General features: G+C 37.6%; 1 long non-coding RNA gene across 1 annotated transcript; it reads left to right on the forward strand.

Annotated features, from left to right (window-relative positions):
- Positions 1-33,046: 33,046 nt before the first annotated feature.
- On the forward strand, positions 33,047-48,530 carry LOC143407335 (uncharacterized). Its single transcript, XR_013092340.2, has 3 exons — positions 33,047-33,163; positions 39,873-39,944; positions 48,153-48,530. It is a non-coding gene; the product is annotated as an uncharacterized LOC143407335 (long non-coding RNA).
- Positions 48,531-72,089: the final 23,559 nt, after the last annotated feature.

A 72,089-nucleotide genomic window follows, 5' to 3' on the forward strand; every position in this document is an offset into this window, starting at 1 on the left:
ATCTAAAAGACAAAAAAAAAAAAAAAGAAAAACATAGAAAACGGGGGTGGGGGAAATGGAGGTATTCAATCAAAGAGTACAGATCTTTAGTACTAACACAAGTAAGTTCTGGGAACCAAGGTACAACATGGCGGCTGTTGTTGATGATACTTTATGGTACACTTGAAATTTGTGAAAAGTGTAACTCTTAAGTGTTCTCACTGCATGCACTCAAATTCACACACAGGGACACATCCATGCCCTGTGAGGTAATGGATCACTAACTTGATTGTGGTCATCATTTCATCATATGAATGTCTGTCAAATCACCATGATGTACACTTTAAATCTATACAAACTTAAATATCAGTTATTCCACAATAAAGCTGGAAAAATAAAACAAAGAGTGTGTAGATGATTAAAATCAAGTTTTTATTATGACTGAAAACTTTTGTTGTTCTACATTTGTAATTTCATTAAAAAATTATTGAAATAGTGATTCCTTATTTTAAATTGACATATATATATGCTTATAGTTTAATAAACAGCAAATATATTTATAATATTTATTTTGTAATTCCACATGTATCCTTTCTTTTTACTTGTTAATTTATTCATTCTAGGTTGGATTAGTGTTGATGACAACAGGATTGCAGGGAATAATATGTATCTAAAATGTTTCTATTTTTTGTTTGAATAACATTTGTAATAGAAAAAAACAGTCTTTCAAAACATTTCACAAAAATGGGGAAAGATTTCAAAGTAGTTTCAGCATGCTTTGGGTATTCATTTTTATCTCTTATTTAAAATGAAACAAATTGTGATATATTTTCAACATCTACTTTCAATCTTTCACAAATAGAAAGTTCTAACATTCTATTCTGTAAAGTTTTAATTAAGTTTACCTATTTTTAATGAATGATAGAGACTCATGAATGTTCTATTATTTAATTTTCGTGATGTAAATAATAATTAAAATGTTTTATCAAATTTGTGAGGTGCGCAGCCACACTTTTCCCAGATGTACAATATTAATATTAACCCCATTTCATTGACACTTGCATTAAATTTGCAGCATGTGACAAGATCCTGCAAAATTTCTCTAAGCATATAAAATTTTCCAATGTCTTTCCATCTGATCTGTCATTGAAAAGCAAGTTCATCCCTTCTTTGCATGGAAGTAGTAAGATTATTAAAAGTATCAAGGATGTCAAACATATAAGAAAATTTGACTGATCCAAATTTTTATCTGTAAATTTGGGGAATACAACTAATTTATTATTTTGCAGAAAGACCAGAGTCTCCCCTACTTTAGCTAGTCTAGACCAAGCTTTCCCCATTAAAACCATTGTCCTGAGCATGGAAAGAAGCTGGATTAGTTTCCATATTATTCTGTAACCTGTAGAATGAACTAAAATTTAACACATGATATAACTGATAACTTGCCTTTTCAGTAGTCAGACATTTTGGTAAAGAATGCTGTGTCATTGAGAAACATAACGATTATCAATATAATCCTTTACAATTTATATTCTAAATTTCAGGCCCAGTTGCATTTTTTTTCCCACCATTAAAAAAATCTTCCCAGACACCACCATCATAGTTAAATTTCACATGTTGTAAAAGAATTACATTGTAATATATGACCATTCATCACTTTGTAGTATTAAAAAATCCTTGTTAGTTTGATTTATTCTGATTTGAAATTTGCTATGTGCCTGATCCTGAATATATTGAGCTATTATGGAATTGGAGAATGGCCTTTGGTCTAACTTCTTCATATTTTCACCCAACATTTAGTTGGGGGTATATTTCTTTTTTGTGTGTGTACATTTGCAGAGATATCCCATACTTCACTGCTTAATTAGCCAGTAAATCTCTGCAACTAGCAGTGTGGTTTTTAACATTTCACTGTCAGTTATTACTTAAAACAACACAAGCTCTGTCCATATTGCAAGCAAACTGGCATGAACTCTTTGGCCTTGGTTTCTGTGGAATCCCTTTCCTCATCATCATTTGGATGAGAGCCACATTCAGAAAAATTGTGTCTCTCCTCTACAAAAAGTCCATGAAACTTTTATTTTTACCACTAGTTTTTTAATCTTAAAAACAAATAGTAAAAATTAAAACAACCGTATTTAAGTGATAAAATGTTTGTTTATAAAAGATTCATGGCAATAAAATTATTTTGAAGTAGCAACACTCTTACTTTCCCCCCTGAGTTTCATATACTTTTGGATTACCATTGACTAATCTTAAAATATCACAGAGCATGACAGGGTTCTTCTGCACAAGTCTATTATGCACATGTCATGCTAGTTCCATGGCTTGAACTGGTCTGGAGCTGGATCATGCATGTGTGTAGAGTGGCAAAATCAAAATCATTTCAAAGAAGCCAAGTTGCAGGGCAGCCACTGAGAAGCAAGCAGAGAAGGTAACTTATAAATGGGACAAGAACAAAGAGCCAACCAAGGAAGAACTTGCAAGAAAAAAAGAAGTGACTTGCTATTTTCCCTGATGTGTTTGGCTGTAAGACAAAGAGCAGTCAAGGGTCTTTTAAGTTCACTTGGAGAGCCTGAAAAGCATTCATGATATTGTCCCCAAATCAGGAAAGCAAACAAAAAAAGATACAATTATTAGTTGCTGGAAAAACAAAATACTCTGCTTTAAAGGATCATCACGAAAGTATGATATGATTTCACTGGAAGATGAAGAAAAAAGAGATATGGAGGCTGAAGGACCTAAGAATGTTTTCTGTTCTTCAATAGGAAGTCAGTAGATGATGCCTAAAATTTATTAGTCAAGAGAAAGCAGGTAAAGTATATTACTTAGAATCATGCTGGTGGATCCAGGATTCATTGCTTAAAAATTTTCAGTTGTCACATGTGGGATGGAGAATGCAAGAAAAAAGTAAAGTGAGAGAATTCTGACCTCATTAAGTTTCCTAAAACAATTTCATTTGGAAATTCTGTGCATCTGTACAATCATTTAATGAAAAATGTTAGCCTAATTTATTATTCTTATTTTTAACTTCATCACAATGTCATCAACTAAAATACCTTTTAACACAGGTGTTTTGCTAAATATTTGTATATTTAAATAATGTTTAAAACTAAAGCTCATATTTCATAACTATGTCAAATATTCTAACAAAAATTTAAGGCAGGCTTAAAACTTTTAAAATTTCATCTGAAAATTAATTTCCACATCATTGATGTTTGTGTTTAAGGTTCTAGAATTTTAACATTCTAACAATCCAATCCAGAAGGAGTGAACATTTTATCGGTTCAGGAGGGGTGATTGCTTTTTGTACGTATGACTAAAAAGTGACTCAGAAGACTTCATATTATCTTTTTAGACAACCTTTTCACCCCTGAGCAGAGAAACCCTTGATCCTCAGAGGAAAAGCATTTGTACAAATTTCAACCAAGAAATGAGGTTAGAGTGGAAAGTATTTGGCAATGATAAATTCTAGTCCTTGCCAGAGTACAGTTATTATACTTTCAGTTTGTAAAATTTCAGTTTGTAAAATTCAAATAATCTTGCTTAGTATAAATAGGATGATGTTCTTTGGATATGCAAGTTAAATTTGACATTAAGACAGATGAAAAGAGCTCAATGATGAACTTGGTTTCATCAACTTGCTAACACATTCTGACAACCTCTGTATTGAGATTTCTTTTCCTACTTCTATATTAATTTTAAAGGTACAACAAGTAGGAGGCAAGGAACTTAAACCCGGAATGAATTTCATTCTGCTCAGTGACCCAAAACATCTCTGTGGGAAATTCTTACTTCAGTCACATGGTCCTTGTTTGTTTTTTAGTCCTCTATGACCCAAAACTTTTCAGTAATTCTGATCCTTCTAAATGAAAAATTATTCTCTGCAACTTAGAGCCTCTGAAATTTTCACTTAAAATGCTACCCAAGGAGTGTAGATGGGGAGGGGAACTGGAAAGAAAAAGGAAACCCACATGCACATATGAGAAAGCTGTCTTGGATTATTCTGGAGCAAAATGGCATTTGTATTTAAAATGGTGAGAAGAATTACTTTCTTGCTCAAAACCTATGCTCCCTGTAAAATATACCATCTGTCTGGAAATTAACTATAGGTTTCACATTGACCTGGAAGCAATTCAGTCCATGCCTATCAAGGCCAAGGGAAAAGAGAGAGATAGCATAATAGCCAATTCATGACACAAATCTTCCATTCCCCAAAGAATGTGCAGTTGAAATCAGGTTAACGTGAATATCAGGTCACAAAGTAGTGCAAGGAGACTGTGTGGAAATGCAAGCACAGAATGACCTGCTTTGCCTTGGTCATAGTGGCTAGCACATAGTTTTAGATTGCTTTGGCAATATACTTTGATCTGAGAACTTCTCTGTTGGTTTCCTCCCCAAGGTCTCACTCCATCTTTATCCTTTTCTAATCAATTCTCACAGGTTCTGAGGTCAGGTAGACAAGGTAATTTCCACATCCTTCATGTAAGTAGCATAAGGAACTTAGCAAGAGAGATTATAAGGATCTATCAGATCCTAAATGAACCTCTGAATTACTCCTGACCATAGCTGATCTCATCTCATCCTAACCCTCATAGGAGGCTCAATTGCCACATCTACTTCTGGCCTCGAGAAGAAGAATTTGAACTGCTCAAATTGTGCCCAGGTCATGTCATGATGCTATATTTTTATCTGGGCATCCCTCAAGTCAGTGTCTCTATCCCAGACCCTCTGGGTTTCCCAGTTACCTGTGATCTCTAGCTGTATGTTTGCAAGACAAGTCCAATACAGTAGGTCCAGGTCCCTGTGTGAATTTCTCCACTTGGGCATTAAGGAGGAAATCTCAAGTGCAAAATGTTCTGAACTGAAATCATGATTTATCGCCCTCTAAAATCCAACTTTCTGTCTGGTCTTTTCCATTATTGGTTACAGTCTGCACTCCCTAAGCAACTAAACTGGAAACATTGGTCTTTTCCCTGATTCCCACCTCATTTTGGTAATTCTTCCCTATCCTGTTACTGCTATTAATTTATACTGTCATGTCCCTCCTCTACTATTATAAAATCTGCTCAAGCTGCCTCTAGCCCTGTCTCGCTCCTCATTCTGCTGGTATAAATCACAGATTGATGAAAGCTTTTTAAGGACTCTGTGCTTCCTCAGGATAAAATTCCTTCTCCTTAGCAAGACATGAATTGCTTTTCTGATCTGACTCTTGTCTCTGTCCCACATTATCTCTTGTCCTAACTGTTTTGTTCACTTGAATGCTTGACAATTCTAGACTTCTTGTGTTTCCTAAGCAAACCAAGCCATTTAATGTCTCTGGGCTTTACATGTGTTAACCCTTGTGAAGCCTCCTACCCAGTCTAGCTTGGGGATATCTGATCATCCCTCAAAGACTAATCAGGTTTCACCTTCCTGTGGATCTCACCCATGCACTAGAACCTTCCCAAGGCTGTCAAATCTCTTGTGCCTCTAGTCATTTTCTTCTGTTTTGTTTACTTCTTTTTTTTAAAGTATTTTTTTTAGTTGTAGATGGACACAATTTATTTATTTGTTTGTTTGTTTGTTATTTTTATGTGATGCTGAGGATTGAACCCAGGGCCTCACACTTGCGAGGCGACTTCTTAGCCTACTCTTGGCTTGCACTTTCACTATGTCTCTGAAATTTCTCTTTCTTATACCCCAAATCACCTTCAGATTGGCCAAATCCAGTGGTCCTTCTCTGTGCTATCAAGTTGTTGGACCCACACACTCTCTTGATTTCCTGCCAATTCTCTGTCCAATTCTCCTTTTAATTTCCTTTTGTTTAAAATCTTTAATTTTTAAAATGTGTCTTGGGTTACATTCTTAGCCTACCAACTCACTTCATGGTTAACCCACTTATAAATTTTTTTTTCAAGTTATATGACAGTAGAATTATTTTGATGTATGAATTTACCCACTTTTATAAATCTTAACCTTATATATATATGTAACTTCTCCATCTAAAAGTAAGAAAAATCTCTGGTCCAACATATTAGAAAATATCATCCCCATAAGTTCTGGTTACTCCTGTATTCCTTCAGTATGTGAAAACAAATTCTGTCCAATCATGCAGAATAGAAATTTGATATTTACCTTTATTCCTCACTTCTCCAAGATCCCTAATCAGTCATAAAGTCTAGTCGATTTTTACCTCCTCTGTGTGCTCTTCTGTGCTCTCTCTATCTGTAATGTATCTTTTAGATTACAATGCAAACTTGTTATTGGATATTTTCTCCTCCTGTATAATCCCTCCTCTTCTTAATTCTTGATGGACAGGAATTCTATCACCAGCATATAACTCCTCGCCCCAGTTGCCTCTTCAGCTCCACCTTATCTGCAGTACTTCCTACTATAATTTGATTCCAGTCATCTTTTCATGTTATCTCTCATCTCCATCTACTTTATACTTCATCAGTATCCACACTGAACCATGAATAACTGTAATGTACAACATGATATTCCTTGCTCCAGTGTTTTGACTGATCATAACACCTCTCCCTGGAATGCTCCATTGTGACCCCATGTTTACACTTTCTACTCATCTTCAAAAGCTCAGGAAGTTCTTTTCTCTCTCCCACTTCTACTTCCACCCTTAGGGTGTATACCCACAGACGGAATTATTTTACTCTCATCCTTGCTCCCCGTATTTTTTATTCATAGAAGATTCATTCCTCCTTTGTTATCCATAGAAAATCCATGTTCCTGGCCTAGGTTTTCTCTGCTCCTCTAAGATCTGACTTCTAAAACTATTTCTTACGTCACCACAATTTCTGCCTCCATTGGATGTTTCCTTTCAGCCTCTGAATGTATTTTCATTTTTCAATATTTTAAAATTGATCTTTGTAAGTTTATATCCTTAACCTACCAATTTACCTCCATGAGCTTACCCATTTTCACAGATATTAAACTTATATACCTAACATTGCATTCAACTTTCTAAAAGTCTATTCCAATTGAATATATTGGAAAATGAATTCATCTTCCCCTCTAAGTCCTGATACTCCTTTATTCTTTTAGTTTGTGAAATCAAATTCTGGCCAATCATCCAAAATAGAAAAAGGTCTTCCCTGATCCTGGTTACATCTTTTCTTTTCCCTCTCACATTGAATGATTGTTTCAATTCTCTTACCTTCTACTCATTCCTCAACTCATTGCAATATTATTTCAAATAACATATTCTTGAAACAGCTATATCAATATTACCAATTAATTTCTGACTTTAAAGTCAAAGACTACATTTTTTACCCTTCTCCCATAAATCTCTCTGAAATAACTGAGCTGAATGCATATATGTCTTCTCTAAAATTCTCTAAATGTGATAAAGATAGGGTGTGCCATATCACTCTCCCTCTTCTATCTATGGTCAATCTTTCTCCGAGTGTTTCACTTCTTCTACTCCTTACCACACAGAAACTCCCCCAATGAACTCTCTGCTCTCCTATTCTCATTCTTTTCTTACTCTAAAGTTGTTTCTATCTCTTCTCCAGAGATAAAACCTAAGTGTATTTTTTTTAAAAAAACCCTCTTTTCCTGTTCTGCATTTCAAATTTATATTTCTAATTGCTTTTTGGCCATGTCTCAAATTCAAAAAGTATGAAAAGCATCTAATAAATTCTTTTCTTGTTCCTCTCTAGATCCATCTCATCCTATGTCCCCCATATCAGTGATGTTGGGGAGTCTTGAGATAGGGCTGGAACAGTCTTCCTCTTCCCAATCTTCTGTGTCTGGGTGATCTGATGATGTCACTTCTGTCCACACTGTTGTCCTCTCCTTTTACCTCTGTTGCCATAACAAGTTCAAAATGTCTCTTTAAGTTTTTTTTTTTTTTTCTTTTTTCAGGGGTGGGTACTAAGGATTGAACTCAGAGGCACTTGACCACTGAGCAACATCCCCAGCCCTATTTAGCATTTTATTTAGAGAGAATTCTTAGTTCTAGTGCATAAAACTGTTGATCAGTGCCTTGCTATTGCTGAAGTTGGCTTTGAACTCAAGATCCTCCTGCCCTAGCCTCCCAAGCTGCTGGGATTATAGGTGTGTGGCACTGTGACAAGCCTTTCTTAAAAATTTTTTAATAGATGCTTCATTGGTACCCTTTTAATTTATTCTCACATCATTTTCTTTTCCCAAACATATGCTTTGTTTTCTGATTGATAATAAGATTAAAAGGTTAAGATTGATAAGAAAATCTCCTTCGTTCATAGTTTAGCCTTTGCTGTTATTTAGAAAAATCTCCTTTCCATATTTCACTTTCACAATTGTTCCTCAAAATAATTAGGATGATAGTTGTTCTAGGACTTGATATACATGTTTCCATACTATTTATCTATTTAGAGTAAAATAATCAAGAACTTGCTATCTGCCAAACTCTATCCTATGTACCAAAGATACAATGGTGAATAAGACAAAATCTTCCCTTAATATTTATAGAGATCATAGTTCTAGTTCAGAAAAACACTAATAAAAATACATAAAATAAAATGAAGTGTGTTACCTGCTATGCTAGAGGAAGTGTGAGAGTCTAAAATGCATACGCAGAAGTCCCCTTCCTCCTGCTAATGATGGTGTTGGTGTTGGTGTTGGTGTGTAGGCATGAAGATTGGTTACAGTAGGAGATGTTATTTAAATTAAAGCAATTAAAGAAGAGGAAGATAGTAAGGAGTTCGATTGCAAGAAAAAGATGACCACACATTAAATAAGAATGAAAGATGTTCAATATAGTGATTGCTCAGAGCATACGAAGGAAAATTATCATTATGGTGAAACTGGTAGGGTAAGAAAATACTAGATAATGAATGTATTTGTAAATCAACACAAGCAGAACTTATTTAATAAGCAACTGGGATTCTGTTCTAAACAGGAGTATGATGGAATCATCTTTGCAATGAGAAGACTTATTCTGGCTGCAGTGTGAAGAATAAAGTGAAAGTTAGGACCAGAGGAAGTGGAAGTATTTAAGAGCAATCACTGAAATTCTTGAGAACAGCCCACTGGCCTTGCTGAACTCTTAGCTACATAGACAGAGGAAGAGGAGCTGATTAAGGAAACATTTGTGAATAAACAGCAGGATTTCCTGATTTCTTTCTTGTGGATGCTACAGATTAAGTAGAATGAGTGATGACTAGTAGGCAAGGCATATGTATTTCTGGAGCTCTAGAAAGAAACCAGAGACTGGAGATGGAGAGATCAATTGTATTAGCATACAGGTCCAGCTTAAGCTACGGTAGTAGGTGAGAACACAAGGGAGGGTCTGTGACTGAGAACAGGATTCAAGATAGCCCTGCAGGAATGTCCACACTTTATGGATAATTAAAAGAAGAGGACAACATGTCCTAAAAAGAGTCAGAGAAGCTGTTTCAATAAGGAAGAAGTCATAAATGTCAAATACTGCCAATGGTAGAAATACTGTTACATTTTAAAAAATTGTATTTGATGATGCAAACTGTAAATGATGCAAGGGTGTCATGAGTAAGTTTGGTGAGAGCATTTCCAGTAGGGAGTTAGGCAGAAGCATCACTGCTTTCGTTATTTACCTGTCTTTAGTCCACCCCTTGGCTGGGCCAGCTGAGCTGCATCCCATCTCTCACATGGTGCTAGTGGCAGGAGGCACAGCACAAGCAGGCTACTGCATTTCACTTCTCTTCGGAAACATTATTACAAGTTAATTTTGCCTTTCCTGAGGTGCCAAGTAATCATGAAAGATGGCAGAAGCAAGACCTCCTTTTAAGTGAGATCATCTTGGACTTTTCTGTCACAGGGCTTGGCCCAGACTTTGCACTCTTCTGAGGACAGACCTACCTGCTGTCTCCTCTTGGTTAAAATCCCATTCATTTTCAAGAGAGGAGTCAAATGTTATTTCCTCCTAAACACATCTTGGCTTCATCAGAGAATTATTGGTCTCTTTTCTGTGTTCTCAAGGGATTTTGTATATAAATTCAAAAACTGTTTAAAACATGCGGCTTCATGATAGAGTTATGTCGGTAGCTCTGTCTTTCTCTCTTGGGACCAGCACACTGTCTTCTCTATCTTTGTCACCCAGACTTCGCTAGTGAGTTAAGCTATTAACTCTTGTTTATGGAATAGAATTGAAATGTTTATATACCATGGTTTGTCTGATCACAATAAATTATTTTGAAAATCCAGAATGAGTTCTTCAAGAGGGGGAAGAACATTTTTCATGGAGAAAAAAAAATCTATGAGAGAGTTGAAGTTACTTTTATTCCTTTTTTAATAGTATGAAGGCTGCTACCTTTCTGTATAATACAAGAAGAGCTCTAAAAGTAGAATTCTAGTCTTTCAGAAACACTTAGCTAATACTTTCTTGAATGTAAAGGAGAGAGTTAGACTCATTAAGTAGTATTTTGTGGCTATAGTTTGTGAGCAGCTGTCCAAGAAAATGCACATGAGTCTTGGGCCTACCTGTAAATTGGGTTTACTTTGCATAGACAGTTTATGCCACATGATAAATAAGGAGCTTTCTACTAGAGGTGATAGTCTAATTTATAATCTTTACCTTCAAGAACATGTTGGAGCTAAATATCACAAAATTGTGCTCCTAAGGATAGAAATTTTAAGCTGTGACTAAATGAGGTTTATGTTTCTTGCCAATCTTCTGCTTTTAAAAAAAATATGATTTTATTTACATAGTGTCAGACTGGGAAGACTTACGTTTGGTTCTTTAAAGCTGATTATTGCCAATATCATGTTGGAGTTGTGACATGGTTTTTCTGTGACACAGCAACATTTGAGATAGGTATCAGGTTTCAAGTCTCACATGAATTCTCAGGCCCATGAATAAAAATGAAATCTGAATAACAGCTAGAAATTTGTGACTGCATGGTGTAAGCTTACTGAAGTTGTGAATCTCTGAACTTTTCTTATCAAAATATTTCTTTTTACATGAACAAATTAATCCTTTGCTGAAGACTTGATGAAAATAAGCGAATACCAGAAAGTGCTAAGAACTCTTGAAATGTGTCCATGATTTGTTGACTACTCCCTTCCTCATCCCACCAGATAGAACACAGGGCAAATGAAGTGATATATGTCAAATGTATACTCATAACTCACCACTGTTAGCAAGACTTATAATGGTGTGTTTTCAGACTCAATGAAACTGCCCAAGCAGATCAACATCTCATTCGGTAGAGCAGCACTAATAAAATGGAGTGGTTTTTGAGTATATTTAGCGAAGCAAAGTCTGGATTCCAATTATTTCTTATGGTGGAGGGGGGTAGGTTCTGCTCAGAGATGCAAAGAAACTCAAATCTAATCTGTGTTCTCTATTAGAGAGCAAGAGACGGTATGAGAAAAAGAGGGATTAACATGGCTTTACATTTTCTCAAGTGTTATACAAGGAAGAGAGTATCATCAGAAAACAAAAGCTTCAAGTTGGAGTTACAGTCATGTATTTTAATGAATGAATTTTCAGTTGTTAATATGTTAAGCAAAATAATGAGCAAATTTTTTAATAAGGTGGAATCACTGTGTTTTTTTTTTCCCAATACTAACAATGAAACTTTGAGTATATCTGTTTACAATAGAGATTGGCAACAAATATCGAGGCATTTTAAAAACAGTTCATTGACACTTTTTCATGAATAAGTGATATCCGACCCACCTCCCTCCCCTGCATCTAAATTCACTGCCAAAATCTTTGGGACTGGACACATGGGGTGCTTGCTTCCTCTTTGAGTGCAGGCTTCCTCCTCAGCTCACATACTGTTGACCCAATAAATTCCATCTGCTATAGTCAGAACCCACATCCGGCCAAAATCAAAGAGAAAAACAGTTGGTGCTCATGTGATAGCTATGTATCCTACTTTCCTGACCCCACACTCCACTGGCCCTCAGAAGCAACGTGAGGCACTCTTGACTTCCCCATTCCTCAGATCAATTTTGGTCAGTTAAGACTCTATGGATCTTATTTCACTGGTATTTTTCCAATGTTGCTGCTTTTTATCCATGCTCTGCTGGGGACATGAGTGTCTCCATCGCCTCTTATAGGATATCCAGGCATCAGTGTGCAGGAGAGAAAGCTCTGGTCTCTTCCTGGCCCTCAGACATCATGTGCTTTTAACTGTGCAAGTTTGTTTCACTCCTGGTCATTCGATGGACATTCCGGGCTAAAGCTTGGTAGAGAGACCTTTCCAGGCTGTTCTTGTGAAGAAACTCCTCTTTGATTTTATTTGTTCCCATCATTCAAACTTAAGTGTGCTCTAGAGGGTATAACCAACCACTAGAGCCAACATGGGCCTAATTACAGGGTCTTTTCTCCTGTTTTTAAAGACTATGTACTGACAATTTTTATGGATTTCACCTCTGTCACTATTGGGCACATGATTCTGCTGAAGCCACAGTTATTTTGCAAGTCAGCGTGGACGTCTCCAGGACTGGGTTGGAGTTACATGTAACTTTGCTCTAAATTCTCCCTTCTACTGGAAAAAAAATATGGATGGAAGGCAGAGGAGCATAAATCTTGTAAGCTGCTTTTCCATGACCAGCCAGAACCAGCCTTGAGTGAAGACACCGCCTGTTGCTGGTGGCCACGCTCTCTTCATTCTGATTTCAACAAGCATTTGTCAGCCAGAGAAGCATTAGAAGGTAAAAGGGGATCAACCAGTTGTTAATCCAGTTGCGACTTTGGTTTGGGGTTCATTTCTTCAAACAGCCAAGTCATGGGTTGTTCAGTGATGGAGTGCTTTTGTCCTGACCAAACTTTTCATTTTGTACCTTTTACCATTGTTTTTGGCCTCCGACCAAGCCTCACATCTTCTGGTCACAGAATTCTTTTCTGCAGACTCCAGTGTAGGCGAAGGCCTCTGGGTAACTCGAGACGCCTCCATTCCCTGCAGACAGCACATTAAAGCGAGGTCTGCTGGCCAGCTGCAGAGACAGGTGTTATTCTCCCTTAATTGACACCTGCCCCCATTTATTTGCCCTAAGAATTCCTCTTACAGAATTGTTCACAAATGCTGAAGGGACTGGGTAGTTTTTGTCAGTGGTAGAGTCTGAGATTGAGATGCTTTGTCTGCTTGGTAGTTTAGCTTCACAAATAATAATTCCAGATGTAGCGAGCACACTTACTTTCTGGTTGTTGTTTTTATCTGCCCTGCAGTGAGCAAGAGAAGGCGTAGTGCAGTTCATACACAATGTGTCTACCGACTCAGATTCCATCTCAGCTCTTTGGAAAAGGCTGGCCCATGCTGTTTTCTGAGAAACTGGAGAAGTGAAGTAAACATGATGATGACTGGCCTCCTTTCGTCCCTATAGCAGAGCCATGAAGACCTGAACTGGTTCAGTCCTATCAAATTTAACACCGGTTGGACTAATCCAGATCATGTTTTTAGAGTTCTATTATACGGATGAAAAAGGAACAAATGTCAGAGTGTTTACTACTGACTCTACTGTTGTTTCCAATTTGTCTTTGGAGGCGCTAATGACTTGGATTGAAGAATGAGTTTGGAGGCTGACTGAGTGCCCAAGATGTGGCCCGACTGGTAAAAGTCATGGCGACTCCATGTTGTGGGAGTTTGATCCACTTCTAGATGAGAAATTTAGCCTTAAAAGTCCTCTTTGAGGTGCCTCAGCAGTTTTTCACAAGCTGTGTGTTCACCTTCTGGTCCTGCTGACCTCAGTGTGGGTCACTCTGTTTTTCTACCCTTCTGTCCTTCTATGTTACCTTTCCATCTTCAAGCCTAGCCTTCTGAGTGTCTGCTCAGATAGGATCTTCCTTTTGTGTGTCTGTGTGTGTTTGTGTGTGATATCTCCTCAAGTTCTTTTAATTTCTTCTTGCATTTTTTAAATTTAATTTTCTATAAGATCTAAGGGGCCAGGAAATGAGTCTTCTGTCCCACCTTCGCACTGCTACGCCAGCAGTAAATATTTATTAAATAAATGATAATAGAACTTTCCAGTATTGGATACTCACCCTTGTGTTTAATTTGACAGAGTCACGGGTATAAAAGACAGATTTCACTATGGTGCTATAGTGCCTCTCTTTCAGAAGAGTAGACTGGCAGGATTTGGGATGAATTAGAACAAAGACTATTTAATACCAACTTATGTTACTTAGCATAATGTGTTCCATTATTTGATTTAGGTAATGTATAATTAAGTGCTACGTTTTCAGTGAAACTATAAGGCTAACAGGGGGACTGAGAGAAAACTATGAGGCTAATATCTCAGTGATATTAGGAATGATCTCTTCCATGATGTTTTAATGGGACGTAGGCCAAATGAGAGAGAATGTCCTGCTCCTGTCTTCCAGAATTCCTGGAAACAGGTTCTTAAGGAAAATGGCAAGATCTTCATGTAAATGCCCCGAGGCTGTCAGCATCCTTGGACTCCTTTCCTTCAGACAGGTGAGTTAGGAAGCCAGCCAGATGCCATAAGTGGCCTTCTACCATACTGCCACCTGGAGACTTCTTTTTTTTTGGTGGTGGTGCTGAGGATTGAACCCAGGGCCTTGCCCATGTGAGACAAGCACTCTACCAACTGAGCTATGTCCCCAGCCCAACCTGGAGCCTTTTGAAGATAGGTTGGCAATGCTATCTTCCAGGCCGTCACAAAATGCCCTGTACCCCAACCACACGTAACAGTCCATCCTGCGTTCTCCTAGCTCTGGTGCCTCTGCGTGGGACACGTGGTCCTCACCTGGGCTGCTTCTCCTTGCCTTCTTGTCCCTTCATCCCCCTAGTTATTACCGACTTCTCTTGCAGCTTTAAAATCAAACATCTTCTCATCTTCCCACCTGTCCCAACCAGAGCTGGGCACTTCCTCCTTTCTCCCTCTCTTGCACACACCTCATTTTATCATGCAGCACATGACCTTCTTTCTGATCTTTGGTTGTATCTGTTTGATGTGTGGAACATGAGTTCCATGAGGGTGAGGACTGTGTCCTATTTGATCTTTGGCTCTCATGAATCTAGGGCTTTCTTTGTTCCTCTCTCCTGATCTTCCTCACGTGCTGCTCTATAGTAGAATCCTGGGCACCTAGCAGGTGCTCAGTTAATGTTGGTTAGATGAATGAGTGAATATGTGAGTGAGAGGACCACATCTCTAACTGGTCTGGAAAGGTAGGGGTGGATGCAGGCAGCATCTCCAGCCTGTCAAGGGGTCAGTGACCAAGGGGCATGGAGCAAGAAGGCTCAGAGCTCCAGCTGCTCACTTTCTGAGAATTAATCTTTCACTTAACTTTGTCCTTCTCATCTGTTCTTTACTCTTCAGGAAAGCTGCATGATAAATGAAGCAATGGGGTCAATTCCTAGCATGAAATTCCCTCTACCCTGCCCTCTGCAACTGGTGTTCATGAGCCCTCTTATCCAGTGTTTTATATTTACAAGCAAAGGAGATTTTCCTTTTGTCCATGATAAAAACAGGCTCACTATGCTGGTGCACAGTTGGTAAACACCACAGAGCAAGAAGCATTCACTGTGACCTTGGTCTTCTCGTGCTGGTGATCCCTTCCTTCCTTATAACTCTGCTAACCATACAGAGCTGCAGACCAACAGTTCCAGGTCATGTTTTGAGCATTGTTATTTCTCAAAACAAGCACACAAGGAAGATACTCATAAATCCAAGTTTTACAGAGAAGCAACAGAGGCTCAGAGAGGTTAAGTAACATTTTCAAAAGGCACACAGCTATTGAGAGGCAAAGGTGGAATTGGAGCCCATTTGGTTTGGGTCCAGTATCTGCGCTTAATGACCACGATAAGATTTCTTTTTCAGAAGTTGACTCTAATTGTATAAAAGAAAAGTATTTACAGGGAAGAGCCCTGAGCTTCTGATACAAAGGATTCTTGGAATTGTTCCATAAAAGAAAAAGGAAAGAGAAAAATAACTTCTTTTGCAGCGGCAGACCCTGTTAAACCTTGGATTCTCATGGAATTTGTATCAAATGAAATAACTGAATATTTCCTGAAGCAAGTAACTGGTTCTGTTGGTTGGCAGATCCCTGACTCCTCTTAACCCCATCCAGAAGACCATGGCATATCACCTAGGTGCCAGGGAATTTTAAGTCAAGATGTACCTCTATATAAAACAGTTCTGTTATTGTTTTCCTCTTTCATTCCTGCTTTAAAAAATTAACATTTGAAGCTACCTATACAGCATATTCTTTTTTTTTTTTTCTGCAGAAAGGGTCAAAAGATAAACGTTAGCTGTCAGCTGCAAAGCATCTGAGATGAAAGTGATGTTCTTTTATTATGGTATCAGAGAACAAAAAAAACTTTTGGAGTGAAATCCAGTAATCCCTCATTTCTGATTCCATGTCTACTGAGATGTTTGTATTCACTTGCAGCCCTGGGTGAAGTACTGATTGCCGAAAGGTAGTTCTGTCTCATGGGGCCGCTGGAATGAGATCTAGTAGAAATTTCATTCAAGTTGAATGAAAAACATAAAAAACATGAAAAACCTCTGGAGCTTAGAAGTTTGGCAAAGATGGACTGCTTCTGCGTGTCCTCCCCACAGTTGGTTTATTATGAAAGTCTTACAAGTTACTATCTTAGTACTTGATTTTGAATATCGTTATAAATTCCTAGAGTAGACAGCCCACAAATCAGATTTCAATGGAAATCTTAATGTCGCTCAATGACTGGTTTGCATCCATCTATCTCTCTACCTGCCTACCTAATAATTTTCTAAAACATAGTCGTATGCCTTAAAATTCTGTTGTTTCTCTCTTCTTTTTAAATATAGATACTTCTGAAGACAATCGAGTATTAATTTACAGGAAATTATTAAACTCCTTCTTGGAATATGTCTAAGTCTCTGCTGTGAAATGCACCCATTTCTGACCAGAGTTCTTCAACAATACTCTTATGAGATTTCATGGCACCGTAGTTGACTAAATAAGTTACCCTTGACACCTATCTTAATTTCCCATGGTTATATTTCTTTAAGTACTCTTCTGATTTCTTTTTTTGGGGGAACAATTTTGTAAGATTATCAAGTTCTTTATTTTGCTGATGTAAAAAATTATACCTGAACTGTCTTAACATGCCTCTTTTTATTTAAGAGAAAACAAACAGAAAGATTTAAAGCATCTGATATGTAACTCCACGTGGTGGATCCCTCTCCTGTTAACTCACCCAAATTTTCAGGAGGCTTGAATTCCTCCATTCCACTTTAATGCCATTTCCGACTCATTCTGTTTTCAGTGGCTATGAAGAACAGCTGGTCACCATCTCGTGTGATAATAACCTCCATATAGTGGAAACTCAAATGGTTTTGGACATGGTACTTACAAAAACATCGCCTTGCAAATGATGTAGCCTATCTGGTATTTCCCCCCTGTAAATAGCTAGATTCCTTATAGCCAATCCTTCCAGCAACTATCAGATTTTAGCTCTGTTTAGTATAATGCAAGCATTTTCTCTCTCCTCTATTCAGGAATGTCTTCCTAGGAGGTTTCACAATAAAATTTATTGTGTTTAATTTATGACGTACAATGTAAGAAGAATGGAATGCTGTTAGGATGTGCATTGATAATGAAAGGTTATTGTGGTGTTGCTCTGCTTTTACCAAATTTGCCAAACTCTGGAATAGAATGCCAATGAAATGGTTACAATGCTCCTCACAGAAACAGGGAGGCCAGTACCTGGTGGTGGGGCTCCCTCACTGTCGGTTGGATCTTTTATTAATTGGAAGACAAGGCAAATGTTAGATCAAATACAGTGTTCCTGAAGATCCCAATCATGCCAAGTCACAGCCACACCCCAAGAGAGCAGAGGAGGTGACTCAGTCTTTCTGAGGTCGTCTTTTCTATTAGTTCCAACGTAGCCAAACGTCTGAAAACTCTTACATTTTTGCTCTCTTTAGGAAAAAACAACACTGATTTTAGAGGTTTTCGTTATGGAGGCCAGGGGGATTTTTTCAGGCTGCCCAAAGGAAGCTGGGTTTGGATCAGGAAGCCGGACTTTTCTTGGCCTGAGTTTCCTACTTGAATGAGATTCCAGGTTGCCCCCTCCTCACCTCTCCCCAACCCCACAAGCAGCTCGAAGCCCCGCCTCCTCCCTTGGACCATATGGGGAAGCTGGCTCAAGGGCTGTTATTCCATGGATTCCAAGTTCACGCAGCTGTTCAGCCCCTGCTTAATGTACCGGTAATTACAGCAGCCTGCTTCTCTCTTTCCAATCATGCAACTTTTACTGATGGAAAATGATTTGATTTTAACAACTTCATGTATTTTGTTCTTGCTTTAATAGATAAGTTGTCTTTTGGCATTCAGTGATTGAATTCTCTATTAAAAACAAAACAAAACAAACAAAAGTGACTCTATCAGTTCCCAGCTCCATAGGAGGGCTCCGTGGGACTAGCCAAAAGATGGGGTGTGTATGGGGGGGGGGAGTTAAGTGGGTGTAACTAACATGATATGAATAGGTCAGTTGGGAAACAAAGCAAGCTCATCGCCTTCTGCACAGGGAGGTGGTGAAAGAACATTTTTTAAAAACGTGGAACTGAGAAAAATCAAAAGTACAAATTGAACCCTGTGTTCGTGATCCAAACTCAATGTGCTCTCAAAGGATTTTTAAAACAAATATCTCAGGAGTTTTCCATTTATCTTGGTTCAGTCTTTCAGAGGTCTAAATTTTCTACTTTGGTAGTTGGGATTAGATGGGGGTTCAGATGAAAACTAAGGATAGGGCCCTTTGCTGGAGTCAGACTAACTCAGTTTCCTGGCACAGATCAGACATGTGCTGACTCACACAATCAATTCATTTGTGTATAAAATTTGTCTATCCTGAAACCTGTGTCCTTGATCTCTCGAAATGACCCTGCAGGCCAATCTAAGAGGATCCTTTTTAAGGTAAAACTTTCTCAGCTCATTAGAATATTTCATTTTGGACTTTTAGTTTTTAAAAACTGAGTGGCGGTTGTGGCAAATAATTCCAAGTTAATCCTTATGTGTGTGTGGAAATACTCCTTCCTTTAAGCAGGCAGTTCTAATTGGAGTGGAGCTGATGGTAAAGTGAATGTTTTCTTTATATTGAAATTCAAAATTCCAAGAAGCTAATAGGATGAAGGAGAACAATTGCATAGTGAATTTGCCTTATCTTGACATTTTAAAGAGTCATATACTTTACCATTGAACTACAGTTAGAATATGTAAACATACATTCTATCATGCTGTTACCATTTTGACATTTGTCAGATTATATATTTATATTTTTGATGGTCCAATGGATATCATGTATGTATATGTGAAAAAAAAGTCTGTATGCATATCCCTATCTTCTAGGGGCATTGCTTTTAGTACTTGTGTCTCCCTTTATTCTAGCAGTGGATACTTACTATGTGATGTTGGGAATCCCCTGCCTTCCCTACCACTCTTCTCTAGCCACCTCTAAAAGTCATTACTATTATTTTTTTCTTAGAGATCTGTTTGGAAATTTATGATACACAAATTTAAATTTAGAGCCAGCAATTTCTAATTTTTTAACACCTTTGGCCAAAGAAGTCGCTGTCTTCAAGAACCACACAGCCACACCAGTCTCAAAGCTGCACCTCTGTTCTTCTGAAGTCCTTAGACTCTTGCCGTGGGACAAACTCCAGGGAAGGGGCTTTCTCTACGAAGGCAAGGCTGAAACCTACATCTGATTTCTTGATTTATGAAATCATTGTTTTAATATTTTAAATCTTTTTTCTTGGGAATGAGGATCCTCAGGCTTAGGAAACACCAATCCATGTAGCTATCTTACCTCATGTTCCGTTTCCTCAGATGGTTGCATCAGTAGCATTGAGAAGAATATTTTTAAAGCTTTAAGTCATTTCAATATCCACTGGACCATCAAAAAGATAAATATGATCTGACGAATCTCAAAATAGAGTTGTTGCATGATAACTGTTCATACTTTTCATTATACTTGTTCATCTTTTATTCAGCAAATTTTGTTTGAACACCAGACATTTCCTAGGGTCCAAGGACTCAGCAGTGAACAAAAGAGATAGAAATCTCTGGCCCATGTAGGTAACAGTTTCATTTTCCTGAGACAGATAAACTATACAGGTTTTAAAAGGTTATTAGCGAAAGGAACTAAGGAGAAAAAAAAAAAAAAAACCTTTGTAAAGGGATAGAAAGGGATAAAAGGATTGCAATTTTACATGGGGTAGCAGAGAAGACCTCACTAGTAGTGACGTACCTGTAGGATGTGCAATATAAGCTGTGTGGATACTAATGGAGAGAACTAGGCAGGCCAAGGCATTGGGGATGGACCTTGTGTGTTCAAAGAGCACAATGGCACATGCCTGTAATCCCACTTACTTTGAGGGCTGAGGCAGGAAGATTGTAAATTCGAGGACAAGGCTTAGCAGCTTAGGGAGAACTTGTCTCAAAACAAAATTACAAAGGGCTGAGGATGTAGCTCAGTTGTAAAGCACCCCTGGGTTCAATCCCTAGTACCAAAAAAAAAAAAAAAAAAAAAAAAAATAGGCAAAGGTAAAGAGTCCCAAGGAGGCAAATGAGCCTGGAGTGCAGAAAACAATGGGCAGAGATTAGGATTATGAGATGTGGTCAGACAAGAGGGAGAAGTCAGATCTTATAATGATATAGTTCATTATAGTGCCTGTGGCTGTTACTTTGAGATATGGGAGACCACTTGAGTTTTTTTTTTTTTTTTTTAACAGAAAAGTGGTAGAATTCTGCATACTTTTGAACACAGTCATCCTGGCTGCTATGTTGAAAGTTGATTTAAGGGCAACAAAGGAGGAAGTAGGGAAGGCTATGAATAGAGGAGTAGTGTTATCTACTGGGTGTGTTCAAAGGATGTTGTCTGCAGCAGTGAGGGTGTCTCTGCCAGGGTTTGTCAGCAAATTGATGTTTTGGCCTGGGTAGCTCTGTTGAGGGCTTTCCTGTGCTTTCCGTGGTGTGTATTGGCTCCACTGGCTTCTATCTGATAAAACCATAGCACCACTCCCACCCCCAACACCCCATAATGACAATCGAGCATGTCTCCAGATCCCCAAAGCAGGTGAGCAAGGGATAGAACAGGAGGGGAGGAAGGAGATTTAACTGTCCACTGGAATCAAGAGCTGGGGCTACGGAGAAGGCTACTCTCTCCTGGACCCTGTCCACAGCTCAGGACATGCATTCGCACGTGTATGGAATCTCTACAATTGGAGGAGACTTTGGAATCCCCAAAGAAGTGACCTCGAATGTTCACACTTAAATATTTTCCAGATGCTATAGAAACAGGGTATTTTTGAGGTTAAAGTCACGCCTATGTTTATTCTTCAAGGACTAGGTCCGAACTGTCCGCTTTTTTCTTCCCTTGGTTTTGTCAAGTCTGACAACTCATTGTTTGACTTCTATCCAGGTGAGTTCCCATAGCCCTGAACCCAGGCCCTTCCATATATGTTAGCATTATTAAGCCTTCAGATAGTTCCACTGACGACAGTTATAATGCGGAGCACTGTTTAAAGAAAATACCAGAGGCTCACACTCATCCACAAAATGCTCACTCTAAGGGCAGGTTTCTGCTGGAGGAATCAGGAGGCGGAGACTGAGGTCATGAGAGAATCAACCTTGCACTAGGAACAGGAGTCAGGTGGGAATTTCTTTCAGTGAGAGACACAGCACAGCAGGACGGATCCTTGACCTCTGTAATACAGAGATTAAGGACCTTTGTAGGAAGGAGGCTATGGAGCTAGAGGGCAAATTTTACAGCTCCAACCTTGAGAGCCTTTCCCTGAGGACTCTGCTCTGTTTTCACAAAGGCTTCTCAGAACGCCAAGGCCGTGAAAGGTAGAAATGTAAACAGAGGAACACAGAATGGCCTTTGGTCTCAGGGTGAGCCACATGGCTTCTAAGTAAATAGTTGCAGGCATTTCAGGAGTGGTGCTAGGAAAATTGTTTTATAGGAGAGAAAGATGCTCCAAATACAGAAAATGCAACTCCACCGAAGATAGTCCAGCGTCCTTTTGTGACAGGGAGACTGAGATATCAAATTCTTCAGGAGGGAAGGTTAGTTTCCTCTGCTGCTGGGGCCTTCCATGGTGCCTTCTCTGCCTCATCTGATGGGCTACAGCAGCTGTGTTTTTGAAGATGGGTCCATGGTGCACCTGAGGGAAAGAGCTCACTCAGATAAGCTGTGTCAACTCACCTTCAGATGTAGGGGAAGATGCAGGCATCAGAAGAAGGTGAGAGAAATAATGATTTTTAATATTTTTGCCACCAGCCAGACTATAATTCATCATGAGCCCAGCTCATGATGTCATAAAGATGCATCTATTACTTTTTCTACTTAGTCAGTAATTTAAACAGTAATCTCATCAGGCCCTAAATGATAAACTCGAGAGGTCTGTGAATTTGCTACTAATTTATGATCTTATGGCCACTTTATATTACATAGTCTCAATTCAGAAAATGGAATTTCCTGTTCAAGATATTAAAAAACCTGAAGTTTGTTGTGACATCAGATGCCAAATCTTTTCCCTTCAAGTTCAGACCTGTTTTGGGCTGGAAATCTACAAGGGGAAATGGGCTTTGAGGGTAGGTTTCAGGATACATCTTATTTCCCCTGTTTTTTTCTGCAGTGTAATCTTTCTCATTTCTCCAGCAACTCACTCAGCAGTGTCTGTTTTCCAGAACTCAGCAGTGGAGGAGCTGGAAATGTCTTACTTGCCATGGACTTTCCTTGCTGGTCTTCAGAATTTTTTCTTTTAACTGACAGTTAAAATTAACTCTTTTGCTCAAGAATCATCTGCCCGGGTTTGCAGAGGACCCCACTTCTGCAAACTTCCTGAGTAGGGTGGACGCCTCTAGTCTATGATGGCAATTTACAAAGCATTGAGACTCTGGGGAGCACAGTGCCCATCTTCCTCTCCTCTTAGGGTCCCCAGCCCATCTCTGGGACTTCTCAGAAGGGCTTAAGGGCTGCACTTGGTTGCCTCTCCCAAATGCTCACTTAGTGAGACATGTGCTTCCTGATTCCAGCAATTCTGCCCTGCATGAGGGACCCCCCTCCCCCCACCCCTCCCCCACACCCCCTCCTCCCACACCCCTCCCCACCCCCTTCCCCCCCACACCCCCACCCACCCAGGGCAGGCCTCCAGCTCCCTCCTCCCTCCCACTGTGGTTCCTCTGAGCCCTGAGACCAGCTGAGCCTGCTTTCCCTTCACATTTCACAGCCTCTGATCCTTACATGCTCTGAGAACAACTGAGTCTGATGGTGGAGTTGGGAGCAGTGCCAGGGAGAGAGCAGAAAGCACTCTTCAGATCAGGGGTGACGTGATGCCACCTAAAATGTCCCTGCTTACTGTTCCCATGACAATGTTTAACTCTTTTCTGTTAGTATTTTATTCCATGGGTCTAGGTCAGGGAAATAAACATTTTTTTTTTTAAATCCCCCACCCTAAATACTGAAAGAATACTAAGGATACAGTGTTATGATGGTATATTTTGACAAATTGTCCCCTTAAAGAATTGGCATTCACCTTTTAACTCATTTGATATCACCTCAAATTCTGTAAGTAGTAACGCAGAATATCTAACAAACATTTGTTATGAAAGAAAACTTTATGAATTAGGTTGAATTGAGGTGTTAACTATTATTTCTAAGGTTAATGGTCGACCTTCCTTTTTTTTTTTTTTTTTTTTTCCCCCAAACTTCCAGGAAAATGTCTGCATCTTAAAATTAAAAAGAAAAGAAAAAGAATGTCCTTAAAGGACTTGGTCCTTTAAGATAAAACATTTGAAGAAAAATGGCCAAGACTATTGTGGACATGTTTGATCTAACACTGGTACTAGGCAATCCCGCCACTAAAGAAATACACCTAAATCTCCTGATGGCACTTGGGAACAGTGGAAATAGGGAAAGTGTCAGTGGGAACAGGAAGAACAGAGGCTCTATGAAGTACAGTTTCTCACTGAACCATCCCTTTAAAAGGGACCATGTATTAACCAACAGAGATCAGTTACTGAAATTTAAGTTTTTTTCCCATTCTCTTCGGTGAAGATATGACATTGAGGTTTTAAATATATGAGTTTATATCTTTGAGTCAGTTTTCCACTTTAAGAAATTATCTCATTATACATTGATAAATTGGAGATAAGATGAAAAGATATTAGACCAAGGATTGATAAAACTCCATGTGGTCCATACACACTGATGAAAAGCTACAAGGAAAAAAATGTATTATTTCCCTATATTTTTTGAAATTTCAAAAAGGAGAGAGAAAATAGACTGTAAACTTTTTTAGGGTAGAAAATTGTCACCTGGAAAAAGTCTCTCAAGGTCATCTCTTCACACCCCAGCCTTTATGGCCAGCATCAGCTGCTAAAATACAAGCTGCAAAGTAAGAATTCTGCTCTCAAATTGGAGCCTAGGGCAAAATGAAGAGGTGCAGCCAGGCACAACTTTATCAAAATGTCCTGCCATACTTTGAAGAAAGTGGAGAAAGTTCCTAAAACTTCACCATCAGAAGACACCACTACACATAAAGGTCTGCATTGCCCAATTTATTTGCTCAGTCGTCATCAACCCTTATAAACCAGCCTAAAGAGGAAGCCAGAGACCTAGGAATTGGTAGCTGATTGGGAATGATGGTGCCCATTTCCCAGTAACACAGGATCTCGAAACAAACAGCAGCTTGTCCTAAAGTGAAGTTCTGATATTTGGTTCCACATGGATTATTTTTTTTTAATAAGGTAATGAAGTCTCATCTTTGCTACAGAGTTTCTGAAAGATTCCTTGTTTTGCTCCTGGACCTGCACTTTCTGTGGTCGGTTACAATCTGAGTACATCTAGGCATCTAGATTGTGAAAACCAAACCAAACCAAGCCAAGCCACCAAACTTGCCTGCAGAGTTAGAGAAGCCTTCTGTGGAAATGCCCCAGAGGAGGGTGGACTCCAGTGGTCTTTCTGAGTCCACTGACATCACAGTTTGCAAGAAGTGAGAAATGTGGATACTTCTTAGATAGACTCAAGGATCAGAAAATGGGCAGAAGGATCTGAAACTAAGTAGCAATATTAACTATATATATATAAAACCTGTAAAGTCTAATTAGAAGATTTTACACAGTAAAACTTTAAGGAAACAGTTTTATGACAGGATAATTTCAGAGCTAATTAAAGGTTGAAGGCTGTTCCCCTGTCTCATCCTAGTCTAGAATGTTCCAACTTTTCTTTCATAAATTCTGGTGCCAACTTGTTTGATAAATAGTCTAAATGGTGCAGACTAGATTTACTGAGCTTTATAGACAGTCATTTTCCAAAAGAAAATGTAAAGAACCAAAAAGTTACATAACAGGTATTACATTGGATTAGCTGAAAAACTCTCTGAACATTTGGTGTATAATATTATTTTGCTCAGAAATTCAATCCATCATGCTAAGAATTCAGAAGCCTGTGAGGTCACCAAAGATATTTTTGAGGGAACGTGACTGTCCTCTAATGATGACAACATAAAAATGGTGGTTGCACCATGAAAATGTACTTTTGTTTTCTAAGTCCATGAAATCACTCAAACTTTTACAACAATGCTTTTATTTTTTTGGTATTTTATTTTGAGACAAGGTCTCATTAAGTTGCTTAGGACCTTGCTAAATTGCCCAGGCTGGCCTTGAATTTGCAAACCTTCTGCCCCAGCCTCCCAAATTGCCGGGGATAAAGGTGTGTACCACCACACCCAGCCAATGAATGCATTTTTTAAATGCATTTACAATATTCTATTTAAATTACTTTTAAAACATTTGAATACAGTTGACTTTTTAAAAAATTGTGGTAAAAATGCATAATATAAAATTTACAACCTTAACCATTTCTAAATGTATGTATAATTCAGTAGTGCTAACTATATCCACCATATTACATTCATTGTGAATCTGGTCTTCCCAAGTTTTTCATCTTACAAAACTAGAACTCTGTACCCATTAAACAACCTCTGGGCCAAGGATGTAGCTCCAAGTCCAGCACTTGCCTAGCATGTGCAAGACCTGGATTCAATCTCCAGTACCACAAGAACAAAAGAAAAACTCTTCTCTCAAGTCTCTGGCAACTGCCACTTTAATATTTTTCTATGAATTTGACTACTCTAGTTATGTACCCCATATTTCTTTTATCTGTTTTATCCATGATTGACACTTGGATTGCTTCTGTGTTGTGGCTCTTGTGAACAGCACTGCTATGAACATGCGTATACAAATATCTTTTTTGAGTAAATATGCAGAAGTACAATTACAGTGGTTTTTGTTTGTTTTGTGTTTTTTTTTTTTTAATGGACACAATATCTTTATTTTATTTATTTATTTTTATGTGATGCTAAGGATTGAACCCAGTGCGTCACACTTACAAGGCAAGCTCTCTACCACTGAGCTACAACCCCAGCCCCACAATTACAGTTTAATGTAGCAGTTCTATTTTTCATTTTTAAGGAATTTTCATACTATTTTCCACAGTGACTGTACCATTTTACATTCCCACCAACAAGCACAAGATTTCCAATGTCTTCCTATCCTCACCAGCACTTTTTATTTTCTTTTCTCCTTTCTTTTCCTTTCTATTCTATTCTTTTTTTTTTAATTTTCCTCCTTTCCTCCCTCCCTTTTCCCTTTCTTTTTTTTCTTTCATTCTTGCAATAGCATGCTAATGGGTGTGAGGTAGTACCATTTTGCAGTTTTGATCTGCATTTCTTTAATGGTTGACAATGCTGAGCTTGTTTTCCATTTGCATATCTCTTTCTGGAGAAATGTATATGGAAGTCCTTTGCCTGTGTCAAAATCCAGTTCAGCAGGTGTTCATCTTCAATGTGCTTCTCCAGTCTGAGGGTCTGAATTGTTATTGGATGATATGCTGCTGCTCAGCAGGGCATCAAAGCATGAAGTCCAGTTGGTGGAAGGACAGCTCAAACTGAGCACAGCTAGAACCTGGAACACAGGAGCATGAAGACAGTCCAGAGAGTCATTCCTATGTTCCTTCATGTAGGATGCATTCAAATGGCCAGTCTCTATTCCATGATGCCATAACCTGGGTTCTTAGCAGAGAGATGCAAAGGGACATTTTGAGAGACAAGATAGCTTGGAATGAGGAGGGTAGACTCGGCCCTTGCTTGGTTGTAAACCTTAGCTCCTTTACATAAAATGTATAGACATGCTTTGATTACATTATATTATAAAGAGTATCTACTTCTTGCTAAGGGGTTTACTTATAAAGTTATAAGACATGGAGATCTGCTAAAGGGTTTTAGGTATTGCAAGTTTCAAAGAAGAGAACAAAAGAAATGAATGGAAGTTTAAAGGGAATTATCATAAGTAGATTTTTTTAAAAAAATGGAAGAAGAGACTTCCCCCAAACCAAAGCTGTAATGATCACAATTAAGTGCTCAGTCTTGGTTCTATTGCAGAACTATTGCAACTTAAATGGGGAAATTCATTTTAACTCTCTAGCTCCTGTTTGCTTAAATATAAAACAGGGGTAATACCTCATAAGACTTTTAAAAAATAATTAAAGAAGAAGATGTGCTCAGTGTCTTGAGGTTCCTCAGCACCCAAGAAGAGGGTCTTATTTTAGAGGGCACTTGAAAGACTTGCTTTGCTTTCTCTATCCATTCCTTTTCAGCACCCACATTCGGGGCTGTACCCCCACCCCTGCACCTCACTTGTGAGCTTATCCCTATCCAGGACCTGAACCCATCGGGCTCTATCTCAAACCAGGTTAGGTCTTTCTGGTGCTTTCTCCTCTCTTTCCGTCTTTCTTTCGGATGGCCTTACATGATTTGACCTTATACTATTTTTTTTTAAAGCAACTTACTCCCAATTGGAATCAAATAACAATAACAAAAATCCCAGACTTTACCTTTCATATTCTCTCTCCTTTCCTCCCATCATAATGTTTAGGAAGAAGTGGTGAAATAATGAATTAATGAAAATATGATTACACGTATTTTTCTGAGGTACCATGATCACACTACAAAGAAGGTTCAAGGTACAGATACAATACCCATATGAAGGATGGCATGCTATTTTCAGTTTGGTTTTCACTGTTGGTCTTGGTATTAAGTATTTTGTTTCACACTGGAAGACCAGGGTTAGAGAGTTAAGAAAATACACAAGTAGGTCTATACACTGGGCTGTCTGTCTCACAAGCACAAATGTTTTGTCCTTTCCAGGAGAGAAGGGACCGGCCAGCTGGAATCCTGGAACCTCTCTCTGATAAGGAATGAAACTACCTGGGCTTCTGTGAAAAGTCAGCTTATCTTCACGGCCTCCGAATATTTTTCATTGACAGTTGCTTTCTATCAGAGTGGGCTAGGGAAGAAGCCAAAAAGAAATAGATGTTTTGATGTAAGAATTAAAAATACAAAAGTCTTTGGTTCTTTTTAAGAAAGAGCAGCAGAACTAGAAGGTAGAACTGAAGAAATTTAAGTAGAGAAGAAACCCATGATCATGTGAATGTGCTGAGAGCCACAGCTGAGTCGGAATGGCCCCTGGCATTTTGCCAATAGTATTGATTGACAGGCGAGGCATTACTATCCGCCTGGGCCTCTACTTTGCAGTTCTCAAGCTACTTTGGAGTTCTCGTGGGGATTCTCAGAGAGTTCCCATTGGTTGGGGAAGTGTAGGAGGAGGGATTTCCAGAGGATATTTCCGGTGGCTCGTTCCTGGACGAGCAGCGGGCATTTGGGAGAATTCCCCGGGAGCATGTGTGAAGTGTTTTGGTGGAGTTAAAAAATAAAGCTTGTTCCTCCTTCAGTGGCTCGTGATTTGTGCCCAGCCAGACTGCAGCATAAATGGATTGTTGCATTTTTCTTTCTATAAATTGTATGTGGTGTTGGACTTCACAACTCTAGCATGCACATTATTCCTTCCTTCATCAAGATTACAGCCCAGCCCTTGGCACAGTGGCCTTAGTAGGTGCTCAATAGGCATTTGTTGAATGAAACAAGGAAAGGACAGAAGAAGAGATGGTGTGATAAAGAAGGCAAAAATGAACACATATAACCTGAGATTTTTCTGTTGAGGTTGACAAGACATGTTAAATAATTTATCTTGTTTAATAAAATAAACCCACATATTTTCACAAGCAATGTGGTAATCTATAAATAAATTTGTAAATAGATATGCTTATAAATCATAGGAAGGATGTGAATTTTACTTAAGTATTAGTATGAGTTGCTTTTGTATAATGCTTTGTGTTTGTTACAGGACAACAGACAAAGACCATAACTACTCAGGTTACCCCAAGTTGATGCTCAAATATTTGGTAACTGATAAACCAAGAAACTGCTCAAAGACAGAATCATCTTTCCTCCTCCTCCTCCTCCTCCTCCTCCTCCTCCTCCTCCTACTCCTCTTCTTCTTCTTCTTCTTTTCCCTTTATACTACAAGGTGTCCTGCTTGCTCTCCATGGAAATACTAAAATAAAAGTGGTCTGTAAGGACTAATGGCTTCAAATGGATGCATCTCTCTTTCATGGACTTTGAGAAAACAGGAGCCACCATGCCCATGTGAGCTAGCTCCCTGTCAGACCAGAGCTGAAAGATAACTCCGACCATACAGCAAGGACCACTTGACTTTAAGGAGTCAGGGCTCTTGGTGGCTTTCACTGCGCTGTTGGGAAGCCTCATGCAGACCAAGACTCTCTCCAATTCAGAGCATCTTCTCTTTTTAATCTAACAGTGATATTATCTCAAAAATTCTTGACGTCTATTCCATTTTGGAAATGTATTAATCTTTATAGAGTTTTCCTGTTTCTTTGGAATCAGGGTCTAGTGCTTAAAATTGTGGACAAAGTGCACCAAAGCGTCTAAGGTTTCATTAACAGAATCCAGCCTCCGTGGGTAGAAGCTAAACACCAGCAGGGAGTAGTGTCCTCTGGAATAACTCTGATCATACACACAGAGAAGTAATAAAGCATATATTAAGAATTGAAGGGTTTAGCATTCTTATATATTAAGCTAAAGAAATAATGTTATCCTCTGTCCCTGAAATTCTGAAAATGCCTAGGGCCAGGCAGCCTCTTCTGATCCTGTAGACTGACTGATCCTTCAAAAAACCTGTGAGTCTACATGGGGCCTACCTAGACCCTTTCACAGAAACTCCTAAATGAAACCACCAAATACCTCTCTAAGGATCTGTAGATTTTCAGTTTCAGGGGAAAACTAGAAAGAGAATTTCACCTCCAAGTGTCACTGAAAACAGATCCAGTCCCAAGCCCCAGAGGGCTGGCTTTTCTTTCAAACTTCCACTACAGCGTTTTCATGGGAGTGTACCTTTCTGAGAGACCCATTCATGATGTGCTCAGGTCTGATGATATAATTTTAGAGTTTTTTTTTTTTTTTTTTAACAATGCTTTTTCAGTTTTCTTGATATAGTACTTTCATGAGAATTGTTGACAATTCCAAGTTAGAGAAGAGGTCAGCCATAGCAACTGGCCATGCTGCAGGTATGTAGAGCCTCCAAAGCCTTTTATGTGTTTCTAAAATTATCATTTTGATGACAATGCTTAAATTTATTCCCAATGTTGCCATTCTTTTCAAGAATCAATGTGATTTATTGACCTTCTTTTCTTTCTTCTGAAATCTGGACTTTTTATTTTTTAATTTTTTTCAGTTGACTTATTTACTTTGTACTTATTTATGGGGTACAGCATTATCATTTGATACATGTATACAATGTGTAATGACCAAATCAGAATAATTGGTATTTCCAGTTCCTCAAATAATATCATTTGAAAGGGCTGGGAATCTTCAAACTCTTGTAGTGATTTTGAAATCCAGGTTTATTGCCTTTAATTATGGCCCTTTTCATAACCATAATACATCTCCCTTATATAGCTGTCCATCCTCACTGACCGCCCTACAGCCCGAGTGTAAACCACACCACCTTTGTGGTCCACTGTCACAGCCGCCTGTATTCCATTACATGCCTTTTCCTGCCAATCTCCTCCCATGCAGGAGTCATGGTGCCTTATCCCCTGACGTCTTTGTTGAAAATCCTTCCAAGTACTCTGTTTTCCTGAGGATTAAATCCAGATTCAAAAATGACTGACAATATGTATCAACACCTACCCTCCCTCCAGCCTCATATGGCATCACCTCCCTGTGTATGCCTCTCACACCCACACAACTCAGCCACTGGAGCCATCTTTTGACTCTTCCAATTCTCCAAATAGCCTTCAGTTCTCTCTTTATCTTCCATGTTCTCACTTACATAAAATTTCCCTAACTTGTGTAAACTATCTGTGCATAATTACTATCTTTCAAAATACCCTGATTTTTTACTTTAATAGCATTTTTATTTATAAATTAATTTTAGAAATTTGTCCAGATTCCAGTTCTCCTTCCAGAAAACTATTCATACAGGGAGTAGACCAGTCTCTGTTAGGCCAGAGAGTAGTCTATGCACTTTATACCTGTAAACCTCGTGCTTTCTCAGTGCCTAGTGAATTATAAATGCACAGTCTGTGTTTAAAAAAAAATGAAAAATGGTCAAGTTAACAATATGAAATATCACATTTTTTTGAATAATGTTGATGGTGGAACTAATGCACTCTACCACCAGTGATAAAGTCAAAGGTGTGGTCTTTTAAATGATTTTCAACTACCAGGAACTTTAGTCCTTTAGTTAAAAAAAAAATCATCGTGAATTATAAGCTTTCAAAGCAAGCTTGAACAATCAGGTGACTTGTTTGCACCCCGTCTGACTTCTTTGTATTTGAGATGCTGGTGTCTCTTTGGATCTAGAGTAAGGGGTGCAGAGAAGGAGTAGTCTGACACTCTAGGGTGGGCTGTGCCTGGCGGGCAGGAGGCTGGTTGGTGAATGACTGTGAGGGGACGCGTAGGTTGAGCGGACCTGGCTAGACACACACAGACACAGGAAGGCAGCTTTGACCAGAAACTATGTGGAAGCCTGAGATTAAACATAAATATTGTGGCAGAAAATGCCAGTGTTGAGTAAACAAAGAAAAAAGCCAGGCAGCTTCCCGCAGGGCTGCTGGAACTGCATTTACCAGGGTGAAGGAGAGAAGCAGAAGGACTGTGGGGGCTCTGCTGCCATCTTGCACCAGACAGGGCTCACATCAGATTCTACGGAAGGGACCCCAAACATTAGGCCATGGGGTTGTTAAGGTGGCCTCTCCCTCCATGTGGTCAGAGATTAGGATAAACACCAGAGCATGGGGCAGATCTTTGGTTACAGCCAGAATTGCCCTGGCTCGGCAAGTGTGGTTGCAGCAGCCCCAGCTCCTGCCGTGGTGTAACCAGTGGGCTGGAAACAGCCTATGGGCTGGATCCACATGAGGTAGTGGGTGGATCACTTCATTCGTGGCTTCAGACCTCTTCCAGGACTGTGCATCTTAAAGACTTGTCTAGAGATGGCCCCTAAGGCGTGTTGTGAGGGACTAACCTGTGAATCATTCTTGGGCAAGCTGTCCCTCCCCTCCCAAGTCTTGCCTATCAATATCCATTTTTTTTTTCTTTTCTTCTTGAGCACAGAATCACGTTATTTCCCAGGTCCTTTCAGGTTAATTGTAGCCATATTACTGAATTTTGGCAATAGAATATAAATACCATCTCTAGATCTGATTTTTATAAGTTCTGGGGATTTCTTCCACCCTCTTCATTCTCTGCTGATTGTAGGAGACTCAGTAGAGAATTTTAAGGTCTTAAAAGGTCGAGGAGGCATACAATTGAAGAATTTTGATTTCAGAGTGACTGTCCAAAACTCAGCCCTCTGCTAATACACATTAGGCTTGTTTAGAAGAAGAAATAAACCAAGGGCCTGTGAAATGACACTGATTTTGGGGTTGTATGTTACAGCAGTTAATGTTACCTACTTGGATTGATAAGCATAGAAAGGAAGAGCAAGAGAGTCAAAGATAAGTAGAGATCCAGACAGAACATGAAACATATGAAAGATCAAAGCAGATGGGCAAATTCTACAGGACAAAATTGTGTTACATATCAGTTGTTTATTTTTGAGCTTTTATCCCTACGTTATAAAAGTAGGCTTACACATTTAGACACTGAAATTCTGTTCCTGAATCCCAATCATTCTGATGGCTGAACATCCCTTTCTCTTCTTTCTCTCCCCAGGATCTTTATATCTATTGCAGGCCACTGGACATTGTCATTTGCAAATGGATGAGTGTGTTCAGTTCTAACACCGATGAAACCTCTCCTTTGTACAGTCACTGATCCCAGCTGAGGTTATAAAGCTGGGTAAAATGTACGGCCCGTCTTTAAGCACCAGCAATCTACTGTTTGAATAAACAGCTCTGACTGTGTGTGCTACACATGAGATACACTCACAAGGCAACAGAGGAGAAAGGGATCAGTTTCCTTAAGGGGATGTCATGAGCAGGGGTCTGAGAAACCCTCAGAGAATATGAGCTATTCACCCCAGGTTGAGAAGAATGTGCATGTGTTTCTGAATCCTCAAACAGCTTTTGAAAGAGAGAGAATGACTCTGAAAAAGGCACAGAAATGTGGAACATGATCGCATTTTTCAGGCAATGGAAAATTGTTTTGTAGGCTCCAGCTTAAAGGGCAAATAGTGATAGAAAGTAACAGGGCGATTGTGGCCTCCTGGTTCAACCATTTCCTCATTTCCAATGAACTCTCCTCCCCCTCATCTCTGCCAAGCATTTCCGTGGTTATACCTCAAAGTTGTCATCACAAGCAATGTGCCATTTCTGAAGTCTCTGCTACAAGCAGTTTGTCTCTGATCACCACTCCCTATCCTTCCAGATCATGTGCTCGGGGGCTTTGACCCAGCGATGTTCAGCTTCATAAGACCTTCAGTTCCATGTTCCTTTCTCTCATCACCAGTCTCTCCCCACGTAGTCTCTCTTCCTCAATCAGATGTTACCATTCGTGTTGGGACTTGGTTATGGGTATTTTTCTGTAGTTATATGCCTTCTCTAAGTGATTCCTTTCATTCTTTTGATTTTTGAATGACATTTAAATATCGATTAGTCAATAATCCATAGTAACTACACCAACTGCCCTGAAACTCAAACTGGCGTATTCATTTAACATCTCCAAATCTAGAAGTTTTGCTTGATTCTTCTCATTTCCTCCTCCTCTGTATCCAGCCTATCATAAGACTTCGTGCTCTAAGGATACATTTCAAGCCCAGTCGTTCGATACCAACTACCATTCTGGTCCTCTTCACCATTCTCTTGTGCCTCAAATACCTGTCTAACATACCTAAATACTACCCCTGTCCAACGTATCTCCCTGCTACCATTTTGTGCAAGTTGCCACAGTGATCTTTCCAGAATACAAATTAAGTAATGTTTTCTGATTTAAAATCCTCAGTGCCCACCAATTCCATTTAAAATAAAATCCAGATGTTTAGAAAGCTCTTTAAAGCCCCGTGCTCTGTTCCCTGCTTATTTCACTGATGTTCATGCAGTCCAGCCGCAAAGACTTTTTACTCTCATTCTCAATCATGGCACATATCCCCCACCTTAGGACATTTGTCATGTTATCTCTACTAAGAATCCTCTTTCCAAGACTTCTGACTCCTTCTTTTATTCAGATGTCATATCGAATGCCACCTTCTTCTGATACTGGCTCCCCAATGCCAGTTTTAGATCAGCTGTGTAGTTAATATCCTATTACACCATCCTTTTTAATATTTTAACTAGGAATTATAAGTGGGTGTGTGTTTATTTTTTTTTTCTCCCTGACCTAGAATGTAAACTCTACTCATGTTAGAAGTTTTCCTATCTTTTCCTTGCAGTCTTCCTGGTGTCTAGAATATTGCCTGGCGATACTCAACAAATATTTGTTGAATAAATAAGTGAAACTGGGTCAGTGAAGTTTGTTCCTACTCAGCTGACAGTGAAGAGCTGACATCAGGCTGGAGAATTTGGACTTTATCCTATAAATGGAGGGGAGTCAAAAGAGTCCAGGAAGTGACATGATGAAAGTTGTATTTTGAGAATTTACTCTGGGGGATGAATAGAAGACCAATTGCAGAAGGTTAAGCTGTAGGCATGACAATAATATACTAGACAGAAGATGAAACAATGACAGTATCAATGAGAAGAGAAAGAGGGGGAAAGTCATGAGAATGCCTGAGGAATGAGAAACAAAAGGGCTAAAGGACCCACTGGATATGATACTAATGTCAGGGAAAGAATGTAAAATGAACCCTAGGAATTTTCTCTTGGATAATCATGGAGGTAGAAGAACTGCATGATAATCATTTTGAGAAAAAAAATAATGAGTTCAACTTGAACAGTTTGACTTACAAGCAACGGTAAGACAAGTAATTTGAGGTTGATAAAAAACAGTTGAACATATGGATTTGGAACTAAGAAAACAGGTAAGAAATAGAGCTTCAAATTTGTGAGTCATCTGCACATAGACGGCAGTGAAGGACTGTGCAGAGATGAGGTCATCCAGAAAGAGCAAGATCTTGACGGGAAAGGACAATAAGCCAGAATCACTCAGAGTACTTTTAACAAACGCCATCTCCCTCTTCCAACATAGGTTCACAGGTAGAATGAACACTGTCACTGCTGCATATCAGGGTCCTCCATGCGCTGGGCTTGAAATGAGCTTGGGAGCTGGACTTGGAATGATAGAGACCAAGAAAGAACCTTAGAATGCAGAATTTAAAGAGTTGTTACACAAAGAGAAATGTGGGAAGGAGATTGAGAAGTCCCACTGCAAGATGTAGGTCAATAAACACAAGCCAGACAAAAGCCAGGTACATGCCTCTGAAACTGTCCCCCAAGGCTCACGAAGCTATTGTGGTCAACAGCATTAGACACCAGGAAGTCAAGCAGCAGGAACACTGAGGGGGCACTGTAAGTCTGACAATCGGCAGGTCACACATGATCCTCATGAAAGCAGTCAGATTTTGGGGTGGATGTATTAGTGAACAGAAAGTGAGGAACTAGAGAAAATGAATGCTGCTAATAATGTGGAAAATATGAGTCACAAGGCAATAAAGATCCAGGCATGTTGAAAATATTGATTTGTCCTGTTTTTGCAGATGAGGCTGAAAGGTATAGAACTCAATGGAGAACAAGATTTTGAAGATCCACAGGAAAGAGTTGTAAAGGCCGAGACCAGAGTCAGACTGTAGGAACTCCACGCACTTAAAACCTGTCCTAACAGTCTAGGTGTACAGGGAAGAGTTGGAAGGATCGCTGTTTATTTCAGGCACCCTGCCATGGCTACCATGTTAATTGGATTACCTCAAGACAAATGGATGGTAAAGGCAAATTAAAACAGCTAAATGGTATTTACACTTCACCAGGGTTATTGTAAAGGAAGGGTGTAAGTTGAAATGAATACATATTAGGAATAAAAATCAATGTGAACTTTTGATGGATCAGAAATAAAAGTGATGAAGAGGAAGATGCTCAAAGACCTCCTGAGTATATAATAATAGTGACAGGGTTGATGTTGCCATTAATCAAAAGGAGAAATAATGTGAAAGGAGCTAAATTGAAGGAAATAGCATCAGTTCAGGGAGAGAGATTAAACCCAAGGTTCAAAAGAAATTTGTAGGTGGATATTCAAGGGAATATGGGTGGGTGAGGGCTCCCAAAGAACTGGGATAGTTATATATGTTGGAGATTGATTGGAAAATGCTCCTGTAATAAGTCATAGTCTTCGGATAAAAGGCATCTAGAGTGAAACAAAGAGCAGAAGACCTTGGATACACACACATGGGGAATTTATTTTGAAGTTCTGTCAAAGGAAGAGGCATCCATAAAAAGGGCTTGGATGTTATGATTAGAGAGGCAGGAGAGAAACTAGGAGAGAGAAGATACGCTAAAGTTTTGCCCTCTGCACATGTGACACAGAGTCATGGGCAATGAGTGTCTATTAAGTCCAATTAATTTGATGACATAAATTGAGATACACGTGGATCAAGAAGATCAAGTTAGATATAAGTTGAAAAATGTCCTCTCAGCACATTAGCAATCACTGGATAGCTTGATTACTTTTTACAAAATTTCATCGAGATAGAAACAAAATTTTAGTAGGTTAAGATTTGAAAGGATTGAATGGAATGCTTAAGGCAAAATGTGTCAGATAATCTTTTTGGACATTATTTAAAATCTTGTGCCTTTCTTACTCCTGAAATATTTTAATATACTCATTAATAAATATTTAGAATTTATATATTCATGATAATTTGAGTGTCATATCTTCCACATTTCTTTAAACATAGTTTCATATGTGGGTTAGTAGAAAATGGACTTATTCTAATAGAAGTCTAGCTTGATGAATTAATGTAAATGTGCCTTGTTAGACATAGCATTGCCTAATCACTTTGGAATGACACTTGGATATATTTTGTCAAATGACAGTAGCTAATTTTATAGAGGCCTTACCTCTTGCCATGCATCATCACTAGTATTTTAAATAGGTTATTTATCCATTTAATTTTATTTGCTTAACCAGTGAGTACTAATATTATTCTTATAACTGATGAGACAAGGGCAAAATAAATAAATAAATAAAATAATCCATTCACTGTGGCCCAGATGAGTGGTAGAGCTCAGTTTTGTCAAGCAGTTTGATAATTGCTTCACTGATCTTATGCATTGCACTTTATTTTCTCCCACAATTTTGTACATCCCTTTTTGCAGTTTTTATTTTTTATATTTGTTTTAATTAGTTACACATGACAATACAATGATCTTGACATATCATACATTTGAATCAAATGGGATATAATTTCTCATTTTTCTGAGTAAACAGGTTGCAGAATCACATTGGTCATGCAGTCACGTATATACACACAGCAATAATAATGTCTATTTTATTCTGCTGTCCTTTTCTTATACAAGCAATATGTTACAAGAAATAGCTTTAAAATTTAGCACCAAAGGTCGTACTTTGAAAGTTATACTTTTTCAAGGACCAAATAAGAAAGAATGAAGATGTAAGTTAGCAAAGAACTAAAGCATGCTATTCCTATATTTTAATTTTCAACACACAATATGAGATAATTAAAAATTACTGGGCAGTCCATTTTGTCAAGATAAGGCAAGCTTCCAAAAATCTTTTACATTGTGGTTTGCCATTTTTGCTTATGTATTTGCTGTGAACATTTCCTTGTCAGAATTTTTCAAGGCAGGTAATTTTATATACCAGAATTGATCTCTGGTTAGTTACTAATTTTTCCAGAATTGAATTTTACTAATGTATGCAAACAACCATAGCTCATTTGAAATACCAAATTGGTTTTTTAGCAGTTTTACTGTGAGCTCCAAAATTTCTTTTAACTTTCCTAAGATAACATTAGTTAACATTTTGTAATTTTCATCCAACAGTAGGAGTTTGTCAATAGACTGTGCCTCCTAGAACTTACTGAGAAATTTTTGAATGAAGTCCTCTAAGTATATATCAGTTAGATGCAGTGATAATAGTAAAATAATTAGATGAGACTAGATCAATTACACTGGTACATATTTCAGAATTCCATTGTTACTTACATTCAGATTTTATAAAATTCTCTTGCTCATTTAATTTCTAATCTTATAGATTCTTTATAGGAAAAAAAAAAAGCAAGGGTATTAAAATGTCCTTGAGAAGTGAATACTTTTGTTTCTTGTCTCCCCATTCTTCGTTCACTGCATAATTTGCTGCATAATTCACTCACTTTCTGTCTATCTATCCATCCATCCATCCACTCATCCATTCTTCCATCCATCCATCCAATGTTTACAAATATGTGATATGCATAGCATGGACAGAGAAAGCAGAAACATTAGCGTGTCCGTGTGGTTCCAGATGTATCTATGTATTTAGAAACACATTCAGAATCATTACGAATCACAGCATGACGTGGAACTGATTAGCTGCAGACAGTTTATGAAAAAATCAAGTCAGGTTTCCTGTCACTGCTACTGACAGGCTCCACTGTGGTTCTAGGAATGGAGCTGCCATGGGTTGCTCACACCTCTGGAAATGTAATCACAACCATCATCTCACATCCTGAAGTCAATACTACCAGAACCCAGACATTCTTATTCCTGAAAGGGCCACTTGAATTCCAACACCAGCAATGAAATGTGCTTATTTTATCTTTTAAGCCTGATTAATTTTTGTCTCTTGTAGAGAATTCCCCCTCCTTTTCTACAGCAGAGTCAGTGCTGAGTGGTTTTCAAACTCTCTTTCATTTTCTTTCTGGAGACACAGGAGTACATTTTGCAATCTGTTTTCTTTCCATAGGGCAGTTTGAATTCTCACCAAATAGGTTATCCAGGGAACATAGGTTAAGCAATAATTCTGCATTACAAATTCCTTAATATTTTGGAATTTTCTAAATAGTCTAAATAGTAAGGAAAATATTTCTTTTTGTCTTAACTGCTAAATTCTTCTGATGAAAAGATATGCTGTTATCTTGGTCTAGTATTTTTAAAAAGGCATATCCAGATTTGTGAATCAAAATATTTCTAATGTTTTAAAAATAGGTATTTTTATTGAATTTTTTTTACTTAAATAATGTTTCAAACCCAAATATACAGACTATATTCTCAAAGTTTTTGGGTTTTTTTGTTGTTTTGTTTTCTTCATTTTTATTGTTGTTTTGGTTTCTTTGTTTTTTTTTGGACAGGTATTGAACCCAAGGGCACTCTACCACAGAGTCATATCTCCAGCCTTTTTACTTAATATTTTGAGACTGGATCTTTCTAAGTTGCCAAATCTGGCCTTAAACGTGGCGTTCCTCCTGCCTCAGTCTCCCAAGTCGCTGGGATTACAGGCATGCCCCACCATGCCTAGCCCAAAGATATTTTTAAAAATAGAAGTCCATATCTGCATTTATATGGACTCTACCTAAATGCAGGGAGCTTATAGACATAGAATGCTAGGTTTAGACAGAAGATCAGAACATGGATGTTGCTTAAGTCCTGAGGAAATAAAAGGTTCTATTTTGTGTTGTTTTGTTTTAACAGATGGAGTTTTAGTAAAAAAGAATCATGAAAATTGAAAAGGCTCCAAGACCAGATGGGGATTGGACATTACCCGTAAGTCATCCAGGAACCCTGGTTGATCCTAGGTCCCATTAAGCTCTTTCTTAAAGACCTGTCCATAGAAGGCCAGTCACCTGCCTGCCATTTCCCTTTGTGAGCCTATTGGGCAGCATTTCATTACCAGGCTTTTTTGTTGTAGAAAGAAGTACGGTCCTCAAGGCATTTAAGAGAATGACTTCTGGCAAACTCAGTTAGTAGATGAATAAAAATTGTTTTCTGTGGATTGGCCTCATGCCCACAGGCGATTATGGCCTGAGCCTCAGAGACACAGAGCCAAACCCTACTGCTTTCTCTTTCTCAGCTCCATTAACCAATCATTTTAAAGCTTTTTTTTTTATCATGAAAAATTAAAAAAGGAAGGAATTAGCAATAGAAAACTCAGTATTGTTTATGTGAAAGAATTAAATATGGTAAGAATAAGAATTCTAAGAGTAATTTTCCTGGTCTTACATCCTCTTTCCCTTATTCTGGGAAGGTCGGTTTAAATGGAATCTCAGTTGTTTTTTTTTTTTTTTGAGGTCCTATTCTTCCCATTTCTTAGAACCAGGTGTTGGCTGAAGGCCAGGATGACTAGAATAGTCATAATCCCAGACCTGACTTATCTGAACTCCAAATCACGCTTGGACACAGAATGTACTTTGTATATTCCAAGTTGTCCCAAATGTATTAAATCTACATTTCTGTATAGCAAATGAGAATAGATGCTTTCTTATTTTGTCTGATTTGAATTTGGGAGGATGCATGTTAAAAGCTACTCCTAATTTCTTCCTACCACCTAGCCTGAAGATGAAAGAAGTATTGGAGGAAAGCAGAGACAAGCTAAACCAAGAGAGAAACCTGGTCCTAACTAGCATCACTTAGTTTAGAGTTTTTTTTAATTACATGAAGTAATAAGATATATGTTTTTCCAGTTTGAATTTATTTTCTTGTAATTGATCTAGTGTTGTATAGGCAGTAGATATTTCTCATTTAAAAAAAACTTCTGTTTAGCACTTCAGTGGGACTTTTCTTCAAATTCTGACAGCATGTATTTTATTTTATTTGGAAAATTTATCAAAAAATTTTTATTCAGAAACTTTTTTTTTCTTTTCTTTTTTTTTTTTTTTTTTGGTACTGGGGATCAAACCCAAGACTTTACACCTTAGGTGAGTACTCTACCACTAAACTACATCCACAATCCCAGTTTTATTTGAAGGAAGAAATTAAAAGAAATTAAATAATAAGACTTCCTGAAAAAAAAAAAAAATATATATATATATATATATATATATATATATATATTGCTGCTTTGACACTGTCACTTATTTTTTAAAAAGGACATGTTTCTTTCTCTTCCTCTCTCTGTCCTCCTCCCTAAGCTCTCCCCCTCCCTAATCACTGGGGAAACAGGATTACCTTCTTCCCTATCCTAGGCAGAGTTATAGGCAGAGTTATCTGTCCTTGAGCAAGTGCCCACCCACCTAGGAACAAATTCAGACTATGGGGAAGGCACTAGAATATCTCAGAAATGACTGTCTCCTAAATCGACAAGTGAATTACAACTCCCCATAGAGAATACGTGGAATACAGTCTTTGAATCACCTCTTTAAAACCCTCCTCCTGTTCCCCTGAGTGAGAAGGATCACAGAATCACTCCTGGACAGGAATTCCCTGTGTTTGTCCTTTGTTAGTAAAACAATAAAACTTCTTTTTCCTTTTTCTCAAAACCATGTCCTCATTATTAGATTTGGCCTCTGGGACAAGGACCTAACTTTTGGTAACATGAACACTGCAAATTTAATTTCATATTCCTCACATTTCATGACACGATATTTTCTTTCAGGCTTTCCTTTTATCTGCCCCCAACCTCTTTAAATGTGGAAAACTTTCTTAGCTCATATACAAAAACAGGTGGTAACCAGTTGGCTCCAGGGCTGTAGTTTGCCCATCCTAGGATCAAATAGGCAAGTGTAGCCTTACATGGTTCTCAGTTTCTCAGTAAACCAAAGAGCAATTTTCCTATATCTGATTTTCACTTCTTTGTTAGTGGATGAATCATTTGAAAATGTTCTACTTGTGAACTTAAAATCATGGTAGCTTTCGATTCTCTATTTTTCTGACTTAAAAAAAGAGTGTTTTTTTTTTTAATTTTCAAATATTATCACAACAGAATGAAAGACATGTATTGAGAGACCATTGTATTGATGGCAGTTATTTTTATTATAACTTTAAACTCTCTTTAAGAAAATGTGGATTAATTGCATGTTTTGAACAGCATGTGTGATGTCTTAAGTAGGATCACTGGGAAAAGTTTTTACCAACAGAATTTCCCAAATGGCCTTTTCTGCCTCTGGTTTTCAGGGGTAAAGAAGGGGCTACATTACAGCCTTTCCCTCTGAAGCAATACCGCAGTGGGAAACAAGGGTAGAGTTCAAATTTCAAAAGATTTGGGATTTAAAAAAAAAAAAAAAAGCCAATTACTTTTGAATCCGACAAACAGAAATATCTCCTCCCTAAGTTAAGTTTACCTTTGAATTTCAAAACAGAAAATGCCGGCCAAAGCACAACTGAAGGTCCAATCAAAGAAGGTATTGTTCCACAAACCAAGAAGCCTGCATTCTTGACATTCCTCGCTAAAATACACTGGGCCCTTGAGACACCTTTTAGCTACTCCAACCTTTCATGTATTTTAAATAAAACAGAGATCTCTTTAAAGCAAACGCCCAGAATATTTACATAGGAACAGATAATATTCTGTAAGTATGCCCTACATTTGCAGAGATGACTGGGAGTAAGGATTTCATTTGCTTTTATATTAGAAATGATAAGACATGAACTCCCAAATTTTTAAAAGTCTAAGTAACCCTCGTTGCCAAAAAAGAAAAAAAAATTCAAACTTTTAGAAAATGAGTTTGAATAGGTCCTTTTGGAAATGAAGGACATGCAAAGAAAAAAAAGGAGAAAAGACCTTTTGTGTTAAAGGATTTTCCTTAGCCAAAAACTTTGGTGAAAATTGCTTCACAGAATGATAGTCATGTATTCAGTAGGTATCTAATGGGATATACTAGAACTCAATCTAATGTGCAATAAGAGGTGTACTGCTCAGTGACAAACAGCTTCACAATAATTCTGAAATTATGGATAAGCACAGATATGAAGATGCAAAGTTAGGTTAAAAATAGAATATTATAATTGAAATCAATTTAATGGTACTGCAAAAAGGAACAGAAATTAGGTGAGAATCAATATTGGCTACAAAGTTTAATAAAGCATGGCTGAAGCGATGGGTTTGAGCCAGAGCAGATGGGTAGGTGGGGTTCATAGTGCACTGGAATGAAATGAAAGGGTTTTCCTTGTAAGAATAAACCTGGAAAGAAATGAATAGACTTGTCTGGGGACCTGTCACTAAAGCAAATTATTGGGGGAATTTTTTGCTACTGAGGAAAAAGATAAATATAAACTTTATATGACTATAGAGAACTTGTGGAGTGTCATCATGAAGACACTAGGTTTTTCCTTCTACTGTCTCTTTAAAATCTTTGGAGAGATTTCTTTCCCTGGCTCAGCTATATCAGGAGCTATGAGATGACTATGCTGAGAAGAAATCCCAGGGATCCTTAAGTCACCAAACTAGAACCTCTGCCGCAGTCTGGCTGGGCACAAAATCACGAGCCACTCAAGCAGGAACAAACTTTATTTTTGAAAACTGCTGCCAATGCCCCATATGCTCCCGGGAAAATGCTTACCGACACACGCGGTGTTCTCCTGGACACCAACAGGAAGTCCCTCCTCTGGAATTCCCTCCTACTGCACTTCCCCAGTCAATGGGAACTAGCAGGACAGGTGGACAGCAGGGGTCTAATATCCATATGAACGCAGATCTTAACATAATCATATCACCTCAATGGCTTGCTGGCCCCACCTTTCAACCAAAAATGCCATGCATCATGCTACTTGGCTATGGCTCTTAGCAAACCTCAATTCAGAAATTATAATTTCCAAATGTCTTTAATATGTAAAACTCCAAATCTGACTTAAAGTGAAATTTTCTCACTTGACCCACTTGGCGGTTGCTCCGAGGAGAGGGAGGTGTAGCCTTCATTACCTCCATCTCTCTCCCCAGGTTTTACTGAGCCTGAGTGATTTCCGGGGAGTGGGATGGAAACTAGGGAAGAAATGAAGATCCTCCCTGGCTGGCACTATTCTAAGATGAAGCTGTGCTCTCGGTGCCCAGCAGGTGTTTTAAGCTGCTGCTGGTCTTCTGAGTATCTACCTGGGCGATGGGAAGTTTCCATGGGACACATGGGACCATCCTGCGACCGCAAAGGCCACCACCTTCCACTATACACTTGTGACCGGCCACCTTCACACATTCTTCTCATGGGTCTCATGACTGGTCCAGTTGTAAGACACCTGGAATATTAATGATGGAGTTGGGGGAACTCCCAGGAATTCAGAGATTGTATAAAAGAAGTGAAACCTGGTTCTGAACTTTTTTCTCTAAACCCAGATTCCTAAGACCCAAGATTGGCCTGAGAGGAAGTCTTGGATCTATACTGAGTCTACATCCTTGAATAAGTTACATATTTAGATCTACTTAAAAGCTTAATATTTTAATAATATTTGGCATATTTTTAAAAATCACATCATACAAACTTTATTTGAAAAGCAATTGCTTTTAGATGACAGTGTTGCATCTAGACCAAGAACACCTGGACCCGACTGGTTCTTCACCTGAATGTGCCTATATGCCTGTGTACTAAGATCACCCACAGAGACCCACATTGCTCTATGCATGCAGATAGTGAGACCTAAAGGATTCCTCAGATTTTAAAAAATAAACAAAAATCCCCCCACCCCAAGGCTGCCAACTTTTTATTTTGTCAAATAAGGGCAACAAGTGAAAAAGGAATTAAGAACGGTTTTGTGGAAGAATCATTTTAACACCCCCTGCACTTGGAAAGGCATGATTTCAAAAACCAGTCCATCCCCAGAAGAGGCAGTTAACCATCAGGTAAGGTTTAGGATATTTTGGCTCATTTCATCATGGAACAGTGAAAATGTCCCAGCAGATCCAGAGCACATTTAGAAGCCATCATGGCTAGGGCTTTTGGGCCAGGTAGATATAGGCTCAAAACCTCTCCAAGCAATTTATTTGCTTGGTGCCCCTATAGAAGCTAAGTGGCCTCTTTAAGCCTTAAAATTCTCATCTACAAAATGGTGGAAATAAGACCAGATATAAGGACCCTTGTAAGGACTGAATAAGTTGGCTCCTTTAAAGTGCTCTTTAAAATGCCTTTAAAGTCCCCGCCTATGATAATTGCTGAATCCATGCAAACTTTCCTGAGCTTTTTGTTAGTGTTGTTGTCTATATAATGACCAGAAATGTGCGTGAATATACATGTGAAGGTATATGCATATAGCTTCTAGATTTATGTATTTCTTCCATTTTTTTTCTGATTTCTATGAGCTTAAAAAATGTTTTTATAATAGCTGCCATTCTGACTGGAGTGAGATGAAATCTTAAGAGTAGTTTTAATTTGCATTTCTCTAGCTGATTGTATATATTCTTCTGAAAAATGTCTCTTCAGGTCCTTGGCCCATTTATTGATTGGGTTATTTGGGTTTTTTTTTTTTTTGTTTTGTTTTTTTTGGTGTTTAGCTTTTTAAACTCTTTATATACCCTAGAGATTTGTGCTCTATTTGATGTGTGAGGGGTAAAGATTTGCTCCCAAGATGTAGGCTCTCTGTTCACCTCACAGATTGTTTCTTTTGCTGAGAAGAAACTTTTTAGTTTGAGTCCATCCCATTTATTGATTCTTGATTTTAATTCTTGCGCCAGCAAGACATGAAAAATTGTGCTCTATATGTGTAATAAGAATTTTAATACATTCTGCTGTCATATATAAATAAAAAAATAATTAAAAATGTTTTAAAATACATAAACTAAAGTACAAAGGATTTTTTTTAAAAAAATCAGTTATTCTGAAATGTAGTTATCAAATAATTAAAAAGGGATATAAAAATGTATGCACTTCATTGATAATGAAAAGAGCTAGCAGCAGACCCAGAAATACTATATCTTTGAAGTTGTGGTGGGTATAAATGGTATTTCATAATGTCCGCTACATCTGATTTGTAATATGTGATATCACACATGTGATCTCTGTGGTTGACAGAAGTGTTGTGGTTTTTTTCCTAGGTTCTCAGTTAAATAAAGTGTAAATTTGGGAGAAAAGGCAAAATAAAGATTTCTGAATTCCATCCATCCCTGACGGAAAGGAAAGCAATTGATTTGCATATGGTCACTCCCTGTTTCAGGGAAATATTGCTAGTTGCTGTACTGAGGAAATTGTGCCCAATGCACTCAATGGAAGCTTTGTCCTTTCCTTGATTTTCCCCCTCTATGGATTCCACCCATCCCTTCTTTCTCCCCTGGTAGATTGTCACAGACTCTTTACAGTGTTCCTTTTGGCCTGGCTTCCCTCAAAAGCTGGGTGTGGTCCCTAACTCCTGAAAAATATTACCATTTCACAGAGCAGCCCTTCATTTTTCTCAGATTTTTTTTTTTTTTTCCTGAATGCAGGGGCACTCAGCCACACTGGATGTGCCTTTCCAAACAGCAGGAAGGGACCTATCAGGACCTATGGTTTTCTTTTTGCCTAATAAGATGCACCAAAACTGAGAACAAATCAAACACCTCCTTTCCCTCTGGAAGTGCAGGCCTCCTGGTGGGATTTCTACTTTGCCTCTTCAGCAGTGTGAGATGACCCAGGGAAAGACTTAATAGGTAGATGTCAGCCCGAGAGTACGCAGGAAAACAAATGATGAATGGACCACTAGACGACCCTATCACAGCACAGTTTGGCCATGTACTTTGCATTTGATTCTATAGTTTTTCTGTGTTAAATATCTTCAGGGATTCCCAAGTAGTTTTAGCCTGGGGCTATTACTTCTAATAATTGAGACTGATGAAAGGTCCCAGTATATTTACAGCTTAGCTGTGACATCCTATATATCACCTTGCTTCTGTCAAAGAAAATGTTATACACTTCATTGGCAAAAGGTTTGAGACTAGGATTTTCTTTTCCAAACAATCTACAATACATTTGCTTGAGTTTACCTCTAAATTTCACATTTTAAAAGTTCCAAAAAATTGCTTTTTGCTATGAGAGCATTCAGGTGTATAGCAAATATTTCTGGATCAATAGGCAATTAATTATATGAAATGATTGACATGTTGCTACTGAAGGGGAAGTGTTATGTACAGCCTTGCTTGTTTGAATGCAACCCAGATTTCTTGAGAAAAGCTGCCTATTGTACTAAAATAGGAAGTGGTTTAGGAAGAAAATCAATTATTTATAAAATTTACTCAGGGATTTTCAAGTCTGTAGAGGTGATTTAATTTTGCTAGTTATGCTTCAAGTATTGATAGCTTCTGAATTTTTATGTAAGAGCTACTACCCAGTCATCAGTTCGTGTTTTTTTGGTTAGCAAAATATTTTATTATTTTTTAAGGAATGGAGAAAATCAACAATGAAAGTAAAAAGTTGTTTTTGATAAAAGAAATGGCACATATTAAAACCCAGTAATTTTGCCCAAAGAAGTATTCAGAGGAAAATTCATAGTGTTAAATTTTATATGAATTAAATTAGTCATACAGAAAATAAAAATATGTGAACTAAAGCTACAAGCTAAGAATTCCCCAAAAGTCTTAATAATGAAAAGGAAATGTGAGAAGAAGGAAAAAAAATGAAAGTAATCATATTTTTAAAAGAAAATTTCTGTGTAATAAATCCTAAAATTATTTATTTCTGAAAATTTTTGCAAATGTCATAAATTTTAATTTAAACAAGTTAGATGTTAAAAAGAAAATGTGAGCTAAATAACAGATACAGACATACAGACGGCTATAATGGAAGTTTCCAGTGCCTGTTATAATGGTGGACTTGCATAAGCTGCTGGTTGTGTTCTTCTGAATAATTCTAGAGACACCACAAAAACTCATGGAAAACATAGATAAGATGAAAAAACAAAACATTTAGAAAATAGCAAGTTGAGAATGCAGACTACCAAGGAGCAGTAACTGCAGGAAGGGCTATGTGTGTATGTGTGTGTGTGTGTGTGTGTGTGTGTGTGTGTGTGGCCAGACAAGGGCAGCAGGAGGCAGCTCAAGGTGAATGGGTCAGGGGACAGCATTGAGATTTGTGTTTCCCTTTCCAGGCATCACTTTCAGCATGATCACTGACTGCTCCTTTGCCAGGAAAAGTATGAGGACAGCTAGGTCACTACTGCTGTTGACCAGTAGCTTTGCAGTTGGTGATGGATCCGAGCAGCTGCTGCCCTTGGGCATTTCCTTCCTCCATCCACTAAGTCATTCAACTTCTCCTGGTTGTATTTGTGAACTAAATAGAAGTACTATTCCCAAAGTGCTTATTTAAAGTTGTTTACTATGTACATGTATGATTGCGTGACCCGTGTGACTCTGCATTGTATACAGCCAGAGAAATGAGAAGCTGTGTACAATGTGTCAAAATGCATTCTGCTGTTATGTATAACTAATTAGAATAAATAAATAAATAAAAGTAGTTTAAATGTGAATCTCTGACTAGAAGACTTGTGTAGTGATTGGCATAATTCTGGGAAGCCTGGGTCTCTCTGCCTTGGAACCCCTTCCTTCCTTCTTTATTAATACAAGTACTGTGGACAGACAAAGCCCTAGCTGGGAACCTACCCTAATGCTTATCTTCAGAAGAGTAGCTGCTATTTACATACCAAAATGAATAGAAGCCTATAGAGTATTACCATTTCATGGAAAGACATATATTTGAATATCTGTATTATGAAGCAGAATTATTAGAACAGGTGGACCAAGAAATATGACAAATATACATAAAATGATGAGTACATATAAATGTGTATATATTTATTTACATATATTCCCCCTGTCTGACTGTATTAAGAATAAAAATGTAACACTTAAAGTAATGAACTCAACACAATAGAAAAAAGGGGTGTATAGAACGAAAGAAAATGTTGGGCAATAGCAATCTGGAAAATAATACTGAGGGACAGAAATTGGTGAAGAAAAATAAAATAAATAAGCCAGGCTAAGAGCTAGATAAAACCAGTACCAACATACAGTAATGGGAGTCTTAGAAGAGAAGTAAAAAGTAGAGAAGAGAAAATTATTTTTAGAAATAATGAAAATATAGTTTTAAGATTTTAGAAATATCACATACGTTATATTGAAAAGGCTTGTAGAAGATCAAGTGGGAGAGAATAATAAATCTACATCTAAACATATTACATAATATTTTGAAACATTAAAGGATAAAAAATTATTCTGTAAAGGTTTGCAGAGGAAGAATTGATCACTTACCAAGACATCATGGTCAGAGGGATGCTACATATTTCAACATCAATTCTAGATTTAAGATGGAGCACAGAAATATTTTTAAATTTTGAAGAAAAATAAATTTCACCCTACATTTCAATTTCTAGCCAAACTACAACTTAAACTTGTATGCTTCGAGAGCATAAAAGACTTCAGAATATTTACTATAGAAATAGTTTTGGAGGAAATGTTGAGATTAAAAAAGGAGAAATAAATGAATAAAAGATACTATAATATAGAAGAAATATGTCTGAATAAGTACCTTAGTGAAGATTATTGTGGTTCAAGAATCTCAGAATAAACAAAGATATTGAGATATTTTCTTACGAACAATCCTTTGTATAGCTCTGGATCAGATTTAATAATGGGCTTATTCACTAAGCTTTCAAATAATTAGTATTTATGTACACAAAATAAAAAATTCAACAATTTGAAAAAATATTTCAGGGAAGCCAGCATACATAAAAAAAATTCTTCAAAAACAAAATTTGACTGTATCAAATTGGTACCAATAATGAATTTTTTTTAAAAAAATAGTAAGTATAGTATTATGAAATAGGAGTATCTCTTAAAAGCAGAAGAGTTTTGATACAAATTCACTCACATTTGTTATTAAAAACAAAACTTTTAAATGGAACACAAAATGCTTGATTATTAATTTACTTATATAAACCAGAGGCCATGAAATTTCTAGTTTGGATATTATAATTTCATGTGTTTTAGGGTCTCATGTACATACATGTACATAGTAAACAACTTTAAATAAGACTCCAAACACATAGGATGATGCTAAAATATAAAAATAAGAAATGACTATGAATATTAGGCACAATAGGAGTTAAATACTTTTGTGTAAGGAAAACATGAAAACTGATCCTAACATTCCAGGATTTTACGAGGATTCTGAAATGATTTGTGTGGAATAATCAAGATAAATGTTGTACATTACTTAAAACGGAGAGCTAAGGAACCCCTTCTTCTTAAGAAGAGGTTGAAAAACAAATGAAGCCTAACTTCAGCCTGGGGCCCTGCCATGGTTATGATTATTTACCAGAGGAGTGGAAGAAACAGACATCATCACCTGACGCTGGTGACTCCTGGTAACCTGCCCTGGTAACCTGCTTTCCTCACCTCAGTTACACGGTGAGGAAGGTTCAGAGTCAGTATAAGATCTGGCCCTAGAATGCAGTCCTACTCCAGACCATTATCAAGTGTCATTATCCATCTGTTTTAAATTGTTTCAGGAGAAAATTGGAAAGGTGGGGTGTGTTGGAGAAAGGGACAGGGAACTAAAGTTTCCATTCAATACAGTCTATAATCTAAAATATTAAAAGACAGAAAGCAAATCCATGTTAATAAAGATAACCAATAATTGGGAGATGAATTCCCTCTAAATAAAGGAAAAGAAATAAAGTAGGATATGTGAAAAAAAAACTTTAAAATATGTGTACTTTAAATCCTGTAATGAATCAAGAGTTTAATAGCATGCAGTAAAAGAACAAGAAATTATAAAGCAAACATGGTTAGATATGGGACAACCCAGAGACATTAAAATTAGAAAGTCTGGAAATTGAAAAAAAAATCTTAATTTATAATAAAATTTCAGTGAATGGAATACTCTTTAGAGAAGGCAGTTGGTAAGAGATTAGTGAACTACAAAATAGTAATGAAGGATTCACCAACCAGTGGAGCACAGAAATGAAGCAGAGTTTCTCATCAACACTTTTGTTGTTGGGGCCAAATAATTCTTGCCTGGTGGATATCTTGTATGTGGCAGGATATTTAGGTCCTTAACCTACTAGATGACAGTAGCATCCCCTCCCCAGTTGTAATGACTAAAAATATCCTAAGAAATCATCCAACTAATAATCATTAAAATAAAGAGACAAAAGCATTTAAAAATCAATTCAAAGACATAGAAATAAAATGAGAAATTCCAACAAAAGTTTACAAGTTATTTTATCAGAAGATTCTAGAAGAAGCAACAGAAGATAAATACTGGCAGATATTCCCTCAAAGTGAAGAAAACGTAAGTCCTTGGACTAAAATAGCCTGAATGTAGACAGGTACAAGTACATGTAAGTCGGAAATTCACATCAGACTCAACTGTACATCATTGGGTATACAATAATAATGAAGTTATTACAGAGAAAACATTGTTTACCTAAACAAAACTTATAATCAGATGTAGCAAACTCATCAACAAAGTTTGCATAAGTAACACTAAAGATGTTAAATAATTCATTTAAACTAATTTTACCATTAGCATTCCAGACAATAATAATATAGAAAGGGTTCTTTTTTTTTTTTTTTTTTTTTTGGAGTGGTTAAAAGGAACAGCTTGCAAAATATTTGAAAAAAAGAGAAACACTGAGTACATTTAAATTTTATTGGAATAATATGAGTTAGTTGTATATTTAAAATTTAGAGGAACATTGAATAATAACAATAAAAATTTAGGAAGAAATAGAGGGAATATGACTTAATTACCTAAGTGCTAGGAAATTGGAAATAAGATAAAATAAACAGAAAATCACTATAAAATGGTGAGGATAGTTTCAATACAAGCAAGCACACTAAATTTAAATGGATCATATTATATTAAAAGGCTACTTAGATTGAATAAATTAAAACAATAGTCAATTTTATAATTGACTATTTTATAATTAACAATCACTATTATTATTATTTCAAAAGAAGATAAAAGGATACCAGTGCTAACATAACTATTTTAATATTATTTCCCAAGTTCCGGATTTGTTAAAATATATTAAATATATATGTAGTTTGAATCACAGAAACAATAGCAACAACATCATAATATCATATTTATTTATAATATCATGTTCTATGTAGAGAAAACAAATGAATATACCAAAACCCACCTTAAATCTGGAATTATTGAACAAAATCTATTCAGTATTCTAAACTAATTATTATTTAAAAATATAAGTCTTTTTCCAGAAATAACCAGTTTGAAAATATGATAGAAATTAATTCCACTGATAAAATAACCTCTAAAAATATACTTAGGAAAAGTTTATTTTATTTAAGTGGGCCTGTTAGAACCAAATCAAAGAAAACAAAATATTTAGTATGACATATTTAAAGACCTAAACAAATGAGAACATATATGTGTTTGTGTGTGTGTGTGTGTTTATCTATGTATATGCTTGTATGTATTATATAATGCAATAGTTATACATAATTTTAAAGCACTTAGAAAATTCTAATAATTAAACTTTAAAATCTGTTGAGACCATTCTGTAAGTATCAAAAATTCTAGATATAGAAGTAAAACAAGTAACTTTTTTATTTACCAAATACAGTAAATAAGAGATACAGTGAAAATCACTATATTCCTTGAGGTATATATGTTCAAGTTTCTTTCCCCCCTTTTTCTCTTGGGTTATTAGTATTATTTTTAATGACTATCTTGTAAGAGTTTTTGTTTGTTGTAATTTTTTAAATATATTTTGGTTGCTAGCCCTAAGTTATGGATCTGGATTGCTAAGATTTCCTCATAGTCTACAGCTTGCCTATTCACTTGCTCAAAGACATCTTTGGGAAAGTCAGTTATTAATTTTTATGAAGTACAATTTATAAATGTTTTCTTTCATGAATATTGCTGTCTTTTAAAAGAAAATTTTCCTCTTCTGAAGTGAGAAAAATATACTAAGTTTTCTTTTAAAACCTACGTAGTTTTAACTCTTCTGTGTAGTTCTAGGATCCAACTTTGTTTGTTTTTCGGAAGGGAATGAAGTGCTGGGTGGTATTGAACCCAGGACCTTGTACATGGTAATGCAAGTACTCTACCAACTGAGTTATATCCCCAGCCCCTAGGATCCATCTTGAGTTAATGTTTTTACATGATTTGAGTTAGAGATCTTATAGCTCTGGAGGCTAGAAGCTCAACATCAGGGTGCAAGCATGGTAAAGTTCTGGTGAGGGTCCCTTTCTGAGTAAGTTGCAAATGGCTGTCTCCATATTGTATCCTCACACTGTGGAAAACATTAGCTCACTCTCTGGCTTCTGGTCCTATTCATGTGGGTACTAATCCTGTTCATCAGAACTCCATTCTCATGACCTCCTTACCTCCCACCAGCCCAACTTCCAAATATCATCACTGCAGGTTTAGAGTTTCAATAAAAATTTGAAGAAAACACAAACATTTAGCCCATTGCAAACATACATCCTTGGAAAGATTTCTGAAAATGGAAAGTCATTCTTTATTAATAAAGGAATCAGGTTATACTATAAACAAGAATATCTAGCATTTCAGGTCTAGATAAGCAAAAGAAAGTAGAGTTGGGTATGGGAAATTTAGCCTTTTTATATGGGCTCTTTCTGTTATTCAATCTTGCATCTTTGGATAATTTTCATATAACCAGAGTATTCAACTACCTAGGACAGTCATACAAATAACAGAGAGTTAACAGTTTCTCATGGTCCCTGATAACCTTTATCTGCTGGTAAGACCAGAAGGGAACAATGCCTTATACTTACAAATATGTTTCATCTTTTAAAAAATTATTTTAATTAGTTATACATGACAGTAGAATGAACTTTGATACATCATACATAAATGGAGTATATTATTCTCAGAGTTCTTCTGGTTGTACATGATGTAGAATCACACCAGTGGTGTACATAGGGTAATACTGTCAGATTCATTCTATTATCCTTCCTACCCCCCATGTCCCCTCCCCTCCCTTTATTTCCCCCTACCTAATCTAAAGTAACTCTATTCTTCCCTAACTCCCCAGCCCTTATTTTGAGATAGCATTAGTATAACAGAGAAAACATTCTGTCTTTTGGTTTTGGGGACTGGCTTATTTTGTTTAGCATGATATTTTCCAGATCCATCCATTTACCAGCAAATGCTATAATTTAATTATTCTTTAAGGCTGAGTGATATTACATTGTGTGTATATATATCACATTTTTTTATCCATTCATCTGTTGAAGGATACCCAGGTTACTTTCATAGTTTAGCTATTGTGAGTTGAGCTGCTATAAACATTGATGTGACTGTGTCACTGTAGTAGGCTGATTTTAAATCCTTTTGGTATAAACTGAGGAGTGGGATAGCTGGGTCAAATGGTTCCATTCCAAGTTTTCTGAGGAATCTCCATACTGATTTTCATAATGGTTGCACCAATTTGCAGTCCCAATGTACCAGGGTATCTTTTCCCCACATCCTTGCCAATATTTATTGCTGCTTATGTTCTTGATATCGCCATTCTGTGAGATGCAACTTAGAGTAGTTTTGATTTTAGTTTGTCTAATTGTTAGAGATGTTGAACATTTTTTCATATATTTGTTAACCATTCATATTTCTTCTTCTGTGATGTGTCTCTTGAGTTCCTTAGCCCATTTATTGTTTGGGTTATTTGCTTTTTTGGTGTTAAGCTTTTTGAGTTCTTTTTTTGGGGAGGGAGTACTTAGGAATTGAACTCAGGGGTACTCAACCACTGAGCCACATTCTCGGTCCCATTTTGTATTTTATAAGAGGATGTCAATGAGTTGCTTAGTGCCTTGCTTTTGCTGAGGCTGGCTTTGAACTCATAATCCTCCTGCCTCAGCGGGCCAAGCTGCTAGGATTATGGGCATGCATCATCGTGACCCACTTGAGTTCTTTATATATCCTGGAGATATAGAATGCTGTATCTGAGGTGCATGCAGTTTTACTATGCTATGCCTAAGACCTGTTGCAAAAGTCAAATGTTTATTTGATGCCTACTATATATATGATTAGCTCTTTGTAAGTTCAGAGACAAAGATGTGGGTAGAACCAGCATCTACTATAGATACTCTGATGCTAAGAATGAAGTGCTTTCATAGCCCCTGGAGCGGCTTCCAGTATGCCATGCCTATTCTAGAAGCATCAGTCCACTGGCAAAAACTGAAATTTTAGCAGTCTTCCATTGCCAAGAATAATGTAGTATACACCATTGGAAAGTTTAAGAAACAACATTTAATTAAATTGTTTCAGCAGTAATTCACTTATATTGACCTATAACCAAAGGAAACATTTTTTCTCATTCTTGATTCATTTTGCAGCTATTCACAAAGTACCTTGTTCAGAAGACCCAAATTTAGTCAAAAGTACTGACCTTGACATATGAAGAGTATGATTAAATCTATCAGAGTCTTCTTGAAACTGGGCTGGTTTATGTCAGATGTTTTTGTGTTTTAAAAGTCCAATTAACATGCCTGTTTTATAAGCATAAGCATATACATTACAGCTATGAAAATAAGTAAATATTCTGGGGAAAAGCCCAGGGATAGCAGTTCACATGGGAAAAGTAAACAGATTTTAATTTAGCTCACCTCTTCTCACCCCATGGGAAGTATGGAAACACAGTGAGACCTTAGGACTGAGGGGAGAAAACAGGTTTCATTTTTCTAATTCAAAGGAAAAAATACAATTAGATTGTAATTTTAATGAGTGGAAGAAAATGTGAAAATCTTGCCCAACACACAGAATAAACACCAGTGAAGTTTCATCTGACAAATGGCTTTCAGTGAACACTCTACTTCTTTTTATTCTCTAATGCAGAAGTAGGAATGTGTCCTTCAGAGGCTGTTTGTCAAATTACCTCATGCAAAGCTTCCTGTATTAAGCCTTGGCAGTTTGAACAGTAAGGCTCCCCTCCCCAGGTGGACAATCTGGAGTTATCATCTTCTTTGGAATGTTTACCTGCTCCCTCCATTCTGAGATGTTGGCAAAATCCCAAGGAGTGACCTTCAGACTGACCATATATATATATTGGTCTTATTTTCATGCTGTGGTGGACTTGTTCATTCCTCTTTCACCCCTAGTTAGAGCAAAGCTCTCCCAATTTTGTAGACAGTCTCTCTCACACTTGGCCATGCCATCTGTCTCCACATTGCAGTTTACTCTGCATGAGGACCAGGTACCAGACGGGATTTTGCCCAATAGCAAGTACTCCTTGCAATCTGTGAACATATGATCAGTCTAGGATAACACATTTTACTAAAAATGTACCAGAGAGATGTTCATATGGTAATAACAAGGAACCTGAGTCAAGGAAGCAGCCTGCTGTGAGCTTCTGAAGTAGCTCTACGTGCACCAGAATGATGAGGATCTGACAGTGCTAGATGACAGGATCAACTGATATTAGTTTCTTTATCACACATGTTAATCTACATTTAACAGTGTGGGCATAGTGTGTTTGGTCTGAAACCCAAACTGTGAGTTAAATGATTGCAAATCTAAAAGTATCTGTCTTGAGGTAATTGGTTCGATAAACAGAAATCTATATGATTTCCATCATAATTTCTAAAACTATGCAGTGACATAGTTTTAAAAGAGATTTTTCAGCAGGTATAAAAGTACAAATTTAGAAGAACAAAGAGTGTGTATCCTGTAGTTTATGCTCTATCATTGCTTCCTTATTTAGCAATATCTTCATTTTTACCAAAATTGACAATATTCCCCAAATTTTAGACATGTATAGTATAGAAACCATATACAGACTTACTGTTATTTTATACAGAAAACATTTGTTCCTAAATTTTAATATTTTGCCTTATTAGCAGATACTGGAAACTGATTTTTTGAACTTAAAATTCATAGCTGCTTGCTTTAATTCATCTAATATTCAATATACATTTTTTTTAATTTTATGAGCTAAATTGAACTTTACTTCATATTACATCTCTTCCTTACTTCCTATTTCCATTTCTATTTTCTGGGGGTGAAGAGGAATGAGTGGTTTGATGTCTTCTTGGATTGATCAAATGATTGTGTAGGTTTGAATTGCACAACACTAATGTGAGTCTGAATTTTCATTCTTGCACTAGTCTAAAGGTTCTAAATGCCAGTCCAGGGGAATCACAGGCTGGGGTTTATATATTGACCTTCCTCCCTGTAACTGTGTGGCTTTGATTCACTGATATAGACTCCATGTTCCTTGCCTACAAAATTTTGGAATTAATAAATCTGTCACTACATTATTGTGCATTGAAATTTCTTATTTGATTCTGTATGATTGCTTGGCACACAATTAAAAATGCCTCCCTTTCTTCCACAGCAGTATAGACCCAGACAATATGATGGTTTCATAGGTGGCTCTGGTGATGGCCAAGAGTGTGACTGACTCCTGATTGGATATGTTCCCTCCCGTTAGTTGGGTGATGAGAACAAGCCACTTGAAATGAGCCTATCAATCAGATGGATGATAGTATAGTGTTGTGGACTGTGTGAGGACTGAGCATATAATAAAATAGTATCTGGAGCATATAATTGTTCCAAAATATTATTGTTATTAATATGGATGAATGTTGATTTGGAAGTACAGTTATCCCTCAGTATGCATGAGATTTGGTTCCAGAAACCCCTGGGGATACCAAAATCCACAGATGCTCAAGTTCCTTATATAAAATGGTATAATATTTGCTACATAACCTGTGTAAATCCCTGTGTATGTTTTAAAGTACCTCCAGATTGCTTGTAATACCCAATATGATCTGAACACCACGTAAACAGTTGTTATATTGTATTGTTTACAAAACAACAAGAAAAAAATCTACATATGTTTAGTACAGAAGCAATTGCTATTTTCAAATTTTTCAACACACGGTTGACTCTGTGAATGCAGAACTGATGTATTCAGAGCTGACTGTACTGCCTCTGCAACACTGTCCACTCAGTTTATTCGGATATCTCTCCAGCATTACCTCTACAACATGAAACTTTGCTCCCTTTCCCTCCCTTGGAGATTTTAATCCTCATCGGTTTCCCTGCATGTTGCTCATGTGGCCAGTGCATCACATTTCATTGTAAGTTTTGATTGTCAGGTCTAGTCTCTCCACTGGAAGAACTACTCAACAACTGACACCTATAACAACAAGGACTTATGTATTTTGGGGGGGGGGTCTCTCAGCACTGGATCTAGGTAAATATATAATAAATGCAGTTTTGATTTTGTTGTGATTGGATAAAATAAAAGTCATTGTTTTAGTCAACTTTTTTTTGCTGCTGTGACTTAAAGACCTGACAAGAACAAAATTTCAGTGGAGAAAAAATTTATTTAGGGCTCATGGCTTCAGAGGTCTCAATCCATAGATAGCAGACTCCACTCCTCAGGGCTCAAGGTGAGGCTGAACATCATGGCAGAGGAGTGTAGCAGAGGAAAGCAGCTCATGTGATGATGACAGAGAGAGAGAGAGAGAGAGAGAGAGAGAGAGAGAGAGAGAGAGAATCTACTAACTAGATACAAATATATACCAAAGCCATGCCCCCCCATACCCCACTCTTTCCAGCCACATTCTACCTGATTCAATTACCACTCAATTAATTCCATCAGGTAATTAATTCATGGATTGGATTAAGACTCTTGTAAACCTTCAGAGAAGGTTCTTTGCTGAACCATCTTGCATTGTCTTACACATGAACTTTTCAGGAACACCTCACATCCAAACTATAACAGGTGTTTTATCCTTTGACTTTTCCCTATAAATGTGTGTTCTTATTCCATGTGCCTGGGCTGGTGGGTGTTTGTGAACCATCTTATATTATATATGAAATTAGTTAGGTTATGGATTTGCCCAAGAAAAAAGCCCAAAGTTTTTATCAAATTCACAGGTTAACCTGAGCCCTCACCAGTTTGGGAACAATTAATAGAGAAACTCCTCATACTTTTTTTCTATGAACATCATTTTTTAAAAAAAGTCATTAAACCTTTACATTGTTCATTGCATCAGATGATAAGACATTTGCTTCCTTTTATTTTTGCTTCTTCAGTTTCACCCAGTGTATGATGCCCAAAGAAAATTAAGCAACTGCTGTGAATGTTAGATATATAAATGTCTGTCCTCAGCAGACTGTAATGTGGTCAGACTCCTTTACCAAATTATTTGAATCTCATGTCAGCATATAATCAATCTTGCCAATTGAGAGATAATCAATCAGTATTATAGCTAGAAAATCAAATTGACTGCAACTCATTATTTGCCTGGCTGAGGAAGAATAGATGTCAACCCCCTCTACTCCCTTTTGAGGAAAAAATAGCAAAGAGAGGCAAGAAGCAAGGCAGAGGTCTGACTTATTGATAGCATATCTAGTACTTTAGTGTTTGCCTATTTGAATACATTTGGGCTTTAATCACAAATTTTAATCTACAGAAAAAAAATGGATCTGTTCTTTTTCAAATGGTCAAATGTAAGATTTCTATTAATTATACTGTATTCATTGGAGTGAAGTTTGGATGTAATAAGAGACCCAAAGATACTCTGTCACTTGAGCAAGTAGCTTCCAAGGGAGTCTTTTAATTCTGATTTGGAAAACAGAAAGAAAATGGAGAAGTACCCCCAGAACATGTATTTTCTAAGCCTGGGTAATAGAGTTGCAAATTTCATTTTTTCTCTTACTCTGTTGATGAGAACTTAGTGGCATGGCCACATCTAGCTACCAAAAAGCAGGAGAATGTGATATACCTGAGCAGCTGTGCACACATGTACACCCTATTACTCTAGAAGAAGGAGGACAGATTTTGAACAGATTTTCTAATGTCTCTGTTGGATATACAGAATCAGAATTTAGACACATACTTCAAAATTGGGCAAAACCATCTGCTTTGGGGACCTGGTGAATGGTTGTTTTCATTCTTTTCCTCCTAGTGACATTCCACCTTGAGTGATGTGGATACAAAATTGTCTCACTTCCCAGAAGAATGTAAAAGACAGGAAGTAACAGAATGTAAGGTTGGGCTTCAGCAGGATAGACAACAGAAGACGGTGAGGACCCAGAGATAAGTAGGCTCCCTTTGGCCAAGAAAGGTGATGATGAAAGATCCAACCACAAGCAAAACAAGGTAAGGGAGAGCTCTGGAAGGCAGGAGCAGAGATAAAGTCCCAAAGCCATGGCTCAAAGCACAGGTATGCAGCTCCTGCAGAATCCCAGAAGGACAAGTAGGAAACTGGTCCTGAGAACCAAAGCAAAAATTATGTTAATTCCAAAAGAGAATGCCTTGATGCTAGAACCCTGATATGTGGCCACCAAGAATAAAATAAGTGTTCGTTTACGGAAATCAGGATGACAAGAAAGACGTAGATGTGCTGAAAAGGGGGTTAATAATACAGAGTGGCTCGGCTAAACATTTAAGCTCTAGTTATCAATCTGAGGAGCTTAATAAGACCCCACAAGCTAGGGTAACTTAAATCTTCAAATATCATTGAAATAAACCCAGTGGTAGGTTTGAGGAGATGTGACGGAGAAAGGAGCAAAGCCACCTTAACTTCTTAAATATAATTAATTGAATGAAAAATGTGGCCATTTGAGTTTCCTGAATAAAACTGGATCTAATTTCTGGGTTAGTTCTGAAGAAGAATGACTGCTTTTTTTTAGATAGGAAGGCAAAAATGTAAAAAAGTAAAAAATAAAAAAAATAAGAAAAGAGTCCAAGTGACTTCTAAAGTGGGAGTAGAAACTGACAGCTATGTATTTAGAAGCTTGATATAAAAATTAGCAAAGGTGGGCAGAGTTTCAGCTGGGGAAGCTGATGAAGTTCTGGAGAGGGCTGGTGGGGACCATCACACAGCAGGTGATGTGTTTGATGTCACAGAACTGTATGCTTAAAAATGGTTAAAATGGCACAATAGAACTTTTTTTAAAAAATTGAGAGTTAAAGAGAGCTTGGAAGAAATATGGTATTTCAAATTCAATTGTTAATATCTGCATATGCAGTTGAGAGAATTTGTATAAACCAGTTGTTGGTAGAACACGGTTTTCAATGGAGCTATTAATGTTGAATATGAAGGTTTGATACTTACTCACGTTGGAGACCATTTAGTGCATCTTGAAATTTCATTGTTCATATTTAGGTAAGTAAAATGAAAACAATAGCAAGAAACAATTCACAGTAAATTAATTATCTTTATTAAGTAAACCTGTGAAACTGTGATACTCCAGAGAGCAACAAGGAAACCACCCTCAGTCACAAGCTCCTAGTCATCCACTACTTCCTCCAAGGTGTTCTCTTTTTCCTGCTCTGTATTGGAACAGAATTAGACATATAAGCACTTTCTTATAGTCCTGTTACCAAAACCAATCACAGAGATATTTGCTTGAATATTTAAAAATATTTTTTTTTTTAGACAGGGTCTTGCTAGGTTGGCCTCAAACTCCTGGGCTCAGGGCATCTTCCTGCCTCAGCCTCCTAACTGCTGAGATTATAGCCATGTGCCACCATGCATGGCTTATTTGTGAATTTTAAGGGCTATAGACTACATACAGATAGCCTGGCTGTACCTTTTCTCCTCTGTTCACATGGGTGTAGACAGTCAGTCTTGGAGATGGCCCCTGAAGACCTTCACTTCTTGCTACTCACCCTTGTCCATTTATCCTCTTTTTAGTATAGGGTGGACCTTCAGTGTGTTCCAAATGAATGAAATGCATGACCAACAGTAAAACCACCAAGATGAGACTAGAGAAGGCTCACCTCTCTGTCTTGAGCTTCCTTTATCACTCTCCCACTGACTTGCTGCAGTGAAAGCCAGCTGCCAAGCCATGAACTGTGTATTGGAGAGGTCCACGTAGCCAGGAGCCTATACCTACCACCTTCCAACTGTCAGTCAGAAAGAAAGGCCTAAAGATAACCAGGAGAGTAAACTTGGAAGCGGATGCTCAAAGCAGCTCCTGCTGGTACCACTGAAAGATCTTGAACCATAGACATCCATTGGGCCAGGCCAGTATTCCTGAGCCAAAGAAAATGTGAGACACAAAGTGTTGTCATTACATATGGGAAAATTTTTTTTTTCACATCAGCAAATAGCTAGTACATACACAGTTAGTGCATATCAGTGATTCCCAATCAGGGCAGGGTAAGAAACTTTATGCTTATCACAAATGGGCAAATGCAAAGACTGCTGGTAGTCCCCCCAAATCCAGGATGATCTTCTGCAGTGTGGGCTTTTTGCTACCAAGCCAGAGATGGTGTCTTCTAGACCCATCTCCACCTCTTTGCTTCCAAGAGTGGCCCTGTGGCTAGTTCTCTGCATTGGGATCATGCGAGGCACTCCTAGGAGCTCAGATACAGATGTGCCCTGTCTTCCCTCTGTGTTTCTCTGCTATATGCTGGGTCCAGAATGTCCGCAAAGAGCAGCACTGACTCACTCCTAGAGGTCAGGAGCTTCTGAATTGGACAGTTGTGAGCAGAACATCTGTTCAAAACAAGAAATGAGCTTTTAATAGGCTAAGCCACTGAATTGTTCTCTTTGTGTTCTTTGTTTTGTAACAACAGACAGTGTTACTCTAATGCAGGAATACAGGAAGGAAGCTTAGAAAGTCAACTGAGATGAGATCCATGTCTGGAGGAGTGGCCACGGAATTAGGAACGTCTAAAAGCCAAAGTCAAACACTTTTTCATTCAGAGCAATACCCTGATTATTCCTCATCAATGTGGTCTCCAAAATAAGTCAGGGAGAAGACAAGGCATGAGCTGTGGATTGCAGATGCCATTAGACTCAGCACTCCACATCAAAAGGGAGAGGAGAAATATAAAGTTTTGTGTGGTTCCAGTTTTTTTTTTTTTTTTAAATTTCTATTCCTGTTATGTGCGGAAGAATATGGGTGGTTTAATATTTGGAATGAGCTCACAGAAGATTAAAAGGTAAAAGCCAGAGGAATAGAGAGTTATAAGGGGAAGTGAAAGTGTGAAGGAAAAAGGAGAGAAGTCATGTAGTCTTGGTAAATATTTCTTTATTTCTTAAAGTGTTTTGAGAAAACTATGAAATTGGGAGTTTTGATATAGACTTCAAAAAGGAGTTTCACAGAGGTCTGTTAATCTTTTCAGATATTTTAGACACACAAAAAATTTATTTTTTAAACTAAATTAGATATTTTTTAAAAAACCGCACCTCAGTGTTCACATGGACAATTGTTTTTCTGGGATTGAAAACCCCTCACCAGTTTGAGAACCACTTTCTAAGTTATTTGGCTATATTGCTTGGGTCATTTTGATTTAATCTTTCTCTTGCCATTTTTTTCCCCCTTTACCTGTAAAGTAATTACCACCAGGAAATTTTACAAAAGAGTTTTTCAAAGCGTGTTCCATGTGTTTTAACAATGCTCCTTCTGTCTGCCTTCATGATGCTTTTGGGGATTATAAACTTGATAAAAAGAGAAACCATGTCTTTCTTGGAAAACTTCTATCAGGATACCTAAAACTAGATTCCTTTGGCAGGATGAATCATAAAACGTGATGGTTCCCACAGATGAAGTGTTTCATCTATTCACTCAGGAGTCAGTGTGAATACTAGAAGTAAAAATTATATTTTCTATTCCACTGCTTAGTTAATAAACTTTGACAGGGTATGTACAATTATTTTATAGGTAGGAAGACAAAATGAAGGGTGGGAGGAAAGAGCTGATGAGATGATATCGATTTCAAGAAGGAAGCTAATCGTATGTGATGGAGTAGTGCTCAGAGACCCAAGTCCCCACGACCTGGGGCGGCCTGTTTCATAGGAGGCTCAGGCAGGGGAATAGGATGGCACTTCTCTGTGTGTGTCAGTTTTTCATGATGCTGCTCCTCCTCCAGAATTCGTTCCACTGGCCTGAATGTTTTCTGCCTGGCCCAAGATCGCATGAGGAATCCCCAGACAATACAACTATGGGCATGAGTGGACTGACTACTAGAGTAGTCAAAGTCTAATTTCTTCTTGAGAAAGGAAAGCACATTTTCTGGTGATTATCAAATAAACACTATAAAAATTAACCACTATTATTACTTCAAGGATTCTCCAAGAAAGCAATCAAAAGGGAAATAGACATCTAGATGGGGACTTTAGGTAAAAATCTGAAGTCAAATTAAGTGCTCATCACTTTTTATTAGCAGATTTTTTTCTTTTTTTAGAAGTCTTTTTAAAAAAATTATTTAATTGTAGATGAACACACAGTGTCTTTATTTATTTTTATGTGGTGCTGAGGATCAAACCTGGTGCCTCATACATGGGAAGCAAGCTACAACCCCAGCTCCTTTAGAAGGTTCTTTAAAAAAAGAAAAAAATGTGATAATTTTATAAATAATATAATTATGAGAATCATTTCTTTTAGGTGAAATATTTTCATTAAACTTTTTGAATTGATGATGATGAGAAAGCTTTAGAGAGACTTTGAAGGGCTAGATTGAGGGTTCTGATCTATCTATAGCTAGTAGATGATTCCAAATGTCAGCGGTGAGAATTTAGGTTGAATGTGATGCCAGCAGCTCTCTAGGAATCTACTGGTAAAACCTGACAGGGGGGGGCAGAGATGAGGAGATGAAGAAGCTGGGATGATGTTTCTTTCCTTTCATTTATGCTTACTTATTTATTTATTTTTGTGATACTGGGGATTAAATCCAGGGATGTTCTACCACTGAGCAAAATCCCTCAGCCCCTTCCTCTCCCTCTTCCTCCTCTTCTTCCTCTTCCTCTTCCTCCTTCTTCATTTTTTTTGTATTTTTTTATTTGAAGAAAAGGCCCTGGTAAGCTGCCAGACTGGCCTTGAATTAGCCATCCTGCCTCACTCTCCCACTTTGCTTGGATTACTGCTATGTACCACCAAGTCCAGCTGTGATTCCTTCACCTGCCTCAAATCAACCACTGGCTTTGACCCCTGATAGTGCCCCAGTAAAGAGGATGGTTGGATTGCATGAGTGACCTTATGAAACGCAGGACACTGGCAACCCAGCTTCAGGATACATACAGCAAAGTGCAACCCGGTTAGAGGGAAACATATCCATGTTTCTAACAAAAGTTCGCCATGATTCAGGTGGTGCAAATTAGGGCTTCAGGGAATGTGCCTGTTTTGGTTGGGGATGGCTGGAGAGCAGTGTGCCCCATGAGGTCACCTCCAGTCATGTCCTGGCAAGTGGCTGACAGGTTGTATACATCCAGAAAGCCAGGCCCGAGAAGAGGGGGTGACTTTCTCTTAAGCATTTGTGAAACACTCCAGGGCATGAAAGAAGCAGGAGAAGAAGGAGTGAGGTCTTTGGTGAGATGCGTCACATGTGGTTCCTGAAGTCTGGAGGAATGGGCTTGGGCTCTGTGCTTGCCTCACTGGTTGCTCAAGTCAGCCATTATCTCAGGGGCTCTGGGCAATGGGTGAGCAGACAAAACAGCTTGGCTAGCTCAGGACAATCCTCTAAGGAATGCCACAGATACAACCTCTCAGGCTCAGTGACACACAGAAATGGTAAAAAAGACTTGAGAGGCTCAAGATAGAGCTCCAGAAATGTAGTTCCACTGTATAGCTAGAATGTGAGTGTGAACTAAGGAAGAAATGTGATTTGTGGCTAGACAGCTAACAGGGGGCAAGCCAGGATTAAAGTTCAAGGCTTCCGATCTTAGATCACTTTTTCCAATTATACCAAACAAGTATAATGCAGGAATTTTTTTTAAGTTTTATTTTTTAATTTCTTTTAATTCGTTATATATGACAGTAGAATGTACTTACATACTTTGATGTATCGTACATAGATGGGATATAATTTCTCATTTTTCTGAGTATTGTAGAATCACATTGGTCATACAGTCACCCACATACATACAGTAACAATGTCTGTTTCATTCTACTATCTTACTTATCCCCACATCCCCTGCCTTCCCCTCCTTTCACTTCCCTCTACCTAATCTAAGGTAACGCTATTCTTCTTTTTTGCATTACATTTCTTAATACACATAAATACCACAAGTTTTGTATCTCTGTTTGTATATAAAGTATGTTGACACCCAATTCAAGTGGAAGTTCTTTTTTTTTTTTTTTTTTTTTTTTTTTTTTTTTTAATGTGAAGATTTTCAATTGTTTCCTGAAAGCATGTCAAGGAGGCTGTGCTGTTTCCCGCAGTAAGACAGAACTCTGGTGCTTTTACGACTCTCACATTTGTTTGACTTCTGTTCATATCATTATATTATTTACTATTTTCCCGAATATAAACTATTTTGGTATCTATCTGCATTCACTAATAGTATCTCTTCCGAAAAGATAAAAGAAAATTATAAAATTCAAATTGCTGGTGCTCTGGTATGGGGTGAAAATGAATGCCATTTTCCCTTGTCTTTTTAGGGCCAGAATTGCTAGAATAAATCCCTTTATTGCTAGAATATGTCTCTGTTTCCTTTTAGAAAATTGGGTGGTCTACCTCTGATTGTTTGGGCCAGTCAGAGACGGTTATATAGTTAGTCAAGCTTATCTCCCTTAAAAGCACGAGGTGACACAGTGGAGACTTCTGTGACCCTCTGTGGAAGAGACGGGGGAAAGTGATGCCTTCTGAGGCCTTAGGTCGCCCACAGCAAGTGCCACAGTGCAGCCGGGGTTTCAGGTGTTTAGCCCAGTGAGCTGCTCCATGTGGCACAGAATGATGACAGAGGCTGGAGGGTTTGGAGTCATGGCCAAGGAGGAAAGGCCAGCTAGCAAAGCAACCCCCGGTGACCCTGGCAAGCCCGGTGCTGAGCCACATTCCTCTCAAGGTGAGCCTGGCTTTCCCTGCCCCAGTTATCACGCAGGCAGCAAGGGTGTTCTCTGTGGCGTTGACTATTCTTAGGCCTGCTTCAAGGGAGCACCTGAGGTCACAGAAAGTAGGTTTGGAGACAGGACGTGGATTTGAATTCGAGATCTGTCACTGGCTGTGAGACTTATCATTCTGATATGTCATGTCTTACCCATTGAACAGTGTAGGGTACAGGACTGTGAGGAAAACCTGTGTTGGAACAGTACAGTCACTGCTTACAGACCACTTCTGTACGGAGACCACACACAGACATAACTTGCCTGAGACAGGGTAGAATCAGGTGCCAGAAGGTTAGAAATCCAGCTCTTCTTGGTGTAACATGAATCCATGAATCCTGCAAACTTCCTCTGTAGCTTCTTTTTTATTTTCTCTATTTCCTTCCTTAAAAATTAAAGATCACACATTTTTTTGTGTGGAGTGTTGCATTCATTTTATTATGTTTTTTAATCAATTTAGTTTTTTAGCTGGAAGGTATGTAAGATATTCTTGGTATTGAAATGTGTGTAAATAAATTTAGTCTCTCATTATTATCTTTAAACCATCCACAAAATTTAAATCCTGAGTACATTTTATTAAGACAGATAGTTTTATAATATAGTTCAGAATGTCACTTAGAAATGATTAGAATTAAATAAAATGTTGGAATCAAGTTAAATGAAGTATTGACGTGGTGGTTGCATTCAGTTATCTAGAAAATTCAATTTGGTTGCACACTTTGAAGATAGACCTTATCATATTATCTCTGATGGCTGTACGTATTTAGAATCTTTTGCAATTAATATTAAATATATCACACAATACTCATAACAATGTAATATGAAGATTCTCATGAAGACTAGATGTTAAAAATACTAAATAAAAAATTTATCAGATGGTGTTTGCCTCTCTCAAAGCCACTTTTCTTTCCCCTAATCAAAATCCAGTCAGATTGGCAACAATCAAGAATACAAGCAATAATAAATGTTGATGAGGATGTGGGGAAAGGGTTCACTAAAACATTTCTGGTGGAACTGCAAATTGGTCAACCACTAGGGAAAGCAGTATGGAAATTCCTCAGAAAACTTGAAATGGAACCACCATTATGTCCATTTATCCCACTCCTCTCTATATATACCTAAAGAACTTGAAATCATCATGCTACAGTGATGCAGCCACATCAAAATTTATAGTGCTCAATTCACAAGAACTAAGCTATGGAACCAAACTAGGTGCCCATCAACAGATGAATGGATAAAGAAAATATTGTTTATATTTACAATGGAATATTCTTCAGCCATAAAAAGAATGCCCTTATGACAATTGACAGAAAATGGATGGAACTGGAGACTATTATGCCATGAGAAAGAACGCAATCCCAAAAAACCAAAGGTTGAATGTTTTCTGATATGTGAATGCTAATACACAATAAGGAGGAGGTGGGGGAGAATAGAAGTTCAGTAGATTAGACAAAGGGGAAAGGAGGGAAGAAGGGAACAGAAAATAGGAAAGACAGTAAAATGAATCTGACTCAACTTTTCTCTCTCTATACATATAAATACACCACAGTGAATATAATTATGTCAAAATGTACTCTACTGTCATGTATAACTGAAAAGAACAAAAAACCTATTTAGTTTGGGCCTCCATTCTTCCTTCATTCGTTCAGAGTCCATCTTTAGAAGTAGATTCTGATTACCATAGGACAGGGTTATTCTAACTGTGGCTCACAAAAATTAGTAGATTATAAAGTCAAATTGAGGGTCACATTAGCATTATTTTTTTGAATGACATAGATTAGGAAGTTGTGATTGCAAAATGCAATCACAAGATAATCAGGCTTGTGGAAGAGTGGCCCATGGACATGCCAAAGCTGAAAGGCAGGATGAACCTGACTTCTCAGTGACGCTGCTGACCAAGTGCACCCTGGCAATTCCTTACCCCTGAACTTCTTGTAAGATGATAAGGGTTTGGGTCCATTTGTGCTATCTGGCTTTGGATTTTGCAGCTTCAAACGTCCTAAGACATAACAATTACAGTCTGATGGATTGGTACAGGCACTGAGACCATGACCAGTTATTCAATAAATTATGCTGGGAGCCATCAGCCAAGTAGGTATGACAAATTCCTTGCCAGCTTACTCCCATGCTGTCTAGTGGAAGGACTTCTGAAAGGTGACCTTGCTCAAGGACCAGGGCAGGATCCGTGTTTAGGGTGTTCCCCCTTTAGAATAGGGCAGTTTAGCATAATAGGAGAGTAGGGTGTTTCCCCTTTAGAATAGGGTGGTTTAGTAATAGGAGATTAGGGTGTTCCTCTTTTGGAATAGGGCGTATCCTGCTGCTGAGTTCCTCTTGAGTGCTTAGGGTCAGACAGTATTTTTTTGAGAGACAGAAGCCCATGCGGTGTGGATTTAGGCAGGAGAGGATTTGGGCAGAGAACGGAGTGGATTTGGGCAGAGAACGTGGATTCCCCCAGAACGTGTTTGTAGACGGCCGGTGTGAGTTCGGGAATAAAGAATTGCTGTTTGAATCTACAAGCTGTGTGGAGACTCGTGATTTGTGCCCAGCCGAGAGACTGCGGCAAAATTACATATTAAGTGATTATTGTATGTTTGATTCTAAGTATTATGAATATAGCTGTGAAAAGGTACTCAAGGTTTTGCCCTGGCTAGTTTATATTCTAATGAGGTAGATAAGTAACAAATAGGCAAATAAGTAAATATATTCAGATTGTGACCAATCCTTTGAAGAAAATATTGACATAATAGAGTGGTTTATCAAGATAACAGGTCCTATTTTAAGCAAGATGATTATCCATGGTCTTTCTGAAGAGAGATCAGAGCAGTCTTGGAAGGGAAGTCAGTCCTGGGAAGATGAGGGAAAAGTTGTCACAGGAAGAGAAATATTGAAAATTGATGAGGCTGGCTTCAAAGGCCACTGGAATTATAGGCAAGTGTCATTGCACGCAGCACTTCTTCTGTTTTTTGTTTTTTTTTTTTAAAGAGTACATCTAATTTCTTTTTTTAAATTATGTTATTGGATATATTTTTAAATTTTCTTTTTATTTATATATCATAGCAGAATGCATTATGATTCTTATTATATATATAGAGCACGGTTTTTCATATCTCTGGTTGTATACATAGTATATTCACACCAATTCCTGTCTTCATACATGAACTTTGGATAATAATGATCATCACATTCAACCATCATTAACTACCCCATGCCCCCTGCCTTCCCCTCCCACCCCTCTGCACTATCTAGAGTTCATCTATTTCTCCCAAGCCCCCTCTCCCTATCCCACTGTGAATCAGCCTCCTTATATTAAAGAAAACATTTGGCATTTGGTTTTTGGGGATTGGCTAACTTCACTTAGCATTATCTTCTCTAACTCCATCCATTTACCTGTAAATGCCATGATTTTATTCTCTTTTATTGCTGATTAATATTCCATTGTGTTATATGCCACATTTTTAATCTATTCATCTATCGAAGGGCATTCTCTTTTTAAATGCTCAATTCTGGAAAGTTTGCTACCATGATAAAGGTTTTTACTGATCCCTTAGTAATCACTATAATATCCTCTGGAATGTACACCTTAGATGCTAGAATGTGCTGGCTTATCTATTACTTCACTGGGTTATTCCTTATTGAAGTAGGCTCTGGTCTCCAATAGCTAGCTCAGGCCCTAGACATGGAAAGGATCCTTGTTAGTTGAATACTTGAATTAATGAATGAAAACTTGTAGGGGTTTTATACATTTGGTAATGACTGATGGCTTGTGGAAAACTTAGATCCCTAAAATCTGTTCAGATCACCATGGTCTGGTGCTATCTAACCACAGACAAGAACCCAAATGTTACATTATTTCCCCCTCATGATGTCTATTTAAGGTGCATTGCAAAGAAAATAGCTTGCCAAAATCTGTATCAATGTTAATGATCAATATCCTTGATTGGGAGATGTTTCTCATGATTTACAGGAAATTGATTTAATTTTATCGCCTTTTTTGAATTTGTAGAATTATAAGGCATCACATATATCAAGCAGTAAGTGATATTTATTTTATGTTAGAATTAGATTTTATCAACTTAGTGAGTTGATAATTCCTGTTAACTGTTTCTGAAAAAACTTCTCCTTATTCCCAGTTTTCTCGCACGTCAGTTGGTAATTGTTCTTAGGGGTCCCCATTGTCTACCTAATGTCATATTGCCAGATGACAGTGATCAAATTTATTGTGGTCTTTATTGATGTGAGTCCTTCACTAGATTATGAAACCTTTCAATGCAAGATGCAGGTCTTATTATATTTTTTACTCCAGTGTATTCCACAGGGTCGGGATATTCTGAGGTCTCAATAAATCAAAATGAAAAAGGATAAAAATTGAATTCCCTCTAGAATCAAATTGTTTTATTTTCACATTATTGACTGAACCTCACTATATACTCTGTCCTCCTCCAACTCTATAATTATAACAACTTCCTCACTCATGTCCCTGACTCTTCTGCCTCCAACTGAGTTAGAAGTTTAAATTTTAGCTGTAACATTTATTAAGCACTTATCAAATCCCATAAACTGAATCATAAAGTAATATAATTTTAAAACCTAATTTATCCAGATGAAATATAAATATTGACTCTGATTATATTATTCTATTTCTTTCTTTAAACATTTTATAATTCTCTTTTTTTACCTTTTTTTCTATCAGTTTCTGTTTTCTAAGTCAATATACATAATAAAGTTTCCAAAGTCTTCAACATTTTAAGTTTAAATTGGATTTTAAAAAACCTTTAGTATTCATAGCTCTATCCTATTTTTATTATGCCTGAGACTAAATGGTTAATCTGAGGATTTAACTAGCAGATCCACTCGGGCAATAGACCAAAGCTCTGTTCTGTAATCTGAACTTGATAAGTCATGAAAGTGATTTTTTGGTACTTTAAAAATTATTCTACTTTCTCAGGTGTGATGGGGAATGTATTAATATTTATTAAAGACACTGGATACTCCAGCAATAGTTGACATCTACTGAGTGCTTATTATTGATGGGGAGTAAGGACCTGCTTTACATATAGTATCTTCCCAGGAACAATAATTATTAGGACCCATGTGTCAAAAGAAACAGACTCCAACATCCTAGTTCAGATCTGTGAATCAGATTTCCCTCCTAGGAAATCTAATAATCTACTTATTTACTTTAAGGAAGCTTTATTTGCAGGGCAAATTTGGGAACACCAAATTACCTTATTTAATATCCACACAAGAA

This window comes from Callospermophilus lateralis, chromosome 9, assembly GCF_048772815.1.
Source record: "Callospermophilus lateralis isolate mCalLat2 chromosome 9, mCalLat2.hap1, whole genome shotgun sequence".
Lineage (NCBI taxonomy): Eukaryota > Metazoa > Chordata > Mammalia > Rodentia > Sciuridae > Callospermophilus > Callospermophilus lateralis.